General features: G+C 49.4%; 3 protein-coding genes across 5 annotated transcripts; 2 read left to right on the plus strand and 1 right to left on the minus strand.

Annotated features, from left to right (window-relative positions):
- Positions 1–4,175: 4,175 nt before the first annotated feature.
- On the plus strand, positions 4,176–10,370 carry HSD17B10 (hydroxysteroid 17-beta dehydrogenase 10). 2 transcript variants are annotated; one of them, XM_055003629.1, is made up of 6 exons: positions 4,176–4,351; positions 5,375–5,539; positions 5,634–5,798; positions 6,024–6,152; positions 9,063–9,171; positions 9,706–10,370. In XM_055003629.1, exons 2-6 carry the CDS (start codon positions 5,378–5,380, stop codon positions 9,894–9,896), a joined length of 756 nt encoding a protein of 251 aa, XP_054859604.1. In that variant the 5' UTR covers positions 4,176–4,351; positions 5,375–5,377; the 3' UTR covers positions 9,897–10,370. The 2 variants fall into 2 exon arrangements, with proteins under 2 accessions (XP_054859604.1, XP_054859603.1); XM_055003628.1 differs by lacking the exon at positions 4,176–4,351 and adding an exon at positions 4,426–4,718.
- Positions 10,371–10,420: 50 nt separating this feature from the next.
- On the minus strand, positions 10,421–24,503 carry RIBC1 (RIB43A domain with coiled-coils 1). 2 transcript variants are annotated; one of them, XM_055003626.1, is made up of 8 exons: positions 24,467–24,503; positions 23,170–23,294; positions 19,761–19,842; positions 15,343–15,687; positions 14,538–14,656; positions 14,139–14,366; positions 12,090–12,256; positions 10,421–11,476 (listed from the first exon to the last, which is right to left on the minus strand). In XM_055003626.1, exons 2-8 carry the CDS (start codon positions 23,284–23,286, stop codon positions 11,395–11,397), a joined length of 1,140 nt encoding a protein of 379 aa, XP_054859601.1. In that variant the 5' UTR covers positions 23,287–23,294; positions 24,467–24,503; the 3' UTR covers positions 10,421–11,394. The 2 variants fall into 2 exon arrangements, with proteins under 2 accessions (XP_054859601.1, XP_054859602.1); XM_055003627.1 differs by having other exon boundaries at positions 23,170–23,328; positions 24,467–24,478.
- Positions 24,504–24,732: 229 nt separating this feature from the next.
- Positions 24,733–59,048, plus strand: SMC1A (structural maintenance of chromosomes 1A). Its single transcript, XM_055003349.1, has 25 exons — positions 24,733–24,956; positions 29,102–29,290; positions 29,979–30,091; positions 30,587–30,790; positions 34,653–34,891; positions 37,077–37,335; positions 39,395–39,535; positions 41,910–41,992; positions 42,514–42,721; positions 43,440–43,625; positions 43,979–44,158; positions 44,692–44,838; positions 47,969–48,106; positions 48,704–48,820; positions 49,219–49,325; positions 49,443–49,584; positions 50,442–50,587; positions 51,758–51,911; positions 52,020–52,130; positions 53,466–53,622; positions 53,716–53,870; positions 55,652–55,803; positions 57,415–57,484; positions 57,591–57,701; positions 58,441–59,048. Exons 1-25 carry the CDS (start codon positions 24,848–24,850, stop codon positions 58,522–58,524), a joined length of 3,702 nt encoding a protein of 1,233 aa, XP_054859324.1. The 5' UTR covers positions 24,733–24,847; the 3' UTR covers positions 58,525–59,048.
- Positions 59,049–69,131: the final 10,083 nt, after the last annotated feature.

Below are 69,131 nucleotides of genomic sequence, written 5' to 3' on the forward strand. Positions count from 1 at the left end.
TGTCTGTGAGTGTTCATCACAGGATTTGCATTCAGGAAAAGAGAAGGTGGTTGGGATAGGAGAAAGGGGGGGGGGTATGTGGCCAAGGACAGAAAAGGAGTCGCCTCTGTAGAATTTCTAAATGGTTCTTCAGTATACTTTTAAGTTGGTGTAAGAGCTTCTTCTATGAGGAAGTGCTACCTTAGTGTGTGATCTTTCTCCCTTAAACTCTTGTGCTAGCTTGCTCAATTGATTTTTGACCTTGTGGGAGTTTCTGGAGAAGTGAGGTTCTATGGTGGAAACACTAGAGGGTCAGTTCTGCCACCTCAAATCATATGTATAAGTGCTCTGTATTTTCTTGTGTTTTGTCTGAAAGGCCCATCTCCTGAAACTCGGTGCCCTCTGCAGAAGTAGTCTAGATGTGGTTGAAAACATACCTAGAGCCAAGATTATCAGAAATCCAAATGGTAGTTTTGTCTGTGTTTCTGTGCATGCGTGCGGAATTGCAGAAAGACAGCAGTCAAGGACAATAGATGTTCAGTTACTTCTGTTTTTTTTTTTTTTAAACTATACAACTGGTAGCAGCCAACAATCCAGAGATGTGTTCTGAAGACTCCTGCCCACCACTTACTTACTTGCAATATTTATATTCTGCCTGTGTACCCAAGCAGGGCAACCAAGGCAGCCCACAATTAAAATAGCACAACGACATAAAGCCATTTTAGCTACAAATACACCCAATAAACAAAATAGCAAATTTAAATAAGGCAAGAAGGAGGAATCCTTAAGAGAATGCCAAACAAAAGCCTTCACCAGTCAGCAGGAAACTGATAAAAGAGGACATAGAAATACCCCTGGAGATATTATGGAGAAAAATGTCTGCAGTCACTGTGACTGGTTCAATTCTGGGGGGCAGAATGTAGTACAATCGCCCTCCTTTGAAAACTGCAGGAAGAAAGCTAGCACACGAGAGACTTGTAGCTCAGCCTTCTGGGCAGGCAGCTTAAAATGAGTCTTAAAAAATACTCGGGCTAGAAGCAGATTCTAAAAACAGTTTTTAAAAGATCAACCCCCTCAATTAAAAGCCTGGCCAAAAAGAGATGTTTTGATCTGGCACTTAGGAGGAGAGTAGGTGCCAGGGGAGCCTCCCAGGGTGTGGCGCTTCACAGGCGGGTTGCCATCACTGAAACAGCCCTGCTCCTGGTCACCTCTCGGAGGGCATGTCTGGCTGGAGACTGGCCCTTTCAGCGCCTTGCCCCTAAACTCTTTGGGGCCTTAAAAGTAAGAACTTTGAATGGTGCATCCTGAAGTGACGTCCCGGGAAGACTTTCTGAGCTTGTGCTGTGGAGTAGTTTTTCGGCTGCACAAAATCCATCTCAATAGTAAACGAACGGCTGCTTGTTTAGATATTCGCGTCTCTCTCTTGGTTTTTACTCCCCACTGATGACCCAAAGCCGCTTTGCTGTGTTCGCCCCTCCCCCCTATTCCATTTTGTCCTGTCGAGGGGGACTAGCCCGAGCGACTAGCCCCGGTCCCCCAGCAAGCCTGTTAGGGTGGGGACTTGAACCTGGTTCATTTTGCCCAGTATACCATGCTGGCTTTCTGATGCAAAGGAACCGCATCCCCCCTCCCTTCCGTTCTCACTGACATTAATCAGGAATCGGACACGCCTCCATAGGGGAGGCGTAAGCCTGACTATATACTAAGGCAATAAACAGCAGGCCCTGTGCCTCGAGCAATGTTGCTGCCACTGTTTGACACCTCGCCCCATTCACTCAGTTCTCCCTGGTGGGACTCCTGAGCCCACAGATGTACTTGGTGGAAAGCCAGGTTGCTACAGCAGCTGAGCCACTCTCTGCTCTCTCTCACCCAACGGCTGCTGTTTGTACCCATTGTCATTCATGCCTGTGTCACATTAGAGCCTGACTTGAAAATTATTTATTTTATTTTTAACCCGCCCTCCCCGCAAGCTCAGGGCAAGGTACAACATTGATTAAAATACAACTTAAAATCAATTATAAAAACAGATAAAATACTGTGCCCCTTTCAGGCAACCAGCGGGAGTGGACTCTCTATACCCCTTGTAGAGGGAGACCGGTGGACGGCTCAGCAATGATGGGCTAAAATTAGCCTCCACCATATGCCTGGCGGAACATCTCTGTCTTACAGGCCTGCCTAAATGATACAAGATCCTGGCGGGCCCGGGTGTCCTCAGACAGAGAGTTCCACCAGGTTGGGGCCAGGACCGAAAAGGCCCTCGCCCTGGCAGAGGCCAGCCGAGCCTCCCTACGGCCAGGGACCACCAGTAGATGTTTTCCGGTTGAATGAAGTGCTCTCTGGGGCACATACAGGGAGACGGTCCCTTAGGTATGCTGGTCCCAGTCTGTTTAGGGCTTTATAGGTCAAAACCAACACCTTGAACCAGATCCGGAATTCCACTGGGAGCCAGTGAAGCTGCTGCAAATAAACTGCACAGGGTTATCTCTGAAGGCTGCGGCTGCTTCAGAACAGGGTAGCACGTTTCCTGATTACCTTTGTCAGAAATCCACAGAATCTGCTGAGCTCATATGCCAATTGCTCCCTAGAAACCAGTGAGGCTCAGTTCTGTGTTACACCAAGGTGTAAAATGCATCCTTTATGTATTTGGTACTCAGCAAGGTGATTTTAGAGGAAAGGTAGATGGTTGGATGGTTTCCTTGCAACTTGTGAAACTGATGCAGGGCCCTGACATTTTGAAAGATGCCTTTCTCTGCCTTCATTGCCTGTGGCAGCCCTCAGAGACTTCACGTGCTGTTCTTCCGAATTATGGATGACTGTTTTGCAGACTCTTGCGTGAGTGTGTCACAATTGTATTTAAGAGCCAATACTTTCACCTTCTTTGCTTCTCTTCCTTCTGCATGTTCTCTTGTAACCTTTATCATATAAACCTGTCTTAAACGAGAAGCTACAGGAGACTCCCAAACATGACCCCTTCCCAGACGAGTAATTATTTTGCATAGTGGGAACAGATGGCATGACTCTCGGCTTTCCTCCAAGTAGCCCAAGCTCGCAACTCTTGGTTTGTTAGAAGTGGTTTGTGTTTATGTTTTTATTTTATTTACATTATCTATAGTCCTTTGTCACTGAGAGTAAAGGTAGATTACACAGTGTAAGTCAATACAAACATTGGCTGGGACATTCAATAAACAATAAATAGGGTAAGTAAGGCTAGCAGAAATTTGAAAACAAGCAAAAATCCAATACAGAGGGGAGGGGGGGAAACTCCAAAAATGCTGAAACAAAACAGCACAGAACTGTTACGCCGTAGAAGCTTGCTTACAGTACAGGATCATACTTAGTGTAGTCCCCAAGGTATCTCTCTGACTCATTTCCTCACACCACAGCCCTATCACCTGTGTAAGAACGCTCTCCAGAATAATTTAGTTTTGCAGAAAGCTGGAAGAGTGGGAGCTTTCCTGACGTCTTCAGGCAGACTATTTCATGAGGTGGGGACCACTACAGAGAACGCATGCATATAGGCAGCTTTTAATTTTGCCCATTTGTAATTGTGGTTTAAGACTTAGGCCTGACTAGTTATAGTTCCATTTAAGAACAAAGAACAGGAAACTTTTTTTCTTTTAGTACAGTCAACTTGTGCCCAGTATCTAAACACCTTTACAAGTCAGCTGCCAATCTAAACAGAAAGTAAAGCAGATGGATGGCTTCAGCATTAAGTCTCTAGTCGTTCCCTTTCTGCTTATTATCTGTGCAAAAAATGAACGATGTTCAGGGCTCATTTTGAGGGGGAACGTGCAGGAACACAGTTCTGGCAGTTCCCCAAAGAGGTCACATGTCAAGTGGCCCCACCCACCTGACTCAGCTATTTTGGGCCTGTTTCGGCCTGGATTGGGGCCAACACTGCCCAGATCGGGCCTCTGACAGGTGGTGGATCACTCTCTTGCTCAGCAGCGGACCGATCCTGACCATTTGGGGCCCCTTTTCAGCCATTTTCAGCCCCTTTTTGCCATTTTGGGCCCAATTTCAGCCCTGAGTGTCCAGGACTGAGTCCAAAACAGCCAGGATAGGTGATGTCAGGGGTGTGGCATATGCAAATCAGTTGTGCCAATGACACTTCTGGCGATGGCAAGGGGCGTGGCATATGCTAATGAGTTATGCTAATGAGTTCCTCCAGCTCTTTTTCTAGGAAATAACCCCTGATGATGTTAATATGCGCAGAGGAGAAATAGTAGATTGACATAAAGCAGAGGAGAAATTTAAAAGGGTTCCCAAAGGATACGCCTGCTTTGAAGTGGAGACAGGCAGGCAAGGCTCGAGCGTGCTGCCACGAAGTCCACCAGAAGTCTCTCTACTCCGGACGACTTGCGCGGCAGAGGTGAAGCAGCCAAGGCGAGGGAGCTTCAGGGCGGGTGCAAGAGCGCGCAAAAGTTCATCCCAATTTGGGGGGGGGGGGGAAGACGCTGTGCAAAGGCAAATGTTTTAAGTTTCTAGCTCTTTGGAGACTGCATTTGTGCAGACCCGAAACGCGCCGCCAGTCCCGCAGCTCCCCTCGGGAAAGCCTCGACCACGCGCCTGCCCGGCACAGGTAGGTTGCCCCCCTGGGAAACAGGCGCAGGCGCCCCCGGGCCCGAAAGGGACGTCCGCTCTCGCTTCACTTCCGCCCTTACCCTGCAGGAAGGGGCGGGCCTCGGAGGCGGGGCCTTCCAGGGAGCAACATGGCGGCGGCATTGAGGAGCGTGAAGGTAAGAGGCCTCCGGGCCGAGCGGGGCTGCCTCTACGGGGCTCGAGAGGGGACACGCGGGAGCCGCAGCGGCGGAGTCGGAGGGGGACGCTCTCGTTCTCCGAGCTGAACAAGGCCTGGCAGGCGCCCCCCGCAGGCCCTCCGGGGCCTCAAGCGGCTGCACGGAAGGCAGGAATCCCACAGGTGAACCCTCTGGCCTGCCGCAGACGAAAACGCGAGGAGGGGGGACGGAACGGGGGCTGCTGGGTTGCTCCGCGTTGCTCCGCGCGCGGTTCCCTGGTTGGAGTCCTGCGGGTCAGGCAGCGGGGCCGAGCTCTGGACCGCTGCCAGGAGAAGGCAATGCGGGGAGGGCCTGCGGAGGTTTGCCAGGACTTTCTTGGTTTCAGACAGAACCAGAGGGTTGGAAGGGACCTCCAGGGTCATCCAGTCCTACCCCCTGCACAGTGCAGGACATGCATAGCTTCCTCCATCCCGGGTGACCCCTGCTCCATGCCCGGAAGGTAGCCGTGGGTGTGCAGGTGCTGGTTTGCCAGCTCCCGTTTAGGAAATTCCCCAAAGGCTAGTGAAAGCGGCAAGCCTCTGAGCATAGGGATAGGGTTGCCAGCCTCCAGGTGACAGCTGGAGTGATACTTTCCTCATTCTCTGTTTTACCTGCAGGGGATGGTCGGCTTGGTGACCGGCGGAGCTTCTGGGCTGGGCCGTGCCACGGCCGAGCGGCTGGTACAACAGGGAGGCAGTGCCGTGCTAGTGGATCTGCCGAAGTCCGACGGGGAGACAGTGGCCAGATCTCTGGGGGAACGCTGTGCCTTTGCTCCAGCAGATGTAGGATACTTCGGAGGGAGAAGGGAGAGAACGGGCTCTTCATCTCCAGGAGCAAGATGAAGGGGCTGAGCGGCTACATCTCTCTCTTCTGCAGGTTACATCCGAGTCAGATGTGAAGGCTGCTTTAGCTCTGGCATGTGAGAAGTTTGGGCGCGTGGATATAGCAGTGAATTGTGCTGGTGTTGCAGTGGCTGTCAAGACCTATAACATAAAGAAGGGTCTCCCTCACAACTTGGAGGACTTCCAGAGAGTTATCAATGTGAGTAGGGTACAAGGTCCGTTCTGCCTCTTGGTTTCTGCAGGGGTCCCAATTCTCCTTGCCTGAAAGAAGTCAGGCGGAAACTTAAGACATTTGGAGGGAAATTACTATTGACTGCTCTAACATGCGCTTGTGAGGGTGTGTGTGTTCTGACTTCCCAGTGAACCAAGCAGGGTGGGGACAGGAATGCTGTGGTTGTCTGCCTTATCTGTCCCTGTTCCTTAGGTGAACATCGCTGGAACATTCAATGTAATTCGTCTGGCAGCCGGTGCGATGGGGCGGAATGAGCCTGACACCGACGGACACAGAGGGGTGATTGTCAACACAGCCAGTGTGGCAGCCTTTGAAGGACAGGTGAGCCGTAGCACTTTCCCAGCCGGTAAGCTAGGGCGGTGCACTGTTTTAAACTGGGAGCGTTCATGTCAGCTTCTGGACATACAGGGAGCACTGAGGTCCAGGCATGGCAGGAAAGGGTCTTGTAAAAGAAGGTGGGTACGGCCAGTCACTGCATTTATACAGCAGTTTAGGTGTGCCCTGCCCCTTTGGTGAAAGGTGTAAAGCTCCGTAGGACACTAACCAAGTAGCGCTTTGCCCTTCAAGCTCTGCAGAACTGCTGTTCTTTCGTGTCTGCAGAGCCTGCTGAAACTGATGGAGGCCTTTAGTCCTGGAGCGACCCTTCCTTAGTGTATGTGGGACAGCTGGCAGTGGAGGGTGTAAACTGTAACAATTCCTTAGTCAGTTTTCTGCTTTGTGGTAACCCTTTCTCTTCTGCAAGTGACCACTTGATGCTACAGTCCGAAAGTGATGGACGTGCAATGCTCTGGTAGCCTTTTCAATGAAATTTTGGTCCCAAACCATTAGGAGGAGTCTTGGGTATCGGGTGGAAAGCATAAATTAATCGTGTAACCCTTACAATGCCAGTTTGTAAACTGGTGCTCCTGCCTGTAAACAGGGGCAGTGAGTTTTATGGGTGGGATGCATTGGGAATATTTCCTGTGCAGATTTTATTGAAGTGAAATGGGAGCTTCCCTGTAGAAGCATTTCAATGCCGGTGTGGTCCAGCGATTAGAGCAGGGGCTCACCAGCCAGCATCTTTCCTGGCAGCCACCAAGTGCTTTTCGAAAGTGGGTTGGACTAGGTGGGACTGTGGCTTTATGTAAAGTACTTTACCTGTGGAAATAGCAGAGTGATATTCTTCAAAGATGGTAGATTTAGTTCTGACTAAACATGATTGGGCTGCACAAATAAAATGTTTGATGCGCTTAACTGGAACTTCTGTTGAAGTAATCCTATTTTCCCTGTTTGAATATAGTTTTATAATCCAGGCAGAAGTTTATCACTACCTCAAATTTTGTTCACTTTTCAAAAATCATTTATGTTCCTGTCAAAATCTGGCCAGAATCTTTCTCTTGCTGCCCACATGTGCGGCCCGAGGGCACTGACTGTTGTCGTCACAAGCAATAGTGCTGGTTAAGAATGGCTGGGCACATGAAAGAAGAGCTCATGTAAAGGAAGTAACTAGGAGAGCAGACATTTGTTTCTCTTTTCCTTTTGCATAATTGTGTTAGATGCCTGCGAAATGAAGACAGATAACCGCCCAGATGAGGGTTTCTTAGCTACCTTGTGCGTATGCAAGAAAATATTTTGAAAAACTGTGTTGGCTGAAAGTTTCAACGCTTCTCTCATGCTTATGCACGGCCTCCCTGAGTCAGAATTCAAACAGTACCTGCAGGCTGAACAAGTTTGGGGACCCCTGTGTTGGAGTGTCTGGTTAGGACAGAAGGGTCTCAAATTAATTAGACGACCTTGAACTGGTCAAGCACTCTCAGCTTCCTCTCACAGTTGTTGTGAAGATAAAATAGAGGGAAGAGCCACCACAGAGTTCATTGAACGGGAAGATTTTTTTAAAAAAGTATGGATTCCAGATGGGCTACTCTCTAGAGTAGGCCAAAATCATGGGATCATGAGAGCCAGTTTGGTGTAGCAGTTAAGAGCGCGGGACTCTACTCTGGAGAGCCGGGTTTGATTCCCCACTCCTCCCCTTGTAACCAGCTGGGTGACCTTGGGTCAGTCACAGCTCTCTCAGAGCTCTCTCAGCCCCACCCACCTCACAGGGTGATTTGTTATGCGGATAATAATGACATACTTTGTAAACCGCTCTGAGTGGGCATTAATTTGTCCTGAATGGCGGTATATAAATTGAATGTTATTATTACTATCTTTTTTTTTCTTATGGAGGTGTGAGGAATATAACCTTAAACAACATACCTATGCTATGGTTACTTATTGAAGATATTGCTGGAGGTGAGATATGTAATTTTAATGGGTTTGTTTCTACTTTCGTATCCTGCCCTTTGCTTACATGTAACTTGCAGCAACTCATGGGGAACCTTTCCTGTTTACTTAAGCCACGAATTAAATGAAGACATCTTCTGGAATGGATTAGGAGAGAATTGGCTCAAAAACTGACATTCTGCCAATCCTTTACAGGGATGTTACGTGGTCAGGAGCTGCTCCAGACATCTAGCTCACAAGCCTGAGTTGGGCGCTTGGCCTCTGCCGTAATCCTGGCAAATGACTTGCCCGGCAGATTGGGAGTTGCTTCAGAGGCACTCTGGAAAGGACTGTGGCTCAGATCTGTGGCTTGGGTTGTGAGTGTGTGAGGCCAGGGAAAGGGAAGAGTCCTCGGAGTGTTCTTTCTGATTGCCAGTTGGCTCTGGGCTTAGAAGAGATTTGGTGTAGGGAGGAGGGGTGGGGAGCAGCCCAGGCATTCGTGTCGGATTAATCCCTGAGCGCTGCTGGCCCTCCTGCATGGAGGCAGCTGGTAGTCTGTGACGCTCCCGGTTTGTAGCCAGAGAGATTTGTAGGCCTGGAAATAGCATGGAGGCGTGTACTCAAACACGCCTTAAGCCACTGCACAGGTGGGGTGGAGGCACCCTCTGTTCTGGAGTGCACAAGCACCGCTTGTGCTTTGGCGTTTTTGGCACGCTTATCAGGTGTTGGCCACTTCTAAGCTGACCTGTGAAGGGCTACTAGAGATCCACTCATGAACCGTCCACACCCTGTGTTCAGAGGTGTTGCCGATCTCGTCCTTCCTTTCTCAGTCACTATGTGTATATTGAGCCTTCTTTCAGAGCTATTCTGACACAGCTGGCACACTGTAGCCATCCATGTGTATGTTGGAAGACACTTCTGCCTGGTGAATGTGGGAAGTGCTGGCGTTTTGGACTTTGAGGACCTGGTTGTTCCCTCTTTGTTCCGCAGGTCGGCCAGGCTGCCTACTCTGCTTCCAAAGGAGGCATCGTGGGAATGACTCTGCCCATTGCTCGGGATTTGGCCCCCATGGGGATCCGAGTTGTTACCATTGCACCAGGTGAGTCTCCGAAGGGGGGGGTCGGGGGGACGCTAGAGCTGTGTGTGTGTGTGTGTGTGTGGCAGGCGTACGCAGGGCTCAGGTCGCTGGAGGTTGATTCTTTGGTTTTAAAAAAGTGAACGTTTTGTACCAAATATATAAAGAAATCCAGCTTCTGTGATCTGTGCAATTAAGATGAATGCATCCAAAATTGCATTTTTTATTCGACTTACTCAGCATCTTTGGCTGTTTTGTAGTCATTAGGTGGAAGATGAGGAACGCTGTCTGGCGCTGAAATCCAACCACTTCTAGTGATCTTATTTGGATGCCCCTTGGGCATCTCAGAACTCAGTAGCAATTGTCCACACCCTTTTAAGTCTGCATTCAGGTTCTGGAACTTTCTTTTATTAGAGAGAGAACGGAAGCTGAATTCTGCTGTTTTTGTGCTCTCGGGGAGTTGCTGCATACATACGACCCTGGCCCATGAGGCTTGTCGGCGTGTGCAGGAGAGGGGACAGAGACAGCTGTGAGCTTGTTTGTTTTTTTCCCCCCCAGGCCTGTTTGCAACACCGCTGCTGGCATCACTTCCTGAAAAAGTACGGACGTTCTTGGCACGGCAGGTGCCCTTCCCGAGTCGCCTGGGTGCCCCGGAGGAATATGCTCATCTGGTGCAGTGCATAGTGGAAAATCCCATGCTCAATGGCGAAGTGATCCGACTTGATGGTGGTATTCGAATGCAGCCCTGAGCCGCAGCCCTGGCCTGGAGAAGCAGGAAGGGGCCTGCCCTATCCTCCTGTTCCCCTGGAGGTTATCTTCTGTCCAGGGGACTGTAACAGCAGGACTTTGAACCTGCTGGCGGTTATGACTGCATGTGCAGTTTTCCTCTTGCTGGAAGAGGGGCCAGCAAAGCAAATGATCAACAGATAGAACTTCTAAGAAATGAATGATTGTTAATCACCTTTCTGCTTGCTGTAGGAGTTCTCCTCTCTAGGGTGCGTATAGGGGGGGGCAGTTGAGGAAGCTCCACCTTCCTTGCTTCTGCCACACACACACACACACACACACACACACCCATTTAGCCTTCCTCCACATTTCCAAGATCTTGCAATCTAGTAGTAGTACCTCTTTCTGCATTCTCATTGGGAGGGCTTGGTACAGACTGTATCGCCTCAAGGAATCAAGAACCTCAAATTTTACCAGAATAAATGTAAATTAAGCTCCTTCGTTTACTTTTTCCTTCAGCTTCCTGATGATTCAAAAAGGATTTGTGACGGGGGGGGGGCGTTGGGGGAAGCTACGACGAGGCCAGAGCAGCAGAGAGCAGGACTGAGGGGGCAGTTCAGCTCCCGAGTGTCGTACAAACTCTCCTTGGCTACCACCCACTGGCCACAATCTTAGCAAGCGCCTGATTCTCTCTGCAACTAGACGGCCCAGATGCTGTTGCTGCCTTAGATGAAAGTTCAGAATTGCACTGGGTTGCTGCAGGAACAGTTTTGGGAGCTCTAAATTTGGACTGGGCAATTTTGAGCTGGGGCGAGAGCTTTGCCAGAATGAACCCGCTGCCCAGCAGAGAGCAAGAAATCAATCCTGCACCCTTGCCAGGTGACTGGCCCCGCCGTCAGCCCTATCAGTAGTGTATGGATGAAAAAAGTATTAGACCTTGAAGAAGAGCTCTAAAGCCAGGGAGTGGGTGGGCTCACCGAAACCAGAATATAATCTTCTCTAGAAAGGCCATGTGAGATTGGCCCTTGGGCTTCCACCTTCCCTAATTCTCTGCTTTACTGGCTAAACTTGAGTGCGAGAAGGCCTTTCCAAATCCCCAATTCTGTTGTGCCCTGTGATGTTGGGTACCCTTGGAGGTCTGAGAGGTACTGGGTGCCACCGTCATTTGGGGGCAGTGGTTGTGGCTCAGCTGATTGGTGGCCAGGTGAGATGGGAGGAGCAGGTCCTGCCAGGAAAATACCCTCCCCACCGTCCTCCGTCACATGGGTGGGCACCAGGTAAAAACCCGATGCGCTAAGTGAGCCCATTCTACAAAGCAGTTTTTCAGAGAAGCTACCTTCCCTGTATCAGGGCAAAGCTTCAAAAGCTCCACATTAAGTCATTTGAACTCGGCTCCTCCCTGTGAGCTCTGGCCTGGTCCCTGCCTCCCCCTGTGGCAGCTGCCGGGAGGCATTCTCTGTCTACACAAAAAAGACACACCTTGTTTTGGAATAAGCAAAGACGTTTTAGAGTTTTCTTCCATCAACGGCTGCTGGTGTTGAACTGCAGGTGGTATTGGGCTGTGGGGGTGTTGGAGTACACCTCCTTCTCCAGATACTGTAAGCTGCAAGACACAGAATAGAGACACCGTGTGTTCTGTGAAGGGTGTTCAGGAGTGTGTAGGCTGGGGGTGTGCCAGGTTTAACCCTGCCCTGGTTTCAGTGAACAGATGAAAGCATCTGTTTGAGCATGCACAGAATGTTTTCCCCTCACTGGTGCTGAGAATCCCCGCACATGAGAAGGGCTCTTAGAAGAGAATGTGAGCTTTGCAGACAGAAAGCTGAGGGGCCTGCTTCACTGCTCTAAAAATTAAAATGTTTCCCACACATTGATCTGGATGTCAGATCTCAGCAGCTAAGCAGGGTCAACCCTGGTTGGTACTTGGATGGGAAACCGCCAAGGAAGTTCAGGGTCGTTACACGAAGGCAAGCAATGGCAAACCATCCCTGTTGGTCTCTTGCCTGGAAAACCCCATGATACGTCAACACAAGTTGGCTGCAACAAGACCCGCCCCCTAGGCATCCCCTTTTCTGGCCCCTGGGAGTATTACCCCAAGATGTCCTGGGGCTTAGCCTGGAACCCCAAGCAACATCCTCCTCAACAGGCAGGGGTTTGTGTTTCTACTCAGGCAGGGGAGCTGGAATGACAATCCCTCTTCCTGCTCCACTCCTACTTACTGTGCCTTTTGTGCCTTTGCCAGCTGCTGATTGTAGGCACCCAGGCTCTTCTGCAGCTGCAGGCGGAAATTCTGCTGCTGCTCCTCCTCCTCCATGGCAGCCCGGGCAGCCAAGTGACGCTGCCGGTCCCATTCTGCATCCAACTGCTGCTGCTCTTCCCGCAGCCTCTGCAGGCAGAAAGATTGGCAAGGAAGCGTCAGTGCTGGAGTCTGAGCTGGGAGGGCTCCCGTTCTAAGCTCTTCTGGGCCACGAGCTCAGGGGCGGGGCGGGGGGTGCTTAGGTCAGCCACTATTCTTGACATCTCAGTGCTGCCCTCCTTTCAGTAGGGTTAATAATACTGGTCTGTTCTACAAGGCTGTTGTACATAATTCTGTACCTTATCTTGTTTTAGCTCAATTAGTAAAGGAGAATATACTGGAGTCCAATGAGAGAATAAACATAGGCCTTTATTGCTTATAAGCAAGGAAGTATAACACAGTTACCGGGAGGAAAGGCTCCTTGAACTGGTCAGTTCTTCAGAGCTATGATGCTACAACGTACGAATTTATACCTTTGGGCCAATTAGCATAAGTTATATGAGTTACAACCTTGGGACTACTGCTCCAAGCAAGTGACCACCCCTGTCTCACACTGGAAGAACAATTCTGGACATCATTACAATACGCATACTTCTCAATATCTTTTTGCATTAGCATTGCTTATCACTTTAGAACATGGTTCATCTTTTCAAGGAACATCTTCTATTAGCAACATTTTGGGCTTTGCAAGCAAATACTATTTTTTCTTTGTAGCTACTTAGGCTCCCTTCTGACACCTGGGAGCTCTTCATATCCTTGACACGTCCTGCTGGTCTAGGGGAAAGGGCGCAAGTCGGAAAGGACGCAAGTCGGAAAGGACGCAAGTCGGAAAGGACGCAAGTCCTCTCTGCGTCCTTGTTTTCTAGAACAAAGTTCAGTGCCTGCTATTTCTGTTTCTTGCAGGTAAACTCCCTCTGGCTGTCCTACTTGCAGCTGGTCCTTCTCTTTATTCTTATTTTACAGCTACGTATGGCATAGTACATAGTGGTTACAGGTGCATCTTACTACCAGTAAGCTAGGCCAGTATACATACGTGGGTAGCCTTCCCACCAAACTTCAAATAACAGGCACCTCACAGTAACTGGTATTTGCACATGTCATCTGCCTGGGCACTTTACCCCAGTGTTCACTCTCTACTTTGCACAGTAAAAATACAGTTCAATTACATGAAAATAGGAAAGGCATATGAAAATGTTCTAGTCCGTTAAATTTACTTCCATCACTGTTGAAAAGGCTTACTGGAAGAATGTGTGTGAAATTATTTCAACGTGGACGGCACTCAAGCCTGGTGCCTCTCTAATAAAATTCCCATGGTTTGCAAGTTTCTCTACCATTTTCTCCCAGGTAGCTTTAACGCTACAGGTAGAAGAGTACTGGAATAGTCCAGGAAGAGCCAGTAACAGACGGTATTTGGTCTATCTGTGATCGTTCACTTGAGAGAGAGAGAGAGAGAAAGAAGCCTTCAGGCCTTTCCCTGGGAACTGTGGGAAGGGAAACGCTCCACCTGCACAGCCTTACGGGTCTATAAACCGACTGTCCTCCAGCGCCCTCCCCAAATTGGTGTTGGTTAGTCTTAAAGGTGCTACTGGACTCTTTACTATTTTGCAACTACAGACTAACACAGCTAACTCCTCTGGATCTACCTGTGGTATACATTCATAGATACATAAAGCTGCCTTACACTGAATCAGACTATTGGTGTAGGTAGACACTACATCCTGCCTCACCTCGCCCCCTACAAACACTTGGACCAGAAAGGCTGCCTAATTCTGGTGTACACATCGGGGATTCCATGCTCAGCTAGGCTGCCAGCTGACAATGAACACCGCCCTCCCTCCAGCCCACATTTCAGGAAGCTTTGGGTGGACAGCCTTCTTATAACACGTCATTAAGAAGCTGATGAAACTTGCAAGCCCTTCCTGAAGCCCCTCGTGGGGTCTGGCTCGCCCTCCAGCGCCCCCGCTCCACTTGCCTGGTTCTCTTTGCACTGTTCCTTCTGCATTTTCCACACAGCCTCCACTTGCTCAGGGCTCATCCCCTTCCAACAGTAGGGGACCATACGATGTGGCCCAACTAGGCTTTTGGCAACATCTGGATTTTCTGTTAGGATGTCACCCGTCAAGTGGTTGTGGATCTCTGCATAGTTATCGTCTTGCTCCTGCTGCTGGGCGAGGCGCTGTTGCTCTGCGGCCTCTGCAGCCTGATTGGGTGAGAAGGAGCGGGGCAAGAGGGAGGGAGCAGTTAATGGCTGGCACAAAGCCTGGGGAAGCCTCTGCCCCAACCCGTGGCCAGCTGCCCCAGCTCAACCCTCACACCTTTGCTTGCCCTTAGGCTGCTCTGCAGCTCAGGCTATCGGAAGCTGGCCGAGTACCTGCGCCCGGTTGAAGTCCGCTCTTGCCATGGCTTTGATCCTGCGGCATTCGTCCTCCAGGCGTGCCAGCTCCAGAGCCCGCAGGTCTAGCTCAATCCTTTTCTTGTCCTCCAGGGTATCTGCAAGGAAACCCGAAGGACTGAAATGGAAGCCCAGGAATTCCAGCTCACCGCCTTTGGGCGCCCTCCAAGCGTAGGCCAGGCGCAATGCTGTGAGGGTGGCTTCTTCCCTCTGAAAGCGTTGCCAAAGGGAGGGGCGAGTCATGTGTGCAGAGAGGGAGGCCTCCGTGCTTGAAATCTGTATCTCTAATGTATGGCTGGCGGAGAAGGCCCTCAAGTCCTAGCTGACTTATGGCGACCCCTGGTGAGGTTTCCATGGCAAGGGACTAACAGAGGTGGTTTGCCGTTGCCTGCCTCTGCAGCCCTGGTCTTCGTTGGAGGTCTCCCATCCAGTTACTAACTCATGAGATGTGTGAGCAGGGAGGACACAATCCGCTGAGTTACACTCCTGCACAATCTTCCCTGAGATGAATGAAAAGGTGGAGGGGGGGGGTGGGTCCTGTTTCTTATTATGAGACTTGTGCAGGAGAACTTCCCGGTTTGTTGCCACTCATGCTGAAGTAGCGGAAAGGGGTGGGCCACTGCTATTTCCTGTGTCTGGTGCCAAAACAGCGTGTCAGGATTGGTGCCCTTTTATTCATATGCATCCCTTTGGCCACAGCCTCCTGCCCAGCCTCCTCTCCTGGAGACCAGCCAGGGTGTGCTCGCATCTGCCTGAAGGCTTGCGAGAGCCTGCCCACACTCACCTGCGTATCTGCGGTCAGCCCGGGCCTTTTCCCGCTCCATCTTCTGCTCCTCCAGGTCCCGCTTGTTCTGTTCCTTCAGCAGTTTTTGCCTGGCGAGCCCGTTCCAATCCTCGCCAGCAAAGTGCTGCATGCTTGACGGACCGCAGCGTGGGTCGTCATCGCTCACGCGGGCCGGTTGCCCTTTGCGGACTGCCTCCGGGTCGTGGATGTCCCACTCCCGCCGAGTGGCGGGCTGCTGGTTCTGCTCACGGAACTCCACTAGGGCCTGGTTGAGCTGCCTTCTCCGCTGCTGCTCTTCTTTCTCCAGCATCTGGGCAATCTTGTCGCACTGGATCCGTTCTGCATCTGCACAGGACAAAAGGATGCTACCGGGTGGTGTGCTGTGTGCTCTGTCCCATCACAGATACGCAAGCCACGGGATAAGCACATGTGCTGGATGGGACTGTGTGCATTTGGTGTGAACATTTGACATTTTTGACCCAGGTAACTGCAACTATGCAACTAACAACTGAACTGTGCACATTCTGGAATTGTCATACATCTGCAGTTTTTGCTTTTTGGTGCATGTGATTCTGTATCTGCTAGTTATGGGATCTAGAAGAAAGTGGAGTGAAAATTGGTGGAAGGAACATTAACAATTTGAGATATGTAGATGAGACCATGTTACTGGCAGAAAACAGTAAAGACTTGAAACGACTACTGATGAAGGTTAAAGGAGAAAGCGCCAAAGCAGGATTACAGCTGAACATCAAGAAGACAAAAGTAATGACTACTGAGGAATTACACAATTTTAAAGCTGACAATGAGGAAACTGAAATTTTTCAAGATTTTCTATTCCTTGGCTCAATCATCAACCAAAAGGGAGACTGCAATGAAGAAATCAGAAGAAAATTGAGACTCAGAAGAGCAGTTGTGAGGGAGCTAGAGAAGATTTTTAAAGACAAAGATGCCTCTCTGGGGACCATGATCAAGATAATCCAAACTATGGTATTCCCTATTACTATGTATGGATGTGAAAGCTGGACAGTGAAGAAAATTGGTTCATTTGAAATGTGATCCTGGAGGAGAGTTTTGCGGATACCGTGGACAGCCAAAAAGACAAAAAATGGGTACTAGATCAAATCAAGCCTAAATTCTCCCTAGAAGCTAAAATGACCAAATTGAGGCTATCGTACTTCAGTCACTTCACGAGAAGACAAGACTCTGGAAAAGTCAATAATGCTAGGAAAAGTGGAAGGCAGCAGGAAAAGAGGAAGATCCAAAAGGAGACGGCTTGACTCAATAAAAGAAGCCTCGACCTCCAGTTTGCAGGATCTGAGCAAATCTGTTAATGATGGGATGTTTTGGAGGTCTTTCATTCATAGGGTCGCCATAGGTTGGAGGTGACTTGACGGCACATCACACACACACACACACACACACACACACAGAGTTATGGGATGGGCAGAGGGGCCTTGATCATTCTCACCCTCAGCAATTCTTTCCAGTCTCTGATTTCTGACCCTTCACCCCGGCATTGTTCAGACAGTCCCTAGCATATCTTTGTAGCTGTGCAAGAGGAAGTGATGGGTTTGCTGAGATGAGAGCAGGAATTCTCTGAACTAGCGGCACTCATGCTGCAACCAGCAGAGAGACACATTCACGGTTGCTCTCATTGAAAAGAGCCACATTTACTTTTATCCCTTGCAAGAGGCCTGCACCACAGGGAGGCTTGCAGCTTTCCTGTCTGTCCAGTGGCAGCTGTTTCAAGGACAGAAGCAACTGCCATCCACAAGCCCCACCAGGCCAAAGGCATTGCCCGCTTTCCTGAAATACAGGGCAGGTGCCACATTGGGCAACTGTGCTTGGAAGTTCGACAGATGGCATGTCCAAGAGCCATATGCAGCTCCCCAGCTACTGAGTGAGTATCACTGCTCTAAGCAATACCTGCCACACCACAGCTCCTTTATTACCAAATGTGCTCAGGGCAACATATGCAAAATGCTTCTTCCATGTGAACAGGACTCAGGCCCAGAGGATCAGACAGAGGGGAATGAAACTGGATGCTGAGAAGTTTGCTATTGAAATGAAAAGTGACAGAGCTCCAAAGCAGGCGTAGGGAAAAAACTGTAATAAATTAGAATAATTGGAGGAGAATCAGGTGGAACAGGCAATCGGAGAAATATTTCGGTGCCTTTTAGCACAAAACACCACATAGCCCATCAATGCCAGTACCTAATTCTTATCCAGTAGTTACCCACATGGAGCCATACTTAGAAAGTAAGAGTAGAGTGGGGGGAGAAGTAAGCAAAGGAGTGAAAGATTCTTGTGGGGCAATATTTTCTGGGTTAAGGAATGGGTTAAGTGGATGATCCAGCATAAATTCTAGGCATTAGATGCAAATAATAATATTAATAACATTCGATTTATATTCCTTCAGGACAACTTTACGCCTACTCAGAGCAGTTTACAAAGTATGTTATTATTTATCCCCACAACAAAACACCCTGTGAGGTGGGTAGGGCTGAGAAAGCTCTGAGAAGCTGTGATTGACCCAAGGCCACCCAGCTGGCTTCAAGCAGAGGAGTGGGGAATCAAAACCAGTTCTCCAGATTAGAGTCCCGCCACTCTTAACCACGACACCAAACTGGAATGCAGCCAGCATGTCAGAAGCCAGGGCAGGCAGACAGGCAAGCAGAACATGCGTGGGCGGTGTGCTGGCCATGTGCAACTTGGCATTGGGAAGAGGGCTCAGCCACAGAGGCCAAACCGCTGCAGAAGAAAAGTTGACTTTAGCAGGCTTGCCAGGACAGTGGAAGTCTGGGAAATTAGCACTCCTGATTGGGAAATTAGCGTTTCTAGTTGGAAGAGGCAATGCGAAGCGGAGTGGCAGCTTGCTACTTGATGATTCGAGACCTGAAAGAAACCTGACTGGCCCGTTTGAATGTGTAGGCAGAGAAGAATCTGATCGGCCTGTTTAAATGAGAGCTGGTACACAGATTGCACGTGCCGCGGTGCCAGCCTGGTATGCCAAAATATCAACACAACTGCCACGGCGCCTTGGCTGGGCTGCTGCCTTGGACTCTTCTCAGGGTCCTGCACTCCTTTGTTCCTTCCTCTTGTCAGGGGCCTTTGACTCAGTCGAGCGAAGTGGCTAGTCACAGCCTCACATGCCTTGGACCAGCCTGCCACCATTTTGGCAGAGAGATTCTGTAGAATATGGCAGAGCATTCCAGATTTGGCAAAGGTAGTTGAGCTGGTAAAAACAGTAGGGAGAGATGCCAACTCAATGGCGATGTATTGATCTTGGCAACAATTCCCACAGAAGAATGCATACGCACAGCGCTGCATCATAGGAATTGGGATTGTCAGCCTGATGGGACTTCAGCGCTAGTCCACCTGGCCTTTGTTGTCCAGTCACCTAGCTTGTAGACGGCCCAATCAAAAGCGTTCAATGTCAGTAACGCCTGGAAAATGTTCTACAAATAAATACTGGGAAGTGTAGTGCACCGGACCTCATGCTACAAGAAGGCAGTCTACGAATTTCTACAAGGCAGGTTCCAAATTTCTCAGACTTGTGAAACCATTTCCACATTGATCTGCCTACCAAGGAATCGCGGAGCTTCTGCATCAGGCTCCCTCTGGGTCCTGCTTAGGCTTTGAGAGCATGCTCTCAGTTAGTGGGGGGCATTGAACACGCCTCTAGCTGTCCACCCTGTGCAAACTGAGAATGTACGGCAGAACAATTCCCTAGACCTGGGGGCTGCAGAGAAAGTTGGTATAAAGGAGGACGTGCTGTCCTTTGAGATGTGTGTCTGTCGCAGGTTTACCAGTTTCCTGAAGATCTCCAACAATTGGAGCTGCTCTCCAAACTACACTGTTCCCCAGGAGGAAATGGTAGGTTCAAAGGGCAGACTCTCCTAGACAGCATCTAGGAGGAACAGAAGTCCCTCCCCAGGAATCTCCCAAGGCACCGTTGGCAATCTAGCTTTGCCATAACCAGTTTTTTCACGAGGAGCACAAGAAAAGCTTCTACGGACCTTCAGGGATTCTAACAACACAGAATAAAAGTTAATCTCATCTGGGAGATCAGATTGATCCCGGCCATAATCTTCCTTCTTCAGGAGTCTGTGAAGTCCCCCAATTCACCTGCTGAGGCCAAAGTAATTCACGGCTGCAATATCTGTTTTACTTTGGCAGGGATGTAGTGAATTTAATAGCTTTCAGGCTGCTTTTCTAATTCTGCTTTGCTGGTTTTGTTTTGTTTTTAAACTATGTCATTGCAAATATTGGGAAAGTGGTTTAAATAAATGCAACCACTGTTAGTGTTATTTTTTAATTGAAATAATGCTTGTTGATACTTTCTTGTGCTAGCTGACAGCTTCCCAGATCCCTGGGGACAGGTCTGACAGAAGCCCAGGCGGAGGAGAGATGCTTACCAAAAGCTTCATCCCGGCACTTCTCTGCATTTTGTCTCCGTTTACGCTCTTCCACCTGGCTCTTCAGGTCTGCCACATCCACCTTAAAAGAAGAGCAGTGACCGTGCATGTGAGTGGCAGCTCAGAGCCAAGCTGTTAAAGGAGCAAGTTCTTCTGGGAGTGGAATGCAGGCGTCTGTCCCTCCCACCCCTTCCCAGTTGCAAAAGACAAAGATACCCCTCCTCCCCCGGTAACTTAAAGACCAGCACTTTCTATCACTGGCTTCCTTCTTTTTTTATATAACTTTTATTCAAAATTTCAGCATAATTATAAATATACGATAAAAAAAATTAAGTAAAAATACAAGAGGCAAAAAAGAGAGAGAGAGAAAAAATACAGGGTGAAACAACAGAAAATCTAATTAGAAAGCTGAGAGCCAGTTTGGTGTAGTGGTTAAGAGTGGCAGGACTCTAATCTGGAGAGACGGGTTTGATTCTCGTCTCCTCCACTTGAAGCCAGCTGGGGGACCTTGGGTCAGTCACAGCTCTCCAGAGCTCTCTCAGGCCCACCCACCTCACAGGGTGTTTGTTGTGGGGATAATTCTACTATATAAAAGGCTAAGTGTATTCAGGACAACTCACTTCCTACCCTGGTGCACCACCAGAGGGCGCTGCTATAGAGGGAAGACCAGATGAGTCAGCCAGACCTCCGCAGCGGAAAGCCCAGGCTGGGATCAGGAGCGGAGCAGGTGACAATGCCCACCACCTGCTTTCACCCAGCTAGGATCAGAAGTGGAGCAGGTGAAAATGCCCATCCCCTCTTCACCCAGCTGGGATCAGCAGCAGAGCAGGTGGAAATGCCAATCACCTCTTCACTCAGCTTGGATCAGAAGCAAAGCAGGTGGCAGTGCCCACTACCTCCTTCACCCGACCAAGATCAGGAGTGGAGCAGGTGGCAATGCCCATCCCCTTCACCAGGCTGGGATCAGGAGCAGACCATGAGGCAATGCCCACCCCCCTTCACCCAGCCTGGATCAGGCACAGAGCAGGAGGTAATGCCTACCCCCAACTTTACTCGGCAGGAATCGGAGTGGAGCAGGTGGCAATCCCTGCCCCCTTCACCCAGCCAAGATCAGGAGCTGAGCAGGCCTACCTTCGCTTCACCTGGCCAGGATCAGGTGCAGAGCAGGTGGCAAGGCCCGCCCCTTCACTTGGCTGGGATCAGGAGTGGAGCAATAATAATAATAACATTCGATTTATATACTACCCTTCACAATGACTTAACACCCATTCAGAGCGGTTTACAAAGTATGCTATTATTATCCGCACAACAAAACACCCTGTGAGGTGGGTGGGGCTGAGAGAGCTCTGAGAGAGCTGTGACAGATCAAAGGTCACCCAGCTGGCTTAAAGTGGAGGAGTGGGGGAATCAAACCTGGCTCTCCATATTAGAGTCCTGCTGCTCTTAACCACTACACCAAACTGGCTCACCAAGTGGCCACGCCTGCCCCCCCTTCACTCAGCTGGGATCAGGTGCAGAGGAAGTGGCTATGCCCACCCCCTACTGTCTTTATTAGGCTGGGATCAGTGAGGGAGGAGGAGGGAATGCCCTCCTGCCGTCCTGCCCGCCTTCCCCTTTCTAGAGCCTGTTGCATTTTTCCCCCATAATGAGCTTTGTTGCTAGTAATGGCATACTTTGTAAACTGCTTTGAGTGGGTGTTAAGTTGTCCTGAAGGACGGTATATAAATTGAATGTTGTTGTTATAATAAAATAAAAAAGAAAGAAAATTGGTATATATTCCTATTTCCTATTTGAAGCAATCAAAAGCTGCTATTTATTCTCCACTACCTTTAACACTTAACTATCTCTCCTTCCGTCCTAATCTTCAAAAGCACATATCCCTGGTTTCTCAGGGATCTTTTCTTGTTTTTACAACAGCGGGATTCATGCAGCCACCCTTCCAGAATCCCTCCCTGGTGGATGCATCCCAACTCGCTCCGTCCTATGTTCCTTTTTACAGGCCTAGGAACACAAAGGAAAGTCCTACCAATCCTTTTCATGCATCCTTTTGTTGTTGTTGTTGTTGGCCTTGCAGGGGGAAAAGGGCAAGAAAGGAACACAAAGTGCAGGACAGAATGCTGCATCTCCCACTGACAAGAGCCATTCACGTGCTGTACCCCACAAGACTGAAATGCTTTGCCAAGCAGGGAATTCACATGCTATACTCCAAATTTCACTCAATCTGAGACATATAGGTTTGTTTGTTAACCCTTTAGGTGTACCGTCAGTTGCAGTTTCCCCTTCCCTTACACCTGTGAGCAATCCTCTCACAGCAGCTGGGGTGCCCATTCAGGGATCTCCCTTCTCTCAGCCCCACCCACCTCACAGGGTGATTGTCATTGAGGATAATAATAACATACTTTGTAAACCACTCTGAGTGGGCATTAAGTTGTCCTGAAGGGCGGTATATAAATTGAATGTTACTGTTGTTATTATTATTAACATTTTTTTCAGTTAAAGAACCCTGTTTCTCAATATAACCCTGTTCATCCACTTCGGCCTTCCCAACATTTTCTCCTGTCCGTCCCCCCACCCAAGGCTATTACACCTGCTAGCTCCAGTCATGAGTCTTTTGGCAAGCGGTGCTGTCCCTCCGGCCCTGCCTTTCCGAAGAAGCCAGGAGGGCTCCCATCCAGCACACTATAGGAAGCGCTCACAGGTGGTGCTGCTTGGGACAAAATAAGCCGTATGGCTTTAAGGATGTCTTTCCGGGTGCTATTGGTAATTGCACTTGTAAGGTCTTTAGTTGACATTCCATCACTGCTAAGCTTTGTTTTTAATACATACGTGTTTTGTAGGCCTCTCTGAGACCCCTCTGTTGAGGTGCAAGGTAGGGTATATTTTTCACTAATCAACACGATAAAATAAATCCAATAAATCTTAATTTCAGATAGATTTCATCTCTGTATTCGACTTTCTACTTGTTGAAAAATTTTCTTTATTGCATCTGTTTCCCTGAATGTCCTAACCTGATGTTCACTGATGTACTTTGCTCAGTGAATATCCTAGCTGTTGATTATATTGTGTTTTCATTTGCACTGTGTAATCTGCTTTGGATCTCAGTGAGAAAGGGGACTATAAATATAAATAATAATAACATAATAATAATTAATCAGGCGTCACTCTAAGACAAAACCCCAGCATTGGGCTGGTTCACAGAAGTCAAACAGCAAACTCAAAACAAGAGGAGGCAGCGTTGCGCATGGCTTTCTCAGCTCTGAGATGTGTAGAGGGGGCAGGGCTGTCAACCAGTCTAGAGAAAAGTGTGTTTTTCCTTCATACTGTTGGCAATCTTATGGGGGAACTACAGCAGAGGCCCCACCCAGATCCCTCCCCAAACAATGCTCCCTCAATCCCCTCCATATCTCACTCCCATCCTCAGGTGGCGCGCATTGAAGATTCGACTCTGTCTCTGCTTCTCCCGGTTCCTGCGGGCCTCGATGGCTGCGGCCTCTTTGGCATCTGCCTGGACATCCACTTTGTACATTTTTGCACCTGTAAATGAGCCACATGTAGAGGTGATGCGCGTCTATGTGAGAAAAAGAGACAAGGCTTGCTGTACCTTTGCTAACCTTTGCTTCATTCCCTTCTTGGTGATGGGAAAAGGGTGCCTCAGGGCTATGCCTGGGCTGGGATCCTGTGGCTACCTCCTGGGTCAACATGTAAGGTTGCCAACTCTAGATTGGGAAATTCCTGGAGATGCACCCCTCTCATGCTGCCGTGTTCCCCAGCCTGTAGCATTCCCAGATCTGGAAATTCCAGGAGATTTCTGGGCAAGCAGAGGAGGGACCTCAGTAGGGTCTAAAGCTACAGAGCCCACCCTTGAAAGCAGCCATTTCCTCCCGGGGAACTGATCACTGTCAGCTGGAGGCCAGTTGTAATTCTGGGAGATCTTCAGGCTCCACTGGAAGGCTAACCAAGACTGAAGGCAAAGGGATATTGATTCACCAATGAAATAATTCAAAATAACACTAATCAGTTAGGGAATATTTAAATACAGAATTTTTAAAAAGTTTTTTTTTAAATATAACCATTAAGTGTAAAGTAGATGCAGAGGAGTGTAAAGTCCATGAATCTGATGAAGAGAACTGTGATTCTTGAAAGCTTATGCTACAATAAAGTTGGTTAGTCTTAAAGGTGCTTCTGGACTCTTTTTGATAAGTGTCAAGTGACTGTGTGCATATATCAGTAATAACAATAAATATCCCTAAAATTCATACATGGAATTTGATAATTGTGTATGTAGGATTAAAATATATTTATGGAATGCACTGATTCTAGGGATATTTATTGTTATTACTGATATATGCACAGTCACTTTACACTTAACTTTAAACTTTAAAAAAATTCTGTACTTAAATATTCCCTAACTGATTAGTGTCATATTGAATTATTTCATTGGGGGATCAATATCTCTAGGCCTTCAGCCGTGGTTAGTCCACCTTGGTTTCTCCTCTCAAGTACTGGGGCAGCCTCTCTTGTTGGTTTCCACCGGGATGCTGGAAAGCTTCCCCCCCCCCCCCCAACCCCAAGGGGAACTGATTCTCTGCTGCCGAGAGCAGTTGTGATTCCGGGAGATCTCCCGGCCCCACCTGGAGGTTGGCACCTCGAGAACACGGGGGGCTTTCCTCGTCCCCCCCAACTCTCCCCCCCCCCATCGCGCTCACCTGCTTCCTCCGCGCTCGGAGGCCTGCTCTGTTTACCTCCTCGTCTCTATGACAACGGGACAGCCCTCTAGCCTCCCTTTGGGAAAAGAGCACTTTGGTTCCACCCACGCATATGCAAATTTGACAAGCGAGAGGACCTATCAGCGAAAAGAGCGGGGCTGGCGGGGCGGGACGGCCGTAGGGCGCGCTCCCCCCCCGCCCCTCGGAGGCGGGGCGGAGACGCTCGGCGAGCGCGAGGTTCTGCTCCTCCCTTCTCGCGAGGTTTCTAAGTTCCCGTCGTCGAAGGCGGGCTGGAGGGGTCTCCTACGGGGGCCCGCAGGTTCCGCGCCGAGGGGCCCTGCGGTGCGGTGTCCCTCGCCGGGACCCGTACTCCCTTTCGCGATGGGCTTCCTCAAGCTGATCGAGATCGAGAACTTCAAGTCCTACAAGGGGCGGCAGATCATCGGGCCCTTCCGGCGCTTCACGGCCATCATCGGGCCCAATGGATCCGGTACGGCGCGGCGGGCAGGGGCGCGAGGAGGGGCCCCCGAAAAGTGTCGTGGGCCCGCCGGGTGCTTTGGGTAGATGCTCCCTTGGCGGCTGACTTCCCTTGGGGGCTGCTGCTGCGGGGGGAGATTGAAGGGCGGCCTCTGAACGGGGGTGGGGCAGGGCTGCCAACGCCCGGGTGGGGCTGGGGGCTCTCCCGGCCTACACTGTGCGCTTCCCCTGGAGAAGGGCGGCTGCTTTGGCGGGGTGCGTGTGTGTGCATGGCATAATAATAGCAACAACAACAACAACAACCGTATGCATCTATACCACCCTTCAGGACAACTTAAGGCCCGCTCAGAGCGGTTTACAAAGTATGCCATGATTATCCCCACAATAAAACACCCTGTGAGGTGGGCGGGGCTGAGAGAGCTCTGAGAGAGCTGTGACTGACCCAAGGTCACCCAGCTGGCTTCAAGCGGAGGAGCGGGGAATGAAACCCTGCTCTCCAGATGAGCGTCCTGCCACTCTTAACCACTACCCCACACTGCAATGGTGTCCCTTTCTTTAGAAGAGACACCTCAGGGAAGAAGCAGTTGGGTGTTCTAAGCCAGGCACTGGAGATGCAGCAAAGGGCAGCCGAAATGGCCAACGGGGCAGGGCGTCTTCCTTGTGAGGGAGTGCTAAGGTGTAGTGATGGCTGCTAGCGTATAGTTAGCTTTTAAAGCGATTGTGCAGTTTGCTGGAAGATATGTCCCTCAATGGCTATTAGTCACAATGAATGAATGAAACCTCCATGTTAATAATAACAATAACAACAACAACCTTGTGCTTATATACTGCTGTTTAGGACAATGCCACACTCAGCAGTTTATAAAGTCAATGTCATTTATTATCCCCACAAGACCCTGTGAGGGGGGTGGGGCTGAGAGAGCTCTGAGAGAGCTGTGACTGACCCAGGGTCACCCAGCTGGCTTCAAGTGGAGGAGTGGGGAATCAAACATCCTGCCACTCTTAACCACTACACCAAACTGGCATCACATCCACACTGAGCTCCCTTTCCCAGACTCCCCCCGAGCTCTGCCTGCAAATATCCAAGATTTCTCCAGCACAGACTTCGTTTCAGGACACTGAAGAACAGCAAATTTGAGTCCAGAAGCAACAACAAGCTTGGTAGGGTGTCAAGGCACCCTTTGTTAGATACAAGGAGAAAAGTGATCTCCAGGCTGCTACTTTCCAGGTAGGAGGTGGGAGTTGGTGCTGCGGAGAGGGGAGTCAGGAGAACGCAGAGGTGCAATGCAAAATATAGTCAGCATGGTTAGATCAAGGGAGAAGTTCTTGGGGTAGGAAATGCGGAACATTAGCATCCATAGTGAGATGATAATCCCAGACCTGGGAGAGGGGAGCTTCCATTGTTTTCAGTTTTGAATGAACTGTTCAGCAGTCTCCTGCTGTGATCTCAGGTAGCTGGCAAAGTGAAAGACCCCCCTCCAAAAACCCCTGCAGAGCCACGGCCAGTCAGAGGAGACCAGACTGACCTGGGTAGAAGGAAGCTCTGATCCAGTATAAGACAACTTCATGTTGGTTTATTTAGTTATTGAAACTATATGTCACTTTTCCACAATGCCCAAGACAGTTTACCCAACATAAACAAGTGTGTGTGTGTGTGTCATGTGCCATCAGGCTGCCTCCGACCTCTGGCGACCCTATGAATGAAAGACCCTCCGAAACATCCTTTCATTAACAGACTTGCTCAGATCCTGCAAACTGGAGGACGTGGCTTCCTTTATTGAGTCAAGCCATCTTGTTTTAGGTCTTCCTCTTTTCCTGCTGCCTTCCCCTTTTCCTAGCATTATTGACTTTTCCAGAGAATCTTGCCTTCTCATGACGCGACCAAAGTACGATAGCCTCAGTTTTGTCATGCACAATTATAAAACATAGCTAGAATTCATAAATTAAGGTACATGAAGTTAAAACATGTTCATGACCAGCAGCCAGAGACATTGATTACTTGTTTCTGTTAAAGGCGCATTGAAATAATTCCACTTTGCACCTTTTTCGGGAGGAGAAGAGTGCAGGAGTTTTACAAAGCATGTCTGGCAATCTAGTCCAAAGTGAGGCTGCAGCTACAGAAACGGAGTGCTCTTGGGCTGTAGTTGAACAGAACTCCTGAATAGAAGGGACCAGTAGAAGTGGGGCACCTGATAGCCTTCGTTGGTGCATGGGATTGTATGTTTGTATTTCACGTTGTCTCCTCATTCTGCTGTGTATGTTGGCCTGTCATGAATTAATTCTGTGTGTGCCTGTGCAAGTGTTGTGTGTGGATGGGATGTCTCCAATGGAACGATCTCAGGAATTCTTGGCATTGCACCCTGAGTTCTTTGACAGAAGAAAGGAAGCGTGTGCATGAAATAATACATCCATTCATTCCTGGATGCAGAGGTTTGCTGCAGACTTACCCCTCAATGTTTAGAAAGTATATTGTTTTCTGCTTCTCTGTTTGAGTTGCTGCTCTGGCCTCTTCTGGTCAGGAGGCCCACCCACAACGGAGGGATGCAGAAACAAAGGCTGGTGCGTTTTTATTACTTTGAGACCAGGTTAACTAACGGGTCTAGTTCTCACTGAGGCCCTATATGCCAAGTGAGGCTTGCTTCATCAAAATTACGACAATTCCCTGCCTATAGTAAACTACCATGCCAGGAAGAGGGTTTGATTAGAATCCTTTTCCCTTCTAAGTAGTTTTTCGGACAGTATTTTAAGTATGGAAGACATTTGGTTGTGTGAGCCTCTTGCCAGGATTCAGAACTGGCTTACCACCTGAGTGAGAATGAGGCTTGTTAATTAGCTGATCTCAAGAGGATCTAACCTACTCATTTGTTTCTGCACGACCAATAGTTCTAAGTGTTCTTCCTAACTGGAAGTAGGTCAGTGACTCGTACAGGGACATAACAAGCAGCCTCTTTGGTACTGGGTAACTCTTTGTCATTCTGCAACTTGGAGCGCCTGAATGATCCTAATCATGGACGATACAACAACACAAGCCAAACCCATATGCCCAGAGGCTGAGTGGTAGGGGGTGAGACCAGAGCAGTGGCTCACGCAGAGCTACAACAGGTAGTCTCCGTGGACTTTAAATCCCATGTTAGTAAAAAAATAATAGAATCAGGTCAGAGTCCCACAGGTCTAGCATCCTCTCATCTTCTAGCATAGGTTGAACTGTGACTGTAGGGGTGGGGGATCCTGATCAGAGGCCATAAAGATGTAAGATGGGGAAGGGTCTGTGCCTTTTATGTTTCTTGCTGTTAGGCAGTTCTCAAAGAGACAGGATCTCATCCAGGTAGTAAAAGTGGTAGTCTGAGGGAAGGTGAAGGGACCATGACTTGGAGAGGCAGTGGGGTGGATCCAGGGGTCCACGGACACAAGAAGTGCAGATCTTTTGCATGTTCCCCTTCCTCCAACAGTCCTTTCCAACTGCAGGCTTGTGGGAAGAATACTTGTGTTGGTCTGGAGGCTGTTGTGGGGGGAGAGAAGAGTGCCAAATCTTACTTTTCTTACTCCGCTGATGGAAGGGGGCAATTCCATCCTTCCCCACTGCAGCTTGTGGACCTCTGTGGGTCCCAAGCAGTACTGGGAATAAATCTTCTGAAGGTTGGGACTGCTGTGGGGGAGGTGAATGTGGGAAGATCTGCCTTTGACTTGATGGATTGCTGGATCCAGCCCTGCATGTGCGCTTGGGGATGGGCAGGCCACCCGCTGTGGCAGTGGATGGTAAATAAGGTTCTATCAGATGGTATCTGTCTGAGATGGAAGAGAAGAAGGTGCTCAACTGTGTGCGTATAATTGCTCTCACCAGAGTATGGCCGAGTATTCGTTGGGTCGGGAGCCTCTACTGAAGAGATGCCAGATTTACTTCTCTGGGCGCACCCGTGCTCTGCCTCTTGCCCACAGATCTGGCGAAGCAACCTGTGCAGGGGTGTATTTTTCACTTGATCGGAAGCCGTCTTTTCATACATTCCAGGGCTGAGCCCTGACAAGAAAAAGAGGTCTTGGGCAAGGCCCCGTGACAGGTGCCCAGGAAGAGAGAGGTTGCATGTCTGCAGTCTCCCGTCTTTGTATGAGAAGGAAGGCGTGAGGGGAAATAAACGATGCATTCCTTGCTGCTCTCCTCAGGCAAGTCGAACCTCATGGATGCCATCAGCTTTGTGCTTGGCGAGAAGACCAGCAACCTGAGGGTCAAGACTCTGCGGGACTTGATCCACGGAGCCCCAGTAGGGAAGCCGGCTGCCAACCGGGCGTTTGTCAGCATGGTCTACTCTGAAGATGGCGCTGAAGATCGCACTTTTGCACGAGTCATCGTGGGTGAGTCTTTGGGGCTGGGTGATGGGGGGTGGGAAACAATGCGGGGGCACTGTTCCATGTGAGTCGGGTTCACAGAGGGGTCTCTGGCATTGTGTGTTGCAAGGAGGATTCTTTATCTCAGGAAAGAGCCAGTTTGGTGTAGTGTTTAAGAGCGGCAGGACTCTAATTTGGAGAGCCGGGTTTGATTCCCCACTCCTCCGCTTGAAGCCAGCTGGGGGACCTTGGGTCAGTCTCAGCTCTCTCAGAGCGCTCTCAGCCCCACCCACCTCACAGGGTGATTGTCATGAGGATAATAACACACTTTGTAAACCGCTCTGAATGTAGCATTAAGTTGTCCTGAAGGGTGGTATATAAATCAAATATTATCACTATTATTAAAGTTTCTTAGAGGGAGTGGAGCCCCATTCCCTGCATGCTGGCTTTGAAGCAAATCCCAAAATGTTCAGCCAGGTTTATTCCCCAGCTGAACTCCTCCTTGATCTGGCTCCATCTCTGCCCCTCTGCCGCTCCGAACATCAGCTGGACCCGTTTGGCTGTGTTTTCTGCAGGAGTGATATTTTGTTTGCAAATAATTGCCACTGACAGCTCTTCTGCGTAAGATTTGGGGGAAGGATTGCAGCCCTTCTGGATCTTGCCAGGTTTGGGATCTTGATAGTGGGTGAGCAAAGGGGACTTGTGTGTCTTTCAGGAAGCTCTTCCGAGTACAAAATAAACAACAAAGTGGTGCAGCTGAGCGAGTATAGCGAGGAGCTGGAGAAGCTGGGCATTCTGATCAAAGCACGCAACTTCCTGGTCTTCCAGGTAAGCTTGTTCTTAGGCGCGGAGATGCAGGAGAGCAGCATCGAGCATCACGCAGCGCGCTTCGGTTTTCCTTTCCCCGTACCAAAGGGCAGCCCCTGCAGGTGGGTCTGAAAGGTGCTCAGGCCTGGGGTTTGGGGTGCTAGAGCAGATGTTCTGTCTGCGCATGAAGACAAGATTTCCCAGGTATTCTGTGGCGGCTAATCTAATCCTGCAAGGGGGACGGAGCGGGTGGGTGAGAGTGATTTTTGCCTGGATAGGCTCGTTGGATCCATTGATGACCAGCAGTGTTTGGCAGCGTGCCACTAGCCAAGGTGTGCAGGTTTTGACTGTGGCCTGGCCAGCCCCTCTCCCTCCTGCCTGCACATGCCACGGTCTCCTACTCCCTGCTGGTGGCATCTGTCCTGGTGAACAGCCGTCTGTGGTTCAATCCCCATCTGAAGAAGGGAAGGCCTGGGATGTGATGGTTTGCTCTGATGCGGTTGCTTTTGCCCCCAGGGCGCAGTAGAGTCAATTGCAATGAAGAACCCCAAGGAACGCACAGCACTCTTTGAGGAGATCAGCCGCTCAGGGGAGCTGGCCCAGGAGTATGACAAGCGGAAGAAGGAGATGGTCAAAGCAGAGGAGGACACCCAGTTCAATTACCATCGCAAGAAGAACATTGCGGCTGAGCGCAAGGAAGCCAAGCAGGAGAAAGAAGAGGTGAGCGGAGAGGAGGGGGAGGGGCAAGGCGGCCGGGATTCTGTGGAGCAGTGGGGGAGAATCTCAGTATAACACGTTTAAAATCAGAAGAACACGTATACAATCAGCTGTGTCTTTTCACTGGATCGGAGCAAAGGACTGTGTCACTGGTTCCTAAGAGCCACGCCAGCATGCGTTAGCCACCCCACTGCAGCCCAGATGCCATCGCCAGCCACATGGTGGCGCCAGCCAAAGAATAGCGCACAGATTGCCAGGGCTCAGAGGGAAGGGCCCTGGGATAGCATGGCTGGGGCTCGTGGTTCTGTCCTCCCATGGGAGAAGGTAGTGGTACACAAAAGCCCTGGCCAAAGAGGGGACTGGACAGTCTAGCCAAAGGGTCACCCCACAGATCCTCCATTGTGGCCAGGATGCCGCCCCACAACTCCCTTTCCATTTAACCCATGGCAGCAGAGCTCGTGCAGCCACCTTGGCTCTCCCCCCCCCCCCCGCACTAATGTGACGCCAGCAGTGCTGCGGGTCCCAGCAGATCCCCCCCCGCCCCCGGTGCCCGTGCACTGCCTTGGGCCAGCCGCCCACCCGTTCTCTATGCAAGGGCCCCAAAAGAACCAGCGCATGATGTGGGGGAGGGGACCTAAGTGGGGTCATCCTCAAGGTGCCCCTGCCCCCCGCTCTGTTTTGCAGCAGGGGACCAACTGCAGCCACCCTAGCATGGGCATCCCTGAGTCAGAGCCTGCCCTCTTGGACGGGTGAAGGGCAGCCCTAAGGGGAAGCCGCAGATCGGGGGTGAACCAGGGCGGGGTGTGAAGCTAGCCCCGTCCACTCACAAACAGACAGAGGGACAGTTGTGGAACATCCCAGACCTCATTCAGCTGCAATCCATGAAGGGATCTCGGGGCTCAGGTTGCCAACTTCTCCTGTCTGGCATGGCATCTGTGGGGGAGGGAACCTAAGTGTGGGGTCATCCATGGTGGGGTGACTGGTGGGGCACTGCACCAGTGTAATTCCAACTTCTGTTGATGTAAATGGAAGTCCAGAGGTAGCCTTTTCCATGGTACTTGGGAGTGCTTTACTGGGTGGGGGCTGCCTCTCTCCTAGAGCCCCGTAGCGCAGAGTGGTAAGCGGCAGTACTGCAGCCCAAGCTCTGCTCATGACCTGAGTTCGATCCTGGTGGAAGCCGGGCTCAAGGTTGACTCAGCCTCCCATCCTTCTGAGGTCGGCAAAAAGAGTACCCAGTTTCCTGGGGGTAAAGGGTAGAGGACTGGGGAAGGCCATGGCAAACCACCCCGTAAAAAAGTCTGCCAAGAAAACGTTGTGATGCGACATCCCTCCATGGGTCATTAATGACTCGGTGCTTGCACAGGAGACTACCTTTACCTTTAAATGGGAGATATGTTGGCATTAGGGCTAGTCTGCCGCCTTAAGTGCTTCCCCCCCCCCCTTAGGATTGTACAGTTAATGAGTTAAAAAGGAAAACCAATTTGGTTTTAGAGCAGAAGCGGCCATAAAGATTGCAGTGGTGTGCCTCTCTGGTCTTTTGCACGGGGCCTCTAGAGGGTGGCTGAGGAATGACTGTCCTGGGCTTCTCAGCATTCCCTCCCTGGACCTTATCTTTCTCTCCTCCACCGCGGTCCGGAGGTGGCCTTTTCCATGGTACTTGGGAGTGCTTTAGTGGGTGGGGGCTGCCTCTCTCCTGGCTTGCAACTGTGACTGGGGAACTCGTCTACATCTCGGGTACCTTTAGCAACATTCCCCCCCCCCTCACCTCCCGCTGTGGAATATCTTGGGGAAGCGATCAGCCTGGGTGGGAATTCTGTCCTTCTGCTCTCTTCTGTGTTCAGCTTGGAAGATTTTCTCCTCACAAATATGTTCACATCTGTCCTCTTCTTATGCCTCAGTTCCTTATTATACTGCATTTAAATTTCTTCTTCCTCTGACCTTCCTTCTGCCTCAGCTGAACAAGGCTACCTTATTATAGACTGCATTTAAACTACTTCTTCCTCTGGCCTTCCGTCTCTCCGTCTCCCTCTTTGCTTTTTAATATGGCTACAACAGCACAGCTTTTGGACTTCTGTAAAATCTGGCATTTGTGCTTGCCCTACTTCCTTGTTCTCTGTCTCAAGACTTGCTGGCTTTGTATCTTTCCTGTTTTTAAAGATGTTTTTGTCTTGTCCTGAATTAAGAACTATTTTAATACCTCCCAGCACTCCCGATTTCATTATGGGCTTAACTTCTTCACCCTTTTCTCCTTTTTTGCTTTTATTTCTTTGCTTCTTTTGGCTGTTGTCTGACCATGATTAACATCTATGGGATGTTATTCTATGGCCTCGTTTATTGAGTCCAGCCGTCTCCTTTTAGGTCTTCCTCTTTTCCTACTGCCTTCCCCATTTCCTAGCATTATTGACTATTCCAGAGAATCTTGTCTTCTCATGATGTGACCAAAGTACGATAGCCTCAGTTTTGTCATGCACAATTATAAAACAGAGCTAGAATTCATAAATTAAGGTACATCCAGGGCCGGCGCCACCATTGAGGCGGGTGCTGGGACGCTGGAGGGGGTGCCAGGGGGGGGGGGCGGAGGCGCGCGTCATGGAGCTGGCATGCCTGGCCTGCAGCTGCTGCCACCACACACCCCTGGCCGGGCGCAGCAGCCGTGGGCCAGGCACGGCAGGCATCTGGGGCGGCGTGCGGAGCGTGGGCAGCCTCCGCGCGCTGTCCGAGCCACCTGCTGGCCAATGGACCCGGCTTTGCTGCATGATGACATCACGTGGTGATGTCATCACGCAGTCCGGGAGGGTGCGCACACACACTGTGTGCGCATGCATGTAGGGGCAGCTGCAGGCGCCAGAAACCCTGATGCCGCTCCTGGGTACATCGAGTTAAAACGTGGTCGTGACCAGCTGCCATACATTTTTTAAAATTTTTATTTTTATTTTAAAATATACAGAAAAATAACAATTTATATAATACAATATTACCATAACAAAAGTTATACAACTAAATATTTACCCTATTAAAGTATCACATATGTTATTATATTTCCAAGATTTAAGTGTTTAAGATTTATACAACTATTACAACTCACTTACTATATTATAAGTTTCAAATTCAAATTTCTGGATCAATAATCATATAATTTGGTAGTTTTGTAAGTAATGAATTTTCCTTAGAAAGGAAATCCAAAGAAGGATACCACTTTTCATAAAAATCTGTTGATTTGGAGGGATTCACTAATAACTGTGTTCTTTCAGTTAATTTCTCTGTGATTAATTGGTCCCATACTTTCAGATACCATGTATTAAGACTGGGGGCTGCCAGACATTTTTGAGCGTTCAAAACATTTCACTTGCTTTGCCATGTTCTTTCTAATAAATCACACCAGTGTTGAAAGATGTGTGGTGGCTGCTCGTTTTTTCTAGGGAAAATTCCGAGTGCTGGCTCTTACCTTTAAAGCTGAAACCGCTTGGGCCAGGAGACTTCAGGGACTGTCTCCATATTCAATAGCACCCTAAAGACCAACTAGATTTCCAAGATATGAGCTTATGAGAGCCAAAGCTCCCTTCTGAAAGCTCGTACCGTGGAAATCTTCATTGTAGAAGTAGTATTCCTTCCTGCATGTGAGAAGAGGTGAAGAAAAAATAAATGCCCATCACCTGCTGTTTATGTTTTTAAAAATTTGTCTGATTCACCTTTGACATCGGTCAAAAGACTGTAAATCAGCTCATATAACCACCGCAGGCTCTCTCATCGGATGTGAGTTTGCTGCAAGGTTCTGGGCTAGCTTTTAAGGGTGGAGGTTCTTTTGGGGTTTGGGGCTATGCAACTGCATGGCTGACGCTGGGCGTTCTCCTTGTTTGTGGGGCAGGCGGATCGGTACCAGCGCCTGAAGGACGAGGTGGTGCGGGCCCAGGTCCAGCTGCAGCTCTTCAAGCTGTACCACAACGAGGCCGAAATTGAGAAGCTGAACAAGGAGCTGGGCTCCAAGAACAAGGAGATCGACAAGGACAAGAAGCGGATGGACAAGGTGGAGGACGAGCTCAAGGACAGGAAGAAGGAGCTGGGCAAAGTCATGCGGGAGCAGCAGCAGATCGAGAAGGAGATCAAGTAAGAGGGCTAGATCGATCCCTGCCTAGTGCTGTAGCTGGGGAGGGAGAGTCAGTGTTGTAGGATCTCTTTTTAAATCTACTGAGGGATCCGTTGATCTGTCATCTACCTGTGGGCTCAAAGCAGTCCAGTTTTGAACAAAGGCTTGGAAGAGCATGCCGATGCTGCGTTGCTCTGTAAAGACTGTTCAGTGCGTTGCCCTTGTACTGCAGACAGAGAGACTGACTGATTTTATTCCAAGGGGGGGGGCCATCCAAGCCTGTTGTGGCAACAGCAAGCAAACAGCACCTGTCTTGCAGCACCTGAAGGACTGGCAGGTTTTTATTCTAGCTGAAGCATCCCTTGACTGGAGTGCGCATCCTCTGATCCGTGCAAATTTCAACTTGAGTAAAGATTTCTTAGCCTTTAAGGTGCTGCCAGATTCCTAAGGAATTCATGTTGACAGTGAAAGTTCAGGTGGCAACAGGGTGCTTGGTAGACTACTGTGGGCTGCAGGGGAGGGCTTCCACGGTGAGTTCTGCTGCTGGTGAAGTCCCCGCCCAGAGCAAGAAATCCTGCCCCCATAGGCACCTCTAAGGCTCGTTCCTGGTGAACATCATGAGAAATCTTGAGGAATTGGCTGCTGGCTTGTTGCGTGTCCGTTTGTAGAACTTTAACTGTGGGGGGAAGGGAGGGACTCGCTCTAGAAGGAAGTCTGGGTGGTCGCATTCTAAAGTCAGGTTTTAAACCGGAAAAGAAGTCTGAACTCGTCCCATCCCATCCTGTAATGAGTTTGTTAAGCAGGGATGCATCTAGGATTAGAAGTAAATGGCGCTGTGTAGCGCATCTGGTGAAGTGCCACAGTGCTTCTACAGATGAGCGATTTCAAACTGGTTTTCAGAAGAAGTGGACGGTATTCCTGGATGAAAAGATCAGCAGTGGTGGGCAAACGTCCCCAAAATGGAAAGGAGAACAAAAATCATTTCCCCACCACTGTTTGTCTTCCTCTACAAGCTGGATGGGTTCCATAGTATTTTAATTGGGGCACGTGAAGTGAAAATGTGCCCCAACAGGTGCATTATACAACCCCATGTGAACAGTGTTTACATGGCCTAGAATGTTCCCCTTGGAACCGTCAGCAGTGCACAAGGGTTCCGTGGCTTTTAAGTTCCTTTGTGGGGAGTGGCTGACATACAGCTAGGAGACGGTTTGAAAGTCACGTTGAAGACCAGTTTGCTAGATGATCCATGGGTGACAATGAAGCCAGCCGATCTCCTGAGTGGCCTGAAGAATCAGAGACCTCATTTTCATTAATGTTGGTCCATTAGGGAAAAGATCCAGAGGAGTTAGCCGCGTTAGTCTGTAGTTGCAAAATAGTAAAGAGTCCAGTCGCACCTTTAAGACTAACCAACTTAATTGTAGCATGAGCTTTCAAGAGCCACAGCTCTCTTCGTCAGATGCAACTTTATTGTAGCATAAGCTTTTGAGAGCCACAGCTCTCTTTGTCAGATGCAACTTTATTGTAGCATAAGCTTTCGACAGCCACAGCTGTCTTCCTCAGATGTAACTTTATTGTAGCATAAGCTTTCGAGAACCACAGCTCTCTTCGTCAGATGCAACTTTATTGTAGCATAAGCTTTCGAGAGCCACAGCTCTCTTCGTCAGATGCAACTTTATTGTAGCATAAGCTTTCGAGAGCCACAGCTCTCTTCGTCAGATGCAACTTTATTGTAGCATAAGCTTTCGAGAGCCACAGCTCTCTTCGTCAGATGCAACTTTATTGTAGCATAAGCTTTCGAGAACCACAGCTCTCTTCGTCAGATGTAACTTTATTGTAGCATAAGCTTTCGAGAGCCACAGCTCTCTTCCTCAGATGCAACTTTATTGTAGCATAAGCTTTCGAGAGCCACAGCTCTCTTCCTCAGATGCAACTTTATTGTAGCAAGCTTCCGAGAGCCACAGCTCTCTTCCTCAGATGCAACTTTATTGTAGCATAAGCTTTCGAGAACCACAGCTCTCTTCCTCAGATGCAACTGTTAGGTTGCATCTGAGGAAGAGAGCTGTGGTTCTCAAAAGCTTATGCTACAATAAAGTTGGTTAGTCTTAAAGGTGCTACTGGACTCTTTACCATTAGGGGAAAAGGTGACTTGGGTTGCTTGTAGGGGTCAACTGCAGAATAAATGGAAGTGCCGCGGTGTTTTGGCAGAGAAAAGGATTCGGAGCTGAACCAGAAGCGCCCCCAGTACATCAAGGCCAAGGAGAACACGTCTCACAAGATCAAGAAGTTGGAGGCCGCCAAGAAGTCCCTGCAAAATGCTCAGAAGCAGTACAAGAAGCGCAAGGGGGACATGGACGAGCTGGAGAAGGAGATGCTGTCTGTGGAGAAGGCGCGGCAGGAGTTTGAGGAGCGCATGGAAGAGGAGAGCCAGAGCCAGGGCCGGGACCTCACGCTGGAGGAGAACCAGGTACACCCTGTGCTAGCCTGAGCTTCTGTCGTCTCTGGCACTAGCTAGATCCAGCAGAGAAAGGATATAAAGAGTTGACAAAGATAGAGATAGACAGCTAATCTGCCCAGACCAGTAGTAGGAACAGCCATTCCTTTCCGTGGTCGTGGGTAATCGGCTTTCCAAGTGTTTATACCGGAAAGCTGTTTAAATGGAGTTTCCAGCAACTGAGCCTGTGATTTTGAACCTACAAGCACCTGAACTGTGGCCCCTTCCCAAGTCTCCGGAGCGGAGGGGAGTTTTCCCATAAGCTCCTGAGCAGAGAAGTTCATGAGATGGTCAGAGAACATGGGTGTAGAGTAATTGCTTAAGTCAGCAGCGCACCAGAAGTCGCCCTGCCCCTACAGTGTGTCGTTTCTTAGCTGCTGGTGCCCATGCCTGCAATGGGAGGGTGACTTTGAAGTTTGGGTTGGTGGTTGAATGCAGAGTGTGGGAAGGAAAGACGAGCATAAAGCACTTTCTCTTGGCTTTGGGAAATCCACTCACCTCTGCCTGAGTTGTCCCAGCAGCCCCACCCTCCCCCAGCAGCGGCACAATAGAGTGAATGAGGCTGGCCCGGATAGGGGGTGCGTGCTGTCAGGTTGGCAGCGTGAGAGCACTTTGGGCACTGCTGATGCTAATGCTCAAGTAGCTTAATAAAGAGCACATTCAGCAACTTGTACTCCCCAGTGTCCACTTTGACTTGTGGAGAGTGCCCTCAAGTCAGAGTTGACTTATGGCGACCCCTGGTGGGGTTTTCATGGCAAGAGACTAACAGAGGTGGTTTGCCATTGCTTGCCTCTGCAGCCCTGGTCTTTGCTGGAGGACTCCCATCCAATTACTAACCAAGGCTGACCCCTGCTTAGCTTCTGAGATCTGATGAGATCAGGCTCAACTGAGCTATCCAGGTCAGGGCCCACGTTGACTTACTCAGAATCACAGAGTTGGAAGGGGCCACACAGACCTTCTAGTCCAACCCCCTGCCCAGTGCAGGTTGAGTCTAAAGCATCTCTGACAAATATTCATCCATCTTCTTGAAAACTGCCAGTGAAGGGGAACTCACCACCTCCCTAGACAGCTGATTCCACCTTTGAACTACTCTGACCATGAAAAAGGTTTTCCTAATATTCAGTCGGTACCTTTCTGCATGTAATTTAAGCCCATTGCTTCGGGTCCTATCCTCTGCTGCCCACTGGAACAGCTCCTTGTCCTCCTCCAAATGACAGCCTTCCAAATATTTAAAGAGAGCAATCATGCCCCCCCTCAACCTCCTCTTCTCCAAACTAAACATTCCCAAGGCCCTCAGCCTTTCCTCGTAGGGCTCAGTCTCCAGACCCCTGATCATCCTCGTTGCTCTCTTCTGCACCCCCTCAATTTTGTCCACATCCTTTTTGAAGTGAGGCCTCCAGAACTTCACACAGTACTGCAGGTGTGGCCTGACCAAGGCAGTATAGAGAGGGGCTATGACCTCCTGCGATTTCGATGCTATGGCCCCTTTGATACAATTCAAGACTGAGTTTGCCTTTTTTGCCACAGCATCACGCTGACTGCTCATATTTAGTTTACAGTCCACTTTTACCCCAAGATCTCTTTCGCATACACTACTACCCAGAAGTGTATCCCCCATCCAGTGTTTGTGCTTCACATTTTTGTGGCCCAGATGTAATACTCTGCATTTATCTATCTTGAATTGCATCCTGTTCACAACCGCCCACTCCTCTTTAAATGTTGCCTCTCTTGTTCCCCTGAAGGGTTTCCTGTCTCCCAGGTAGGGGCTTCTCTGCATGGGTATGAAACCCTGAATGGCTGTGGGCAGGGGTGGGGGATGGCATGACATCAAGGGGAAAACCAGGAAGTGATGTCAGTCCTCTCTAGGAATTTCCAGAAACGCTGTGGTTTTACCACAAAGTTTCTGGTGGTTTGTAAAGAGGTGGGACATCACTGACAGATTTTCCAAAAATGTGGTACCACACCTGTGGTGGCTGGCAGCTCTACGGAGAGGTGATGCCACAGGTCCATTCTCTCCTCTCTCCCCAAACAGGTGAAGAAATACCACCGGCTGAAGGAGGAGGCCAGCAAGAGAGCAGCCACCCTGGCCCAGGAGCTGGAGAAGTTCAATCGTGACCAGAAGGCGGATCAGGACCGGCTGGATCTGGAGGAGAGAAAGAAAGTGGAAACTGAGGCGAGTGTTTTCCTCGGCCGTCTTAGTCGATTGCTTCTTGTGTTTGTGGCAGGCCGTCCGCATTTATTTCGCACCTCTACTGTTTAGCTTGCATTTCCCATGCAGAAGAGGGTAATCCTACTGTTTTAAAGCAATTGACATTCTGCATCAGATGCTGCTTTGGGAAAAGCTGAGTTCTGTCATCTTTTTTTTATAATAAATTGTTTTTATTGGAATTAGAAATATTTCGTCATTTATAACAATCAAATTACTTTAATATTCCAGTTCTAACCCCCTCCCTCCCCCCCCCCCCGTTTGTTGACTTCCAACAGTTTTCCAACCCTTTGTCTATTCTTCCCCTACTCATTTCAACTTATTTTGTCAATTAAACATACTTTCACACTCTTCTAAGCTAGTCTATTATAACACAGTACTAAGTCAGTTTCCCTTCACTTATCAACTAACTAATACATTCCTGGCATATTATTCAATAGTAATAATACTGGTAATATTCTCAATATCCTGTACTCTAACTTATTCATTCTAATGTCATCAATATGGGACAAACAATTTATCCCTCCCTATACATAACTTGAGTACTCATAAGTGATGAATACATTTATAAGTCAACCAATTTAACTTATACTCTATATGTTACTCTTTACTTCCTCTTATATCTCTTATCTTTATAACATAAAGTCAATCAATTTGACTCATATTCTACACATTTCTAAATATCGCTATAACCAAAAATCCCTTCAGCATAAGTCAATCAATTTAACCTATATTCTATATGCTACTTCTCATTCCCCCCCTTCTTGTATTCATGAATTTTAATTCTATTAATTCTCAATTACACCCCTATCTGCCAGCAACATAATTAATTAATTAATTTCTATTCTTATATATCACATAATAACTATTACTTAATACTGTATAGAATAATCAAATAGAATAATTGCTTAGTAATTCTTCTTTAACTCTCCTCCCCCCGGTATAGTCACTTCTCTCTTCTTTTGTTTTTCTTCAATAATTTTCAAACTGCCACAGTTCTCCTCCCAGCTGAGTTCTGTCATCCATGTAATTATGCAGGTTGAAAGAGCCAGTATGTGTAACGGTTAAAATATCGGCCAGTGACTGGGCAGACCTGGGTTCAAATTCCCATTCTCTCATGAAGCTTGCTGCATGACTTTGGCCAGTCAGTCACTCTCAACCTCACCTACCTCGAAGGGGTATTGTGAGGATGAAAGGGAGAAGGAAGAATCACACACTCCACCTTCCCCCTTGGAGGAAGGGTGGGGAAAATGATACAGTAGATTTGCATAATTCGTTTCAAGTTATAAGGAGCTGTTCAGGGTGCTGAATTCCTGCTCCTAAATGCTGGGAATCTTACTCAGCTGCTGCTTTGGCTTCTGAGCACCGGTTGGATCTTGTAGCCATGAGAGCTAGAAACTTACTTTATGAAATTAAAGCCATTCTGAATCAGCCGGGTTTGGTAGCTGACTTTACAATTTTTCTGGCATTCCTGAAGCATCATGGCATATTCCAGGTCCCCTCATGTCTCCTTGTGCCCTCCGTCCCCTCCCGCTTGTACTGCACCCTTTGAAGAGGAGGAAGGGGAGCCTCTTTGTCCCCTTCCTGCCTCCAGGTCAGCCACAGCCGCTGCCTTTACCTCCATCCCAGCTTTTGCACTGCCTGATAGGTCACACGAGAAAAGCTTCTAAGAGATGCACAAGCCGGGAACCCTAATAGCTGCCGCACATTAGCTCATATATTCTATAGAATTTGGAACATTATTAGGGGGCTGGTAAGAGGTAAGAGCCACCCTGAGACTGGAACAGAGCCGGATCCCAGTTGGCAGTGAGCCCCTCCCCCCAATAGGTCAACGTCATGAAAGCTGTTCGCGGAATTGCTGAGAGATCAGTCTGTTCTGGCCTGGTTAGGTCTTACCAGAGTGTAGTGTCCCGTTTCATACCTCGGGCCTTGAGAAAGCACATCATGCAGCAGCTATAGCTTTCATGATCCCTTTGCAGTGGCTTGTATCCTACCACTGTGCTCAGCCAACTTGGAAACCTTTCTTGGTCCTAAGGAAGAGCGTCTTCCCTTCATACTGGGCCAAGTGGAGGCTTATGATACGTGCCTAGTTCTCTAGGTCGGTCCTTTTTGTGTGTGTCCTTCCCCTGTTGCTTTCCATCTTTATCCAAAAGACACCTTTGGGTGCCTTTGATGTGCTCCACCTTAGGGAAGGCTGCAACCCACAAACTGAAGACCAAGTGACTAAGTGGCCTCCTGTCGTCCCTGTCCTGTTCTCCCAGTGTAGGTGTGGCTCTCGTGAAAGGAGCTCGAAGACTTGCGCTTGACAATGATGGAGTCGGTTATTTGTTCTACTCTGTAGGCCAAGATAAAGCAGAAACTGCGGGAGATCGAGGAAAACCAGAAGCGGATTGAGAAGCTGGAGGAATACATTGCTACTAGCAAGTAAGGGCCTGGCGGAGGCACACAGTCCTCGTGATACTGCATTTAGGGTGGGTCGGGGGTTGTGCTCAGCAGTGTAGGGGAGAGCCATGGAAATTGGGTTCAGATCTGGGGTGCCTAGGAGGGTAACTGTGGAACCCTGGTCTGCAACCTCTCCAGATCTAGTGGCTCGTGACAGGAAGTTATGTTATGTCACTTACATGACTGAAGTATGTAGTGGGAAGAGGAGGAGCTGGAGGTTCTGTACTGTTAAAGGAATTCTTTTCACCATTGAGCAACTTTGCCTCTCTGTCCTGCTGCGTGCAGAGAGATCTAGCTCTCTCTACCCATCCTAACAGCAGTACTTTCACCACCACCACCCCAAAGGCAAAGAAAATGGCATTTCTGTAAGAGTTCGTGGCCCAGCAGGGAATGCTCCCTGACCCATAGGTAGAAGACCTCTGCTCTGGGAGCCCTCTGAAGCAGGTCCTCCGGTGCGTGAAATGTGGTGCTCAGTCATAGAGTCCTTGATGCCCTTTCTCCAGGCAGTCCTTGGAAGAGCAGAAGAAGCTGGAGGGTGAGCTGACGGAGGAGGTGGAGCTGGCCAAGCGCCGGATCGACGAGATCAACAAGGAGCTGAACCAGGTGATGGAGCAGCTGGGCGACGCACGCATCGACCGGCAGGAGAACAGCAGGCAGCAGCGCAAGGCGGAGATCATGGAGAGCATCAAGCGCCTCTACCCGGGCTCTGTGGTACGTGAGGCCATAACAAACGGAGCCATGCCTCCTGTTGGGTGGCGGAGGCGCCTCAGGAAGCAGAGCATTCAGGAAACATGGAGAATGTGTGTTTGCAACATCTCAGTTTCTTGCGTATGAGTAGCATGTGAGGCCTGGCCATAGAAGGCAGCAACCGTCGATGTGAGTGGCTTTGTGAGTGTACCAAGCTGGGGCAGCCCACAGAGTGCCTTGGGGTTGCCTTGCGCATTGAGACTTTGTGTTGGGACATCGCGGCAGCCTGCTCTGTTGGTCCCACTGCTGCTCCAGTTCCCCTGCCTCTTTTAGAAACCTCTGACCAAGGTGGGAGGTGACGTTACTTGTCCACAGCAGCAGCGCACCACTTCTGGCACCACCTGCCCCCATCAAAGGTCTGCCTGTACACCTGAGGAATGAGGCCTCACTGGGAGACCTGGACGCGATGGAGGAGGCAGCTGCCTCAGTGTATGGAAGGCAACCTGGAGACGCTTTGCAAGTCTCTCTAGTGTGGAAGCCTCATGGCTGCGGCTGCACTGCCCCGCCCAAGGCAGCGCGTGGTACCGAGACAGCGCTCTAGGAAGCAGCAATGTATGCGGTGCCCCATGAATGACAACCCTTCCGCTGGTCACTGGGGGGGGGCAGGGGGGGCATGAGGCCAAGGGTGAGGCTGAGCTGCCAGGGCCCTTCTTGCCTCAATCTGCTCCCTTGCTTCTTGCAGTATGGGCGCCTCATTGACCTCTGCCAGCCTACGCAGAAGAAATACCAGATAGCCGTCACCAAGGTGCTGGGCAAGAACATGGACGCCATTATCGTCGACTCAGAGAAGACGGGCCGGGATTGTATCCAGTACATCAAGGAGCAGCGGGGGGAGCCTGAGACCTTTCTGCCGCTTGACTACCTGGAGGTGAGACCGTCGGGGGCAGGGCCGTTGGCTCGGACTGGGGGAGTCGGAGCGGAATCGCCGCTCAACCACGATGACTCCGTCGGGGCAAGGGCTCAGGCACACAGTTGCTTCTCAACCGAACAAGGTCGTTTTAAAGAGGGCAATCAGACGGCCCCATTTTCTGTGCCTGAGTTTCTGGCAGGGGCGGGGGGGGGGGAGGATACAAATGTGATGAGAAGGTTATCTGCGTGCTAAGTAATGCGTTGTGCTGACCTGTCTTTTGGGGAAGGGGCTGTTCTCTCTCCCCACCCTCGCGTCACTCCCAGGTGCTTATGAGCTGGCCTGGTTAACCTCCCCCCCCCCCCAATTTCCAGGTGAAGCCCACAGACGAGAAGCTGCGGGAGTTGAAAGGGGCGAAGCTGGTGATTGACGTCATTCGCTACGAGCCTCCTCACATCAAGAAGGCCCTGCAGTATGCTTGTGGGAATGCCCTGGTGTGCGACAATGTGGAGGATGCCCGCCGCATTGCGTTCGGCGGGCACCAGCGTCACAAGGTCAGAGGAATCGCCCTCTCTCCACGTGCATACAAACATCACACCACTCCTGTGGGCCCTACCCCTCCTTCCCTTTGCTCAGAGCTGTGTAGCCTTCTCAAGTTTAAAGCAAGGTATAAGCATTCTGTGCTGTGTATTGTGAGCTACAGATACTACAAAGGTTATGTTTACCTTAAATAAATGCCTGCTAAGTAAGTAACAAAGAGCTATTAAAGGCCCCCTTGATTTGTCTTCGGAAATCTTACTTTACCCTCTCCTTTGTTTCTGAGACTTCACCAAATGCTGCTCACACATTTACGCTCAAAATTTACATGCGTTCTCTTTTTAAAGAGAAAAGTGTGGTTTTTTTCTAGAATGGTGAATTGTGCAGTTTCACAGGATTGTAGATGACTCTAAGGCGAAGAATACCGTGTCCTCCTTGAGCAGCGTGTGTTAGATCGTGCCCATCTTTGGTTTCTTCTCCTTCTTGGTATGATGTATGGCAGAGGGCACGAACCGTCTGCTGAGCCGCTTTGTCTTCATTTCTGCTGCAGACTGTAGCCCTGGATGGGACCCTGTTCCAGAAGTCTGGGGTGATTTCAGGAGGTGCCAGTGATTTGAAAGCCAAGGCGAGACGGTGGGATGAAAAGGCTGTGGACAAGCTGAAGGAGAAGAAGGAGAAGCTGACAGAGGAGCTGAAGGTGGGAACTGCTCTGCGTTGTTGGGTGCCCTCCTCCTTCCTCCTCAATTTCCTCTAGAGCATATAGATAACGTGGTTGGGGCACAGGAACTTGGTAGTAGTATTTATTTTATGTATGTCATGTATAGTCCTCCTTTCTTACTGAGACTCAAGGCGGATTACATAGTGTGAGATTAGTACAATCAGTAGCAAGGACATTTCCGCACCGTGTCAAGGACATAACCATAGACAGTGCCATAGGTTAAATAAACACAAGTTTACAAAGTCATAGCATTAGCCGGAATCCAATGCAGAGGTTTTTTTGTTTTTTTAAAAAAGATTTAATACAAAAAAGATTTAATCTTTTTTTAAACGATTTAATACAAATGATAAAACCATAAAATACAAACAACAATAGAATTAAAATTAAACCATAAAGAAATGATTGAAACAACTCTTGGCAAATTGTTAAAAACCCAAGAATTACAATAAATAGGCATTTAAAATTTGTTGCATTGAGGGGATTACATCTTTGGCATTTAAAACATCTAAAACTGGTTTCCATATTTCATCATATTCGAATAAAGGGACTACCATATGCAAGTTCCCAAAAAATGGAGTATGTATAATCTTACCCATCAAATATTGCTCCCAGATTTTCTGATACCATTTTTTTGCAATCGGCCTATGAGGGATTTCCAGTTCCTAGTAATGACCAGATGAGCACAGGCAACCAATGTCGAAAAAAAGAGATCTGGCATTCCTATCTAGCATTGAGTTGGGCCAAAAATCCAATAGGAGAAATTCTGGGGAGTGTGGCAATGAAAGACCCACCAAGCTGGATATCTCTTTGTGAACCACTCTCCAAAATTCCTGAACGAAATGGCATTCCCACCACATATGTAGGGCCGTGCCTTCCTGCTTAGAAGATCTCCAGCACAGAGGGCTCAATGACCTGTTCATCTGATTCAGTTCATGTGGCGTTAAATACCAATTGGACAATAGCTTGTAAAATTGGAGTTTAATATTCCAACAACTAGATTTATTGGAAGGGGAGTTGCATATCTGTTTTCAATCAGATTCCGAGATAACCCGTTTTAAAGAATCAGACCATTTTTTTTGTATGGCAGAGGATCTTTATGTGTCACCCTTAATAATAATTCGTAAAGGGTTGAAATCCTACCCTGTTTACCATCATTCCCACTCCAAATCATTTCCTCAAAAGGAGTTAGGGGTAGAAACAAATCCTTGGACCTGATCAGCTTGGTGAACGGATGTTTCAGCTGAAGATATCTAAACCAAGATATCCCAATTCTGAATCTTTCTTCCACTATAGATTTATCCAGAATTGTCCCATTTTTAATCCGATTAATAATCATCAATAACTCAGAGTCTTTCCATTCCCTAAACTCACTTGAATCCTTTCCTGGGGGGAAACCAATCTTGGTTAATGAAAGGTGTTAGGGGAGAAATACCCAGAGCTAAGATTTTCCTATATGTATCCCAGGTGTTCAGCATGTTGTCTAATAGGGAATTGGAGGAAGTCATAACTGGCCTGTTTTTAGCTGAGGTCCAGATGGTTACTGGTAAGGAAAGTGGTGAAGAAAAGAAACTTTCTACAGAGATCCAGGCTTCGTTGGATTCAATTTTAAAGCCTGAATCAATGGAGCTAAAGAAGAGGCAGCATGATATAAAGACAGGGCTGGGACATTCACACCACCTAAACCTGAGGGCTGACGTAAAGTCCGGAACCCAACTCTTGGTTTGTGACCAGACCAAATAAACTCATTGAGAGCCCTTTGCCAAAGTTGTAATTTTCTTGGAAGTATTTTAACTGGGAGGGATCGGAATAGAAACATAAACTTAGGGAGAATAAGAGATATAACCAGTGAGATCCTATCAAACCACGAGTAACTTTGTTTTTTCCATTTAGTAAAAAGGATCAGCACCGATTTGAAAAGTTCATCAAAATTTACCCGAATGACATCATTCAAACATACGGGGATATAAACTCCTAGATATCTCATCTTCTTAGTAACCCATTTGAATGTAAATCGTGTTCGTAACCTAGCTACTGGGGTCAGATTCATGGGAAACAACTCTGATTTCGATTAACTGTTAAACCTGAAATCGAACTAAACCAGTGTAGGATTTGCGAGATTGAGTCTAAAGAATCAACTGGTAAAGAGGTAAAAATTAAAATACCGTCAGCATAAAGTGAAACCTTATGTTCCTAGTCCCCCACTTTAATACCATGGATCTGAGGATTTTGCCTTAGGGCTTCTGCCTGCGGCTCCACAGCAAGTGCACAAAGGTGGGGGGAAAGCGGAGAACCCTGACGAGTAGAATCCAATGCAGAGTTGAAGAACTGCTGAAACAGAGCATGAGCAATTCTAGGACTGACATCAGACTACATGAAGCACAGGTGGTATATAGGAGTACCTATTTAAAGAACAGATAATACGTAAGGCAACATAGTGGTGTAGTCTGTGGTCCCTAACTCATTAGCAAAGCATCTGAGAGCCCCTCCCTACAAAACAGCCTTCAGGGGCGTTTTGTTTGGTGATGTATCTGGATATCTTTGGGGCGGCATCCAAAGAATGCCGCTTGACTCCATGCCCACCCAGGACCACCTCCTGCAAGCAGCCATTCCACGTGGCTGTTGGGGAACTGCTACAGAAGTCACCTAGGAGTTAGAGCTTGGATTTTCTCTTTCTTTCTTTCTTTCTTTCTTTCTTTCTTTCTTTCTTTCTTTCTTTCTTTCTTTCTTTCTTTCTTTCTTTCTTTCTTTCTTTCTTTCTTTCTTTCTTTTTCTTTCCTTTCTTTTCAGTGCCATTTTTCCTTTTGGGTTGTGTATGCCATGCTTATTTATTTGCTATTTATAGTCCACCTTTCTCACTGAGACTCAAGGCAGATGAGAGAGTGTAAGTCCAATACAGTCAACCAGGATGGGATTATGGAAATCTGAAAATGAGCAGAAAACAAACCTGAAACATAGCATATGTATTTAAACATGACACCTTAACTGTTTCAGAAATTACATAGTAGGAACGTCCTTACAGCAACAGATGGAACGCAGCAGCAGTCCCTACGCCTTTATCCCCATTGTTTTCACTCTGGCTTTCTTTGACCCTCTCTCTCCCCCTCTCTAGGAGCAAATGAAAGCTAAGAGGAAGGAGGCGGAGCTGCGCCAGGTCCAGTCCCAGGCCCACGGCTTGCAGATGCGCTTGAAATACTCTCAGAGTGACTTGGAGCAAACCAAGACCCGTCATCTCGCTCTCAACCTCCAGGTGCGCTGCTTGCTGTGTTCACAGCAGCTCAGGAAGTTGTAGGGGAGGGAGATGCTCCTCCTTGAACTGGGGTAAAGCAACAGTTCCCAGGTAGGGGGTGGGGGACACTTGCAGGGGCAGATGTTATCGGAAGATCATCCTTATTTTCAACTTGGAGAAAGCCAGAACAAGGCCAGAAACCGGGTGGTGCCCTTTCTTGGTTTAACTGTTGGGAACGGTTAGGCTAAAATGCCTGTCATTGCTTCCTAGTGCCAGTTCCTTGCTAGTGGGGTGTGCAAGAACCTTTTGGGACATTTAGGTGAGCCACTTAATGGAGAGGACAACTTTTCCAAAGGAGCATAGTCCCAGTAGTCTCGTGAAGCAAGAGTGACACTAGGGCCAAGATACCTTTTTATTTTAAAAAAGCGTTGATGTTTTTGGGCGCATATGTAGGCAGAAGTTGGGTGGATTGCACTTGATCTGTGCCCTGCCTACTGGGATTAAATGCTGACGCCCCTGTCCTCCCATTTCCCCAAGGATAGCGGTTCTGTTTAGAGCCCCTAGCTCTTCACTCCCCCACGTCCCCTACAGCTGCTTATCCAATGCTATCCCTGGCAGGAAAAGTCCAAGCTGGAAAGCGAACTGGCCAACTTTGGTCCCCGCATCAATGACATCAAGCGAATCATCCAAGGGAGAGAGCGGGAGATGAAGGAGCTGAAGGAGAAGATGAACCAGGTATGGCGGGTCACGGCTGAGGGGTGGAATTGAGCAGGAGGGGAGAAGCAAGGCAGAAAAACCTGCATGGGGAACCGGGGGGTGGGGTGGGGGGGCTGCATTGTCTGCCATGGCAGTTTTCCAACCCTCTTCCAAGGAAGCTGGAGAGTGAATAGATTGGTGCTGGTAGGTGGGCTTCCTTCTTTATCGGTCACTTGAAATGCATAGCAGTGTTGGTCGTGTTCTGGGGCTCACTCCAGTTGTGATGATTTGCGCAAGAACAATCCCCAGAACTTTTCCTAATGCACAAGTGTGCCATGGCAGATAGATCAGTGAGAAGCGAATGTTCTGGAGATGGCTGCTTGCTCCATCCTCTGCTGCTGGTGCGATTCTCGGTTGCTCTGCCCCCATCCCTGTAGGTGGAAGATGAAGTATTTGAGGAGTTCTGCCGGGAGATTGGGGTGAGGAACATCCGGGAGTTTGAGGAGGAGAAGGTGAAACGCCAGAACGAGATAGCCAAGAAAAGGTACCAGCCCCAGTTCTCTCCCCGCCGCCATCTCGTCCTATGTGGATAGCAAAGCCGAATGCACCGGCGGAGGTTTGGATAGAAGCCCTTGGTCATCTTTCTCCTGTTCCTCCACAGGTTGGAGTTTGAGAACCAGAAGACGCGCCTGGGGATCCAGTTGGACTTTGAGAAGAACCAGCTGAGGGAAGATCAGGACAAAGTGCACATGTGGGAACAGACAGTCAAGAAGGATGAGGCCGAGATAGAGAAACTCAAGAAGGTACTGCCTTTGAAGGGCGAGGGGCAGTCCTGGGTTGGAGGGGGTCGGGGGGAGAGCCTTCATTAGACAGAAGCTCAGAGGTGGAGAGTTGCAGGTGGGGAAACGGGGAGCTCCCTCAAGGGCACTGAGTTCGTGCGAGTGGCTTGGATCTAATTCTCACCGAGGGATGAACGACTTGAATCCGGGCCGTATCACTTCAGGCTGCGTTGGGGGAGAGAGGTTGGGGTACCAAGGTGATAAAGCTGGTTGTTGCTGTCCATTCACCCGTGCCTTACTATGGAGTAACGAGGGCCTGCTGATGCTCCTGCCCAGAGCAATCAGGTGGTGGAGGGTGGCTACCCAGAATCCCTTGCAGCACTGCAAAGACTGCTGGGGTGTGCCGGTCCCATGCTCCTTCAGTGGCACTCCTGCTGGTGCAGTCAAGCAGGAAGCGGGAGGGGAAAGAACGTGGAATGCCAGGAGCTCCCTCTGGCCCTCCCCTCTCCCAGCGGATCCAACCTGGCATGCCGGGACTATTGGGCTCAGATGCAAGGTGGGATGTGGCTGGATGCTGTGTGTGACGAGAGGGTGGAAGGGGCCATTCGTGAAGAGGCGGGTGGGGTGGAGCAAGAGCCAGTATAGTACAGCAGTTAGTTCTGGACCAGGGCAGAGGGGGCCTGGGTTCCAGTCCCCACTCAGTATTCGGTGTTTACTGGCTGACAAAATGCTGGTCAGTATCACATCGTTTACCCCGAGCTTCTTGCAGAAAGGACTGGATGCAAGTGAGACAGGAGGGCAGATTGGGGGGGGGGGGGCGCTTGCTGGTTCCTTTCCCTTCACGCAGACCTCCCCGTCTCTCCCATTCTGTCCCTGCGCAGGAGGAGCAGCGGCACATGAAGATCATCGACGAGACCATGGCGCAGCTGCAGGACCTAAAGAACCAGCACCTGGCCAAGAAGTCAGAGGTGAACGACAAGAACCACGAGATGGAGGAGATCCGCAAGAAGCTGGGGGGCGCCAACAAGTGAGTGGGGCCACGAGTGGTCCGTTCTTGGGTTTGTACAGCCTGCTGGGACACGAAGTGGGGGAGAGTGCCCTCAGGTCATAGCTGACTCATGACGACACCCCCCCCCCCCGGTGGGGTTTTCATGGCAAGAGACTAACCGAGGTGGTCTGCCAGTGCCTGCCTCTGCGATTCTGGTCTTCCTTGGAGGTCTCCCATCCAATTACTAGCCAAGGCCGACCCTGCTTAGCTTCTGAGATCTGACGAGATCCGGCTCACCTGGGCTGTCCAGGTCAGGGGAAGGAATGATAAAGCAGAGCAGTCCCGCGCTGGATCAGAGCCAGGGGTCATCCAGGCCCGTTTGTACTGGCTGACAGCAGCCAGGCAGATGCCCCACAGGAGAGGCCCCACCATCCGGAGCACCGCTGCTGCATGGGGAGGTTCCATTTGGAACCTTTTCCAGGTATTTGGTTGTCCTGGTCAAGGCACACCCGCACCATCACCGACCCCACAAGTGGAGTGTCCCTCCCAGCCAAATAGCTAGGAGGGCGCTGGGCCCTTAAACTGGATCAAGCGGTCACTGGGGTGGCTTGGATGGAGAGCCAGCCCTGCTCGGTTGTCACGTCATCCTCTGAGTTCGTCTCTCTTTTTAAGCCAGAGATGCACAGTTTTTGGCCAGGCTTTGCAGGCTGCCATTTGTCTGTGGTCTCCTCTGCCCCCCCCCCCCTTCCACACCGATGTGTGCATGCCAAGATGCTCCGAGGGAGACGAGGTTGGCCTCTTCTGCTTGGCACAATCATGATCGCTTCCACTGAATTCTCTGACATTTATAGAGGGGCTTTGGCAATGGTGAGGGGGCAGGCTGCAGGAGAGATTGTCTTCCCGTCTTTTGCACTTCCAGAGGGGTCTAGAGTGTGATCTTCTTGGGGGCACACCCAGCCTGGTCAGAAGGCGGGGCACGCCGTCCCTAACCGGGTGGCAGAAGAGCCACTCTTGTGGTTCTGGGACTGAGATGTTCGGCAGCCCTGCCATCCTCTGGCACGGCCCCGTCAATTCCAGCTGGCGAGCGTTAGCAGGCCAAGAGATGGGCCAGTCTTCACAAGGGTGCCCCCGTCTCGTGCCCATACCAGACAGACACGTTTGGGTGCCCTCACGCGCCCTCTCCCTTCTCGCTCTGGCCTCTGGCTGCAGGGAGATGACTCACTTGCAGAAGGAGGTGACGGCCATCGAGACCAAGCTGGAGCAGAAGCGCAGCGACCGCCACAACCTGCTGCAGGCCTGTAAGATGCAAGACATCAAGCTGCCCCTTTCCAAGGGCACCATGGACGACATCAGCCAGGAAGAGGTAAGGCGGGCGGGCCGGGCGGGCCGGGCGGGCGGGCGGGCAGTGGGCACGGGAGCACAGGGCGGGAGGCTCAGCCAGTCACTCCGTTTTGTTTTGACTCGGCTGCAGGGGGGCTCGCAGGGGGAGGAGACGGCCAGCAGTTCGCAAAGGACCTCCAGCATGTACGCCCGGGAGGCTCTCATTGAGATTGACTACAGCGACCTCTCGGAGGACATGAAGGTAAAAGCTCCTCGGGGGCGCTGAGCAGGTTCTTCTAGCAAAGTACAGGGAGGCCTTCTAGCCCACATGCTCCAGGCTTAAGCCTCTCGTAGTATGTATTACGGTGGAATGATTCCCAAAAGCTTCCTGGCCTGGGCACTTGGAGGCAATGGCTTGCTGGCCACTCGGCTGCCAGGTAAGAGGCTATTTTGTGAGCTGCACGAGGGACAATGTGACTCAGCTAACAGCTTCTAAGGACAGCCTCTCCCAGTTCCCATAAATCTTGTGCATTGCCTTGCTCATCTGTCAGGTTCTGTACTTAAGAGTCAGTCGTCCCCCCCCCCCTCTCCAGACGCAGCGTTTTTCTCCCCACCCTGACTTACGGTAACATCTAAAGCATATTTCCCCGGCCCAAATTGGGGGTGCTCCACTTTGGGGTTCTTGGGGCTCCAGCTGTTTCCAGGCTGTGATTTTGGATGTGGAAGGGTATCTTGCCCTGCAAACCGACCTCCTTGAGAGCAGTCGGGGTCCCTGGTCTGGTGGGTCAGCTGGGTAATGCCAAGGCATCCTACTTACGAGGGATGTGGGCTCAATGTATGCCTTGGCATACAGAAGACACAACACGTCTGCCTTTAGTGCCCTCTGTTCACATTGTGAGAAATCTCCACTGCATTCTTGTGGCGAAACACAGTTCAGGTTAAAATGTGCCTGGACCTGGCTTGTTACCAGGTCCACAAAAGTTGGGTAATCAGGCTTCTCTTCCCTCTCCATAACTGGGCTTCTAAACCAGAATTTAGTCTAGACATAGAATCTCTCTTAGTGGGAAGAAACCAACTCCAGTGAATCGGCATTCGCGTGTCACCAATAACGGGAGTTCATTTCTAGCTTTCTCAGTGTGAGAAGAGAAGCTGTCTGAACACAGCCCTGCTTTCTTGTGACTTGACAGCATCTCTCTCTGCTGTGCAAGGGAAGGGCTGTGCAAACCTCTGTGAACTCATGCACTGGCTAAGAATGCCAGGTTGCCCTTGTGGTGTATTGTCTTAGGACTGTTCAGATACTTGCCTGGCTAGGAAGCTCACATTGGATAAGGACTAAACTCACTTTAGGGTCAGTCCCATTTCCTTCTTTGCGGGATTATTGGTTGGATAAATGTGGGAAGGGAGAACCAGGCAAGCCCACAAGCTCCTTAGAGGAAGTGCAAGTTAAACATGTAAGCCACCACTTTCTGGTATAAATTACACCCAGCTAGATGCCGAAAGGTCTTGGTTTTTTGTTTGACCCTTTTCTTGCAACCGTTGGTGCCTGGGGCTGGGGACCGGCCGGGTCCCTGTGCCTTACGGCGCTCCCCCCTTGCAGGATGTCCAGGCTGAAGATGAGATCAAGCAAGAGATGAACCAGCTGCAGCAGAAGCTGAACGAGCAGCAGAGCATCTTGCAGCGCATTGCGGCTCCCAACATGAAGGCGATGGAGAAGCTGGAGAGCGTGCGGGACAAGTTCCAGGAGACCTCTGACGGTAGCCGGTCCCTCCTGATCAGTACTTTGGGGCTGGGGGGGGCTTCAGTTTGGGAGGGCCACTCGTGGTCACTCGTTGCCTTCGCCTCTGTAGAATTCGAAGCGGCCCGGAAACGTGCCAAGAAAGCCAAGCAGGCCTTCGAACAGATCAAGAAGGAGCGCTTCGACCGCTTCAACTCCTGCTTTGAGTCGGTGGCCACCAATATAGACGAGATCTACAAAGCCTTGTCCCGCAACAGCAGTGCCCAGGTGAGGACATGCCCAGCCCCAGGACACCTGGTGGGGTTATCAGTGCAGCTGTGTGTAAACTACGTCAAGGGGAGAACACCCTAACGTTCAGTGCCCACGCTGTACTCTCATGCTCGGCCAGTAGAAGCAGAATTCTGCAACCTCTATAGATTATGTGAATTAAGCAATCATCTTTTAAAGAAAGCCAAGGTTTTTCAAGAAGCAGAACTTCGCACCCAGTACTGCATTCCTTGTGTGCTTTCACAGAATGACAGCAATTCTCTCAATCACATGCCTTCAGGCAAAGGTGTTAAGTGTTTCTGCCGTGCCTTTTTTAAAATAGGAGAAAACGCATGCAGGACAAATGTGTGCAGTTTGTTTTTGTCTGTCCCTTAGTAAGGTTTTTCATACTCCTAAAGGAGTATTTGAGAGACTCCTAGAGTCAGAATTTGAGAGTTCAGCACAAGGAGATGTAGAAATTGTATTCATGCAGATTTTCCTTCCAACTGCAAACAAAATTGTCTTCTAAAACATCAATGCCCAGAAAGTCTGGTTTACATTATGACGCAGTTGGTGCTCAATTTTTGTTCTTACGTAAAATATGCTGTTTTATGTGCTACGTGCTGGGCATTGAAATGCTGTCTGTCTTGTCTTCAGACAAATTCTACCGACTGACAATCATTCTGGCCCGGTCAGAGCCAAACATACATGGAAGCCAGCGTCTCTCTGGCAGCACAGGGAGCCATATGTAGTCAGAAGCTCTGTAGTTTGGGAGCAGCGGGGAATTGAATCCGACCTTCAGCCTACACTCACGCACACGCGCACTACGTACATGCCGTGGTTCCCAGCTTCTGAGCAGCGCTTTTCATGAGCCGTGAAGGCTTGAAATTGTATTGTCTGTTGTGAAGAGCATGGACACCGTGATGCTCCGCTCTTGGAGCACATTGTGATTGGCTGACGGATCTGATTTAATCAGTTTCTGCTTGAGGTGATGAACCTAAGGAATTAAAAATGAAAAAAGTGATGATAGCTGCTATAATGAATAAACCTAGTCAAATACAGTAAAGGACCGGCATAGCAGCAATAAAACCATCCACATCTGTATAGGAAATCACGTAATAACAATGCAGCATAAAAACAGAACAATTAAAATAAAATGAGCAGCAGAGAAAATAGGTAAGACAGGTAAAATGCTAGTAGGATGAGATAAAAACCTGGGGAGATGAAAACGTTTTAGCCTGGTGCATAAAAGCCGATAAGGTAGGTGCCCAGTGAACTTCAAGGGGAGGGCATTCCACAGATGGGAGGGAAATACAAAACTGTGGCTCACAGGTGGAACATCTAGGCTGTTTCCACGCACTCTTAAAGGGACGGCCCATTCACCAAATGCTGGCGGCTTTTCCCCAGGAATCCCCACAGCTCTATTTGTAGAACTGCTGCGGGCCGTTTTGCAAATGGAGCCGTGGGGATTCCTGGGAAAAGCGGATTCCTGGGGGGAAGCCCATCAGCGTTCGGTGAGTGGGCTTTAAGAGAGTGTGGAAACGGCTCTGCTTTGAATGGAGGAGCGTCTTGGCTTCATAGGCCAACTGTCAATAGCAGACAGTTTTGCGTGTTTGATACTAACATAGCCAGGAAAGCACCGGTGCTTTTTTGGACTCTCAAGCATTCATCTAACTGTCCCTCTCATTTCCCCTCACAAAAGCGTATTTTAGCTGAAGGGTATTATAACAACTTAGGGTGGCCAGGATTCGCCTCTGGTGTTCAGACTCTTCAGGAGTTCCTGCTCTGTTCTTCTTCTGCAGGCCTTCCTTGGCCCCGAAAACCCTGAGGAGCCCTACCTGGATGGCATCAATTACAACTGTGTAGCGCCTGGAAAACGTTTTCGGCCCATGGACAACTTGTCTGGGGGGGAGAAGACGGTGGCAGCCTTAGCGTTGCTCTTTGCCATTCATAGGTAAGAATTCAGACGTGCTGAGAGGGAGGGGGGCTCTGGGCTGGCTGCCAGGGAAGGTTTGGATTCTGGAGTGTCGGGGTGGGGGGGGCGGTGGCATGGAAATGTGTACAGGAGACAGAGTGGTGGAGGCTGTTCAAAGTGTTAAATTCTTAATGCTTCATTGAAAACTCGAATTCTGGATTATGAAAACGGAAACTCCGCAGATGTGGTGTGTAATAATTACTACTTGAAGTATTTGCTTGGAATTCTGTAAGGAATTGAGGTGAGGAATAAATAAAGATTACCCCCCCACCACCACCACCCGTAGCACGCTAGTACGAGAGCTCGGCGCTTGGGGAGTAGACGAGGAGCTTTCCCCGGCTTCTCTTACCCCCTCCTGAGCGTCAACAGTAGTGCGGTGGCTCCGTTTGCTGAGATCTGGGGCTGGGGGTGGGTGACCAGTGAGGGGGGGTGACCAATGATTGCCTCAGGGCATACCCTCCCCAAAACTGCTGTGAGTTGTTAGGGGTCCAAGCAGTCCACTCTCCTTCCATTTCTAGCCCTCAGCATCCCATACCTCCGGGGGCCAAGGAATATGCTCTGTCCTCAGAAGGGGCATTTTTGAAGGGTTTTCTTTTTCCTTTTTGACCTAAAAATGAGTATTTTTGTGCATACTTGAAGAATATGCAGAACCCCTTGTCTTGCCTGCAGATGCCCCCAGTTTGCTGCTCTTTCCTGAGAGGCACGGGGCCGTCAAGTTTGCCATTCAAAGAAATTGGTTGACTAGTGTGTGGGTTTCTGAGCAGCGCAGGCGAGCCAGGCTTGCTCCCCGCCCATCGAGGCTTGGGGAGGGTGGCACAGGTGAGCCGGGCATACCTGCCGCCATCCCCACCAACCCATTGAGGCTTGGGAGTGTGGAGGTGGCGGGCTGGCCTAACTCAATTGCAGCAGGGGGGGGGGGGGCTCTGCAAGCGGCTTGCCCGTTCTGCCACCTCCCCAGCCAGGGCAGCTCTCCTGTCTCGCCCCTTCCCTGGCTGATCAGCTGGGGTGGGCATGTCTGCTTGCGCCAGTATAAAAGGTGAGTCATCGCCAATACGATTCACCTTTTATATAGTATGATGATAATAATAACAACAACAAATTTGATTTATATACCATCCTTCAGGACAACTTAACACCCACTCAGAGCATTTTACAAAATGTGTTGTTGTTATCCTCACGACAACCTCCCTGTGAGGTAGGTGGGGCTGAGAGAGCTCAGAGAGAGCTGTGACTGACCCAAGGTCACTCAACTGGCTTCACGTGGAGGAGCAGGGAGTCAAACCTGGCTCTCCAGATTAGACTCCTGCCGCTTTTAACCACTACACCAAACTGGCTCTTGCCCAATACCACCTCTTTTTGTCTTCTTGTGGTCTCTGAGAAGGGGCTGTTCTGGAGGGCATACATTGCCTGCGTTCACGCCCCAACATCTTCAGTTCACAGGTCTTGGGCCACCTCCGCTGTGAGGCCGTGTGCCCAAGATTCTGGAGAGCTGCTGACAGTTGGAGCAGCAAATAGAGAGCTCTGAGGACCCCAGTAGCATCTCACATTCCTACCCCTGCTTTGACAGACATGTTTCTCTTCTGTGCCTAGCTACAAACCTGCTCCCTTCTTTGTCTTGGATGAGATCGATGCTGCTTTGGACAACACCAATATCGGGAAGGTGGGTCAGATGGGCAGCTCAGGTGGGGAGCTGAGCCTTGCGGGAGTGGGGGAGGTGTTTGGGCTGTTCACCTTGCCACACTCCCTCCCTCCCTCCCTCCCTATAGGTGGCCAACTACATCAAGGAGCAGTCCACGTGCAACTTTCAAGCCATTGTCATTTCCTTGAAGGAAGAATTCTACACCAAGGCAGAGTCTCTCATTGGTGTCTACCCTGAGGTATGGAAGGGGCAGGAGAGAGAGAGCTGGAGGGAGGGGCTGAGGCATAGGTGCCAAGCCAGCGGCACGTTCTGTGCAAGAGCCAGCAAAATGAGATGGGGTGGAAACTTACACCTCCCAGCCAGCTGCGTAGTTAGTGCAGGTCGCCTGGCTTAGTGGTGCAGAGGAGGGGTGGGCACCCCAAAAGATTCAGGTTTCCCAAAGCGGGGGGTGGGGGGAATCCAGGAAAACCCAAATTCCGAAGTGGTAAGCCGCTTCGGGTTCAGGTATTTAAACCGCTTCGGGATTATTAGGGAAGATTTGGCCGTTGTTTCCAATGGGAAATGCAGCTCCCGGGTATCTGGGGGCCTGGGGGGCGCATTTTCTTCCCTCTTTTCCTCATACCTGCTTTTGAGAGAGGAAGGCAGCCTGTCCAAAAATAGAAGGGGTGGGGTGGGGGGGAATACTGCTAAAATCATTGCGGTCAGCCAAGCAAGAGAGGGTGTGTACTTGTGTTTGCTGCACACAGGGCCCCCCCCCCACTCCCCAGTGCTTTTGGGCTTTTGCACAAGCCAAGGGCAAGTGAGAATCCTTTGCTCCTCCCCAAGCCTCCCTTCTGCCAGGCGGATAAACATTGGGCGGCCGGCCTGTCTGGGCTTGGGAGCACCCCTGATGTAGAAGGGAGACGTCTGAAGGAAGGGGGGGGGGTTGGTTGTCAGGGGCTCATGCAGATACCCGCTTCCTGTTTCCCCCTCTGCAGCAAGGAGACTGTGTCATCAGCAAAGTCCTGACCTTTGACCTCACCAAGTATCCTGATGCCAACCCCAATCCCGGTGATCAGTAGAGAAGGAAGTGGCCAGACTCCAGCCCTGCCCATTTCTACGCCTTCTTCCCCCCTCCTTGTTCTACCCTCCGCAGGCCTTAAGCCTTTCTCCATTCTTTATTTATCCTACAGAGTCTTTAAGTGTTTATGTTCTGAGTGTTTTGGGGTGGGGAAGAGAGAGGAGTACCTGGGGAAACACCAAGGCACAAGGGGGATTTCCGCTAGGAGCAGGGGGGTGTTTCCTGTCAATGGCAGCCGTCCCCCGTCCCCCCACGTGCCTCCTTTCCCCCCTAAACTGTACTATAGATGATCCCCCCCTTTTTAAAGATTCTGTCCTCGATTGATAGATTGGGATGTCGTTCCCGCCATATATTTGAATTTGTTTTTTAAACTGTATAGGACCAAAACCATGGTGAATTCATTAGGGTTCCTCTTGTGCAGAGGAGGCAGCTCAATACGTGGCTCCAGATTTTGCTTTTTTTCTACCCTGATATCACATGAATGTGTATTTTGTGTGTGATTTGAAATTAAAAGCTGTGACTTGCGTCCTCGGTTACTTGCTTTTGTGGAAGATCTCTTGGGAATGGAACGGCGGGGGGGGGGGGGCGGGGTTGGTGCTCAGCAGCACTGGAAAGAAAGAAGTCCTGTTTTCAAGATGTGCCAAGGGGACTTCTGGACACACACACACACACACACACACACACACCCCGCCCCGTCCCAGCTAATAAATTCTGGAAGCAGCAAATGAGTGCCAAACCTTGTGGAGCTGGATGCAGTTTACTCAACCAGGTTCTGGTCCAGTCTATAGAGGGGTTTGTGTGTGGTGGTGGTGGAGGGAGCATATTTGTTTCAATGTGACAGTATGTTCAGCGTGTTTAGTTCCTGCTAGAAGCTGGACTGTCTGCACTTTCAGCAGGGATCCAGATGGGTCGCCATGTTAGTCTTGTCTGTAGCAGTAGAAAAGAGCAAGAGTCCAGTAGCAACTATAAGACTTGCAAAATTTGTGGTAGGGTAGGAGCTTTCTGAAGAAGTGAGCTGTGGCTCACGAAAGCTCATGCCCTACCACAAATTTTGTTAGTCTTCTAGGAGCTACTGGGCTCTTGCTCTTTTCTGTTGCTACAGACAGACTAACTGAGGAAGTGAGCTGTGGCTCACGAAAGCTCATACCCTGCTCCAAATTTTGTTAATCTTATAGTTGCTACTGGGCTCTTGCTCTTTTCTACTGTTGCAGTTTTAGCAGGGAACACTTGGCCTCCTTTTGGGACGTGCTAGATAGTCTGATTTGAACAAAATGGGTCTGCTGATCAAAAGGAGGATTTGCAATGAGGGCTGCGGCTAAAAAAAAAAACGTCTGCAACAATCCAAGCCCTGTTAGGAAAATAAAATCATTGCGTGTTTCTTTTTGTTGTAATTTTTAAAAACGGGACATCATGAGATTCTGGCAGCAAGCTTTGTAGCTGCTTGAGCCCCGTGTTGATGAGTGGGGCGAGGGAGATGCCCTTTGGGTTTTCTGCCTTTGGTACCAAAATGCCCGGGCTCAGTCCTATGCGGAGGGCTGTCTTGGGGGACGTGTGATAGCCTGGTGCTTCCCGTAATGTGTGCCATCAAATGCTCGAAGAAATGGAACTCCTAATCTCAGCCCTTCTGGAGAAGGATGCCTTGTTTCGTCAGGCGTGGCTGCAGCTTCCTGCCATAAAGTATAACATTATACGTCCCTCTCACTTATTTTTTTCATGGCTATCTTATGAATCCATTTTTGTACTTTGGCACGGAAGGATTATTTTTAAAAACCTTTCTGTACCTTGTCGTCATAGCAACAGATCTGCTAGTGAGTCAGTATAGTGCAAGAGTGCTGAACTATGATCTGGGAGACCCAGGTTCGAATCCTGACTCTGCCATGGAAGCTTGCTGGGGACAACCATCAGTCAATTACACTCATATCCGTCCTACCTCACAGGGTTGTTTTGAGAATAAAGTACGGAAAGGAGAATGGAAAGTTATTCTGAGTGCATCCTAGTGCTCCTGCAGGGCTCCCATGTGTGTCAACGCAGCTCGCACAAGAGATGGTCTCTCAGAGGTAAGATCTGGTTGAATCTGACTGTGTTGCCTTCAGGGAATCCAAGATGGCTGCCTAGCACTGGGCTTAAGGTTGCCAGCTCTGGTTTGGGAAATTCCTGGAGATTTGGGGGGTGGAGCCTGGAGAGTGGTATTTTGGGGGGGGGGGGTGCTCATCGGGGTATATTGCCATAATGTCCACCCTCCAAAGCAGCCATTTTCTCTAGGGGAACTGGAGATCAGTTGTAATTCCTGGAGATCTCCAGCCACCACCAGGAGGCTGGCAACCTTAACTGGACTCATGGCCAAATCCAGCTCTGGGTGCCATTTCCGGCCTCCAGCCTTGGCAAAGAGTGTCTGGCCAGGGAGAACGGGGGCAAGGAGGCCCCGGAGTGTGTGGCTCCAGCCGCCTCCTGTTACTCACCCCTCGGACAAGGGCCTCCACTCCTGGGATTGCAGACTCTTCAAACTCCTGACGCTGATTACGGGTGAGCTCGCGAGGCCCTGAGTCATCTCGGAGCCCCAGCCTCTCCCACTCGCCCTCCCAGCTTGCTGCTCTCCGTTCATTTGACTCCCAGCTGTGCCTTCTCTCTTACCAGAAGCGCTGCTCTTTTGTGGTGGTGGGGTGTGCGTGTGGTTTTTTGCAATAGCACATCCACACCAGAGCTGGTCTGAGGACAAGCTTCGCAGGAGGCAGCTGCCTCAAGCACCAGGCATTGTGGAGGACGTGCCCAGGAGGAAGTGCCCAGCTATGAGCGCCGCGCCAGGGATAATCTCCTGCATGTATTCCAGCGAGGCTTGCACAGGAGAATTTCCCAGCTCTGCGAGCCGCAGGGAGTCCACAGAGAGGCAGGTGCCGCTGGGATGTTCTTCCTTTGGCAACAAAGCTATTGAAATAAGCCCTGTTTTATTTTTTGGAAATGAAACAACCTTTGCCAAAAATATTAAATAAGCAGCCATGCAACACAATTTCTCAGGGTCTGTTTACTGTGAATGGTCCCATCCTAAGAGTCTGGCTTCAGATGCCACAGGGGGAGGGGGCATGGGATGCGGGGACTGAAAAAGTGGTTTCATAATAACTGTAGAGATCTCGCCAGGCCTCAGAAATGGCTTTATCTAAGCACTCGTCAGGACTGGGAGAAGGTGAGCCCTTCTGCTGACGGGAGGGGGGGGGGGGTCTGTCTGTAAAGTAAGGTTTAGAGCCTGGAACAGAGCGCTGCTGCTGAGAGTTCGAAAGCACCTGGCCTCTGGGGATCTGTAGTTCTACAGGAGGACTGTTTCGCCTCCACCGGTGCCCTACTTTTATATCTGTAAATAAAGCAAATATTGCACACGCACACACAAAACCCACCAGTGTGGTGAAGTGGTTAGAATGTAAGACTAAGATCGGAGAAGCCCAAGTTTGATTCCCCATCCTGCCATGGACGCTGGGGGGGGGGGTGACCTTGGGCCAGAGGAGAAGAGACAGCGGTAAGCCACTTTGGATCTCTGTTGGGGAGAGAAGGGAAATGGATTAAATAATAAAAACGCCACAAGCCCCCTGTGCTCTTTATCAAGCCAGGTAAAAAGCTACCCAGGAATTTCTCACTGCTTGAAGAAGTGGGCAACGTGCAGTTATCGATTACAAAGGGGTGGTTACCTTTCCCCCCCTCTTTTTTTGTATTAACCCAACTGGGAATTGACTGACAGTTCTAGAGTGGGAGGTATGCGTCTGGGGTGCAGAGGGGGGGTGGGTGTCATTGGGCAAATGTTGGTGCTTCTGCCTGGTCTCAGCCAGATCTGTTAGGATTTCGCTGGGCCTGTAAGATGGAGATATTCCGCTGGGCTTATGGTGGTTGAGGCAGACGAGTCTCCCAACCAGCCCCTTCCAGTGTGTGGGGGGGTGTCATATGCCCTGATCTTATATTTATCAAATCTTAGCCCCCCTGCCCTGTGATGTTGAGATGTGGGGTGCAGCGTGAGCTGCCTTAGATGCTTTTAGTGCTGTATTTTGGTGCCGTTTTATGATTGCTACCAATGTTTTACTATATGTATTTATATGTTGTGAATCCTCTCTGAGCCGGCTTGCAGGGAGAGCGGACTACAAATTAAACAAGCTAAATAAAAATTAAGTGGAGTGATAAAATACATGAGTAGTGAGTGGGCAGTTGGGTGCTGGCAAAGGGGGCATAAAAGAAGGACCCCCCCCCCCAATCCCTCCAGAAGGTGGTGACTGCAGAGGTAGGAGGGCTAAGCAAATCTTCATTTCCTCCCTCCTTGCCCCTGACAAAGCGCCAGCAACACAGAAGCACAGGTTAATGCTTTCCCCTGCGCTGTGTGGGAAGCCCCCTCCCTTTCTGCTGCAGTCACGTGGGAGCTTATAAAAATGCAAGGACGAGCAGCGAGGAGCCAACTAGTTAGCTGCTGGAACTAGGTGGCTGATAACCATGAACCGTGACTGGCCCTCCTGTGTGTTGTTTTCATTTCGTTGTTTTTGGACTGTGTTACATTTAAATGGTCTGTTAGTGTTTAACCGTTGCCACCTCGGGGACCCTATTTGGGGTAGAAAGGTGGCATGCAAATATTTAAAATAAATAAAAACAGAGTAAAGAATCCCTCCTCTTTAGGGAGTTTGTGTGTCTGTGTGTGTGTGCGCCATTTTCTTCTCTATTAACAGCTCCCTGGAGTGGCTGGGCTGCTGCGTCTGGGTCGCCCAGGTGCGCTTGTTAAAACACAAAGGCGACAGGATGGGGTGGGAAGGCGCTCCTTTGCAAATTCATGGTGAATTCAGTGCTATGGGAAAACTTGACTGTCTGTTGGGAGTCTTCCTGGACAGACAGATGTCCCCAGCCAAAGACAGGGAGGGACTGCGGTCCAGTGGTGGAGTATTTGCTTTTGCAGGTAACAGATGATGTGAAGAGGCTCTACCTGAGACGATTCTGGGGAGCCGCTGACAATCAGGCATCTACGTCAAATCAGTCTGCTTATGCCTTATTTTAACATTTTTTCCAGCTCTGTACTGGATTTCTGCTTGTTTTAAAGTTCCTGTTACCCTTTTGTATTGTTTATTGAATGGCCCTACCAATTATTGCGCTGTCTTATACTGTGTACTCAGCCTTGAATCTCAGTGAGAAAGGCGGACTATAAATAAAGTTAAATAAATGGAGACTTGAATGGACCGATGGTGTGTTTAAGTATAAGATGGCTTCCTCTGTGTGTGAGACAGCTGCCTTACCCATTGTGAGCCAGTGCGGTGTAGTGGTTAGAGTGTCAGACTAGGAGCTGGGTGACCTGGGTTCGAATCCCCGCTCTGCCATGGAAACTTGCTGCATGATCGTGGACCAGAGACAAACTTTCAGCCTAACCTCCTCACAGGGCTGTTGTGATGATAAAATGGAAGATATGAGAATGATGGAAGCCACTTGCAGAAAACTGTGGGTTATAAGTGAAGTAAACACATACATAAATACGCGTTTATTATTATGGAAAAAACAGTTTGTATGATTTACACTGGGAAAGTGGCACAGGAGAAAGATTATCCCGCCCCCTCTCCAGAATTCTTATAGCCCCAGTCTACTCCCACCGGCTGCTATTAATAGAAACTTAGAGATAACAGGAGAGCTATCCTGACGAGAGCGGGGTACAGGATTCCTAGGTTCTCTTCTGGGATCCAGGCGCGTGCTAGGTGGGGAATCTCTGCAGTTCAAAACAGTCACGCTCTTCTGAGCCCATGGACTTGGAAGGGTGGAACTTTGCTTAGGACAGCACAGTTAGCCACACACTGTGTGAGGATGAAGTCGATGTGATGGGGGAGGCGGGGGGGGCTTGCATTTGTTGATGTTTTTAGCACTTTTCATGTGCCAACTGCAATTGTACGTGTTCTGCTCCAGCTCACTTTGAAACGTTTTTCTGGAAGGGGCCAGTGGTGACCTGGCTGCAGTGAGCATCTTGAACGTTGCTTTTAAAAGCCTGTGGTGGGAAAACTGTAACAGTAGTTTGCCCAGGGGCTGGAGACAGCCAACCAAGCACTGAAGGTAGTGCTGTATGATACAGCCATTGTTTCCTCAAACAGGTACTGCAGGTTCTTTCAGTGCTTAAAAACTTGCAGAATCTCTTTGACCAGGTTGCAGTGGAATAAAATACTGTAGTGGGCATCACCACAGGTAATTGCATCTCTGGTCAAACGGGTCTTCCAGGTTCTTTTAGTGCTTCAAAAACTTGCAGAAATTGCTTGATTACAGATTACTGTGGAGCAAAATACTGTATTGAGCATTACCACCGCTAATTGCGTCTCTCATCACACCACTGTCAACTTCCTGGAAAGTAATTTCTGTGTCCAGCCTTCAAAAGGACGGGAGTAGGAAAGCAACAGGCCAACGGATCGGTGTGGTTCTCTCCGCATGGATGTCCTTTTGGATGCAATTGCAGAGTTGTCATCCTGTTCAAAATCCAGGCTTGTACTTAGAGGAGAGACAAGTTTTTCTGATGCTTCGCTGCCGCCGTGCAGTAGCAGGTAACGTTGAATGGGCTTTGATCCTACTGCCTCTGCCGGGATGGAAGAGAGTCTCTGTCTGGCTCTAGTGACAAAACAGGGGGATCAAACAGCCGGCTTCAAATAGCTTCCACTCCTGCCTGCCTTATTTGATAGTGAAGGTACAGGGAAATCTTTGATTTCAGCAGAAGTCTATTAGTTCTAATAAAGATTGTTATCCCTTTCCTCGTTCCTCAGGGCCGTGCACACTTTATCGGATAAGTCCATCAGGGGCTTCCTCTCCAAAATCCCCCTCCCTCTCATCTCCCTCCCTCCCCACAAACAACTTAATTCCATGTCGGCTGGCATCTTTGCAGAATCCATCACATTATTTCAACCATCATGCTACTCAGATATCAGGAAGGGGGAGAGTGGAATTCAATAATGCAAGATTCTATACATTTACATGGGGGGGGGGAACCTTATGTAAACTATTTATATTCTTCCACTCCTGGCTCTTTATTGCATGCCCTCCAATAAAACTTGGGGTCAGGAGCTTGGCCTGATGTTGCTACTCTGTAAAGAACTACACACAAGGAGACCAACCACAAGGAGACCAACCAGCCAGAGGGGGGCAAGAGCTGCAGCTAAAGACTTGAGCGAATATATTACCAGGCAGCCCTGCAGGCCGAGCGCCGAACCTGTTAAAGGTACATGTATTTTATATTATTGTATAAACTGTAATCCGCCCTGAGCCTGCTGGTGCAGGGAGGGCGGAACATAAATAGAATAAAATAAATAAATACGGTCTGATGATTCTCACTTCCATCTTCAGATTGTCCCAAAGGGGTGGAATGGTACGGTCCCACCCAGGGCTTTTTTTCTGGGAAAAGAGGAGGTGGAACTCAGGACTGTACAATGATGTCACTTTGGGTCAGCTGGAACAAGGGGGGAGTTTTTTAAAGTTTAAATCGCCCTCAGAGAAAAGTCACACGGCTGGTGGCCCCGCCCCCTGATCTCCAGACAGAGGGGAGTTTAGATTGCCCTCCACGCCATGTGGCATGGAGGGCAATCTCAACTCCCCTCTGTCTGGAGATCAGGGGGCGGGGCCACCAGCCATGTGACTATTTTCAAGAGGTGCCAGAACTCCGTTCCACCATGTTCCAGCTGAAAAAAAGCCCTGTTCCTACCTACCAAAGTTACCCTACATCTTATCAGTGGGCTATGAGAAACTAGTTTCTTCCCCACAAACTCCAACAGAGCTAGAGCAGAGTAAATGTGCAAGGGTGGACTGGTGGCAGAGTATCTGCTTGGCACGCAGAAGGTTCCAGGTTCAGTCTCCAGCATCTACAGGTGGAAGGGCAGCAGGTGATGTGAAGACCTCTGCCTGAGATGCTGGAGACCTGCGGCCAGTCTGAGTAGATGGTATATTGACCGTGATGAACCAAGGGTCCGATTCACCATAAGGCATTTGGAAGCCCATAAAGAAAAGGCACCCAAGACTCAAAATCCTCAGTCCCAATGTCACCTCAGCCATAATCTTAACTCCATAGTTGTAGGTCAATCATCACCCACTCAGTACAGTGCTAAATACTATCAGACTACTTTGTATTTGTATTTATTAGACTTCCATTCTGCCCTCCCCGACAATGGGCTCAGGCTGGATTACATCATTTAAAACACAATAGGAGACTTCATACAATTTCCATAATCATTTAAAAACATTCGAAAATCTCAGTCCATTATAGTATAAAATACTATACAACAGGGATGTCGTAATAATTGGTTGGATAACACAGGCAAAGAACTTTGAAATATGCTACACCGCATTATGGGTTAACTGGTCTGCTCTCTTAGGTCTGGGAGATCAGTATTCCCAGAATCCCAGTGTGTTTAGAGTACTCATTCTTGATTTCTGTTCCTCATCTGTAAAACAGGTATGAGGTGCCCACCTAGTCTAAAATGGTACACCCCGCTTACAGGTTCACCCCATCCCACTGAGAATTATGGTGCATGGATGTCTTGTTGAAAACTATGGAATGAGATGTGTATCCTGATCCAATGCATTTTCCTGAAGAAAGAAGGCTCTTTGCATTAAACTTGGCTCACTGCTGAGGAATGGCAAATTTAACTTCCAAGAATTTCAGTACTGACTTTTAATTGAATTGTGCCCTTTTCCCAAGGGATGGCACAGACTGAAAACAATTTATTTCTTTAGAATCTTTATATGCTGCCTCTCCACAATGCATTTCAGGAAGCTTGCAATAAAAGCAAATAGTATAACGCCGCTGATAAAACCACAATCACCAGTCAGCAAACAGTCACTGCAGTACACCCAAATCCAAAGTGGGATTGAGACAAACCGATTGTTGGGAGAAATAGAGGCTGTCAGAAGGAGAAAAGGGAAGGGGACACGTCAACTTGTGGTGGGACAAGAGGGCAACTGCAGAGAAGTCTTTCTCGTGAGGAAACCCTCTGCCTGGACAGGGCAATAGGGAAGGAGACGGTCCTTGGTCCCACACTGTAGAGGGCTGTACTGTGCAAAACTAGCAGGTTGAATTGGGCCTGGGAACAAAACTGGTACCCAATGAAAGTACTTTCAAAATTAGGGTGATAGGTTGATGGTAATGGAGCAGGATTACAGCTGAACACCAAGAAGACAAAAGTAATGACCACAGAGGAATTATACGATTTTAAAGTTGACAAGAAATTGAAATTGTTTGCGATTTTCTGTTCCTTGGCTCAATCATCAACCAAAAGGGAGACTGCGATGAAGAAATCGGAAGAAAATTGAGACTTGGAAGAGCAGCTGTGAGGGAGCTAGAAAAGATCCCTAAAGATAAAGATGTCTCTCTGGGGACCAAGATCAAGATAATCCAAACTATGGTATTCCCCATTACTATGTATGGATGTGAAAGTTGGACAGTGAAGAAAGCTGACAGGAAGAAAATCGATTCATTTGAAATGTGGTGCTGGAGAAGAATTTTACAGCTACAATGGACAGCCAAAAAGACAAATAAGTGGGTACTAGCTCAAATCAAGCCTGAATTCTCCCTAGAAACTAAAATGACAAAACTGAGGCTATGGTACTTTGGTAACATCATGAGAAGACAAGACTCTCTGGAAAAGTCAATAATGCTAGGAAAAGAGGAAGGAAAAGAAGAAGACACAAAACACGGGCTGGACTCCATAAAAGAAGCCACGTCCTCCAGTTTGCAGGATCTGAGCAAGGTCTGTTAATGATAGGACATTTGGGAGGTCTCTCATTCATCGGATCACCATGGGTTGGAGGTGACCTGACGGCACGTAACACACACAATAATGGACAGTCACAGATAAAAGCTTCTCAGCCGTTTTCAAAGGCAGCCCCGCACACGGCACATCCCTGTAATCTAATTTGCAGGTGATTCATGCGTGGATTACTGTAGCTAGATTCTGATTCTCGAAGGAGAGCCACAGCTGGTGAATCATCTGAAACTGGAGAAAAAGGCTTCTCATTCCAGTGGCGATTTGCCCTTCCACCTGTAAACCTGGGCCTAACTTAAAAAAAAAAAATGGCAGCTATTATATCTGCACTCCCTTTCCCATACACGCACGTTGGACCAAGCCAAGAAGCCAGGCCGTTTGCGAAGAGTTTGATGTACTTGCAGGTCCCGGCTGAGAGCAGGTGCGTAGGAGCAGGTTTCCGAGTATCTAGATTGGTACCCTGCTGGCAAAATCAGAGGGAGCAGGCAGCGAGCCACACAAAAGGCAAGCACCAGGGCCAAGATGAGGGCTCATGGCCAAGGTGCTAGTCAATAATAAAGAGCAACCCACCCCCCACCCCACCCAAGCACCCCCTTGGGATCGCTGCTTCAGGATTTTCCCATCTCAATCCCAGATTTTACTGTTTAGAGAGAGGGCTCCAGAAAGCAGAGGAGCAACACGCCCGAGAGAACGCCTTGAAGAGCCGTTCCCTTCTCTCCCCCTTGTCAATGAGTGGTTTGAGGAGTTGCCTCTTAAACTGCTGTGCAAGGGATGAGCAGACAGTGTGGAGATTATTATTGTGTGTGATGACTGGGGATGTGGGCTTTTCCTATCCCTGTCCGCACAAGGAGCGTCTTCTGACGTCCTGGCACCACTG

The sequence above is a fragment of the Eublepharis macularius genome, chromosome 19 (assembly GCF_028583425.1).
Source record: "Eublepharis macularius isolate TG4126 chromosome 19, MPM_Emac_v1.0, whole genome shotgun sequence".
NCBI classification, from domain to species: domain Eukaryota; kingdom Metazoa; phylum Chordata; class Lepidosauria; order Squamata; family Eublepharidae; genus Eublepharis; species Eublepharis macularius.

Bases quoted from the DNA above. Each gene is read 5' to 3' on its own strand.
- HSD17B10 (XM_055003628.1), top strand. From the start codon at position 4,692: ATGGCGGCGGCATTGAGGAGCGTGAAG. The intron at 5,540-5,633 runs GTAGGATACTTC...TCTCTTCTGCAG, and splicing joins GTGCCTTTGCTCCAGCAGAT to GTTACATCCGAGTCAGATGT. The intron at 6,153-9,062 runs GTGAGCCGTAGC...TTTGTTCCGCAG, and splicing joins TGGCAGCCTTTGAAGGACAG to GTCGGCCAGGCTGCCTACTC.
- SMC1A (XM_055003349.1), top strand. From the start codon at position 24,848: ATGGGCTTCCTCAAGCTGATCGAGATCGAGAACTTCAAGTCCTACAAG. The intron at 37,336-39,394 runs GTACACCCTGTG...CTCCCCAAACAG, and splicing joins TCACGCTGGAGGAGAACCAG to GTGAAGAAATACCACCGGCT. The intron at 43,626-43,978 runs GTGAGACCGTCG...CCCAATTTCCAG, and splicing joins TGCCGCTTGACTACCTGGAG to GTGAAGCCCACAGACGAGAA.
- RIBC1 (XM_055003626.1), bottom strand. From the start codon at position 23,286: ATGTACAAAGTGGATGTCCAGGCAGATGCCAAAGAGGCCGCAGCCATC. The intron at 15,688-19,760 runs GTAAGCATCTCT...TGTCCTGTGCAG, and splicing joins GTGCCGGGATGAAGCTTTTG to ATGCAGAACGGATCCAGTGC. The intron at 14,657-15,342 runs GTGAGTGTGGGC...GTTTCCTTGCAG, and splicing joins GGCTGACCGCAGATACGCAG to ATACCCTGGAGGACAAGAAA.